Raw genomic sequence first — 60,948 nt, 5'->3', positions numbered from 1 at the left:
GTAGTTCCAACCCCCCTGCCATGGGCAGGGACACCTCAAACTAAACCATGTCACCCAAGGCTTCATTCAACCTGGCCTTGAACACTGCCAGGGATGGAGCATTCACCACCTCCCTGGGCAACCCATTCCAGTACCTCACCACCCTCACAGTAAAGAATTTCTTCCTTATATCCAATCTAAACCTCTGCTGTTTAAGTTTCAACCCGTTACCCCTTGTCCTATCACTACAGTCCCTAATGAACAGTCCCTCCCCAGCATCCCTGTAGGCCCCCTTCAGATACTGAAAGGCTGCTATGAGGTCTCCACACAGCCTTCTCTTCTCCAGGCTGAACAGCCCCAACTTTCTCAGCCTGTCTTCATATGGGAGGTGCTCCAGTCCCCTGATCATCCTCGTGGCCTCCTCTGGACTTGTTCTAACAGTTCCATGTCCTTTTTATGTTGAGGACACCAGAATTGCACACAATACTCCAAGTGAGGTCACTGAAATGCTATTTTTATTTGTCTGTAAAGGTCAGTATGAACAGCAGGAATCCAATGGGTACAAAAGGTAAGGGGTAACTTTTCTGTTGTGTTCAGCATCACTGTAAGGATATGTCATTTGTCAAACATTTTGTAACTAACCGATGTACTCTGTAAGTAAAGCAATTCTTCAAGTCACAGTTCGCACAGCAAATGTTCTCAAAAGCATTTGTAATACAACCACCTTTCCCTAGAGGGCTAATCTGGTAGAAAAAAATCAGTGGTGGATGTTCTGTTTGTGGCAAATTTTAACAGCAGCAAATCCAGGTACTGTAGTCAAATATACAAACCTTGTGTAAAAGAAATGAATTGACAACCTTTTTCATTCTACAGAAAAAGAAACCCTTGACAGAATTCTTTTCTCTGTAATACCAATTTTTAGGACTACTGGTATTGCTTTCATTTCCCATCATGTTTTCTGTTATCCTCTTCTACTTTTCATTAATATCTTTGAGATATATATACACAAACACACACCTCCTTCAAGTAACATTAATACTTTTTTAGGATTACTTGTAATTACTTGCAATTACTTTTTTTCAAACAGCTACTTCAAATCTTTAATTTCAATTACATTACTATCTCAGGATTATTTGGTGGAGTCCATGTCCCCACCAATGGAGGAACAGTAGTGTCCACAGGCTGGCTACATTCATTTTCTTTGGCTCCCAAACCACCATTCTAAATCTAGCAATTAGATCCCTTCCTGTCACATCTGCTTCCAGGCCATGAACTTGGCTTATTTCCCCACCAAGCACTTGCAATAGTAAGTGCTCCGAGACTACTCTCTAAATCTTCACAGACATGTTCTATGTGACCTTTAAACATCATAATTTTATTTTTTAGAGATTTTCTCTAGGCATTGGATGAGCTCCACCCATTAAAGCACTTGTAAACCAAACGTCGCTCCACCCAGGACAAGGTGATTCCCAGTATGGTTGGAGATAATACTCTGGGCATAACTTTCTTTGTTCTTTAAAATCTTCATGCTCAAGTACTTGACTGGCATCAACTTGGATAGTTTGTGAATTTTGTTCATTAGTAATATTTATCCACAATTTAACTGGGTATCCTAGTATTACCTGGCATTTGGTAAAAATGGGCTTTGTACTAAATTTTTCCCTTGAATTCCTAATAGGTAAGAGTACATTATCACTATTATTTTCCCTCTTTTCCCCAATACCTATGTTTTCACCACAGTAAATACAGCAAATACAAAATAATCTTATAAAGGTTATTGCAAAGTTTCAGAAGCAGGCATGTATGCTTATTGTCTCTTTATCTTAACACATGTGGGGTTCCTAATTGATTGTACATGCCACTGCCTGTCTTCAGATGAGAGTTCCACTGATCCTTTGATCCTAGTGTAATGTGTCCAACCTTTTTTGGCAGTCCTCACAGCAGTTTCAGTGGCAGTACTTGAAATGGACCCTCCCAGTCTTGTTGTAAGTTTGAGTCCTTCCAGGTCTTGGTGAGGACCCACTCTCCCAGTTGGCTAGTACGAACTGTGAATTCCAGTGGTGGAGTTGAGGCGTGCAGTCTTTTGTTGCTGAGAAAAAACAACAAAGATGACAACCCCTGTATATAGTGCTTAAGAAAAACATCCTTGGTTTCAAACTGCAGACCTTCATCAATCTCATCCATGTAAGGTAGTCCAAATGGCATTTCATAAGAGGATATCCCTAGGTCTTTTCTAGGTGAGGTTTGAATTTCCTCTTTTACCCAAACAACTGGATCTATCTTTTCCTCATCCTGTTATGTTAATGGAGCCCCTGAAACCAAAATTTGATTCCTGTAAGTTTTCATTTACAATCCTAGTTGTATAATTAAATTTCTCCCTAACAAATTGCTTCCTGCTTCAGGATTTATACAATTGCCCTTGAATTGTTTTGCTATTTAATTCAAGATAGTGTCTTCAAAAATGGGAACTGAAAAATCTCTCTCCTTTTACTCCTGAAATAGTTATCCTTTGGTTTAATAATTTCAGTGTCCCTCATTGTGTGAGTACAGGTGCACATGTGTGCGATTAAGTGTATGGCTCCATAGACACATGTATGTGTGTGATTATGTGTGTGCAAAGTGTGCTGTGCCTGCAAAGAGCTGCTGGTCAGCAGCATTTTTAGAACTGTGGCTGAGGTACAGCCATCTGATCAACTTGACTGCACAAATACAAATAGGTTCCTTCCCCCCCTCCCTTGTTTTTAATGAGAGAATTTATTGTTTCTGAAAGTGAGGGATTCAGACTGCTGGTTCAGCAAAGCCACAGCAGAGGGAGGCACCTTGTGAGCCTCATGCAATCAGCCCTGCCAAAGCAGCTTGGATCCGACCTGACATATGAACCCATCCCATGCCAGCCCTGGACATCCACTCTGCCCAATGCATCTCACCATGGCACTCCTGTGCCAGCAGGGTGCTGGTAGTGGTGCAGAGCTAGCCTCTTTCTGGAGACGCTGTGTCAATCGCCCTTGTCATCATCTCATGACTGTACGCACACAGCAGTGATCTGAGCATGGGCAGGCTTCTCTGAGCACAGTGTCACTGCACCCACCATGGCTGCAAATGCTGCACCGCCTGTTCATCAGGATTTTCAGGGGGTGGGTTATAAACTATTTGGGAGAAATCATATGGAGGGGGTAAACTCCTTAGAGGATCCCATGCCTTAGGTTCCTCAATATTTCCCTTAATTTTCTTGCTTGTTGTTTTTATGAGGAACAAGTGAACTGCAGGGAGGGGTAGAATTTTTTCCTCCTGCTTTACTGTTGATCCCGACCCAAGTGTCCCAGGAGACCTTTTACATTTTTCACACTCCCAGCACACCCAGCATGCAGCATAATCAGACTCCTCTTGTGAGAAAGAGTTCCTTAACACAGAATCATAGAATAGTTAGGGTTGGAAAGGACCTTAAGATCATCTAGCTCCAACCCCACTGCCGTGGGCAGGAGCACCACACACTAAACTGTGCTACCCAAAACTCCATTCAACCTGGCCCTGAACACTGCCAGGAATGGGGCATTTACCATTTCCTTGGGTAACCTGTTCCAATGCTTCACCACTGTCGTGGTTTAAAAACAAATCCTTACAGTTCATTCACTCCTTCCCCCCTTGCTCCCCCAACCCCTGGAGAGTTGGGAAGGAGAATCCAAACAATGTAGCCCCCACAGGTTGAGATAAGAACGGTTTAATAGCTAAGTTATAACACAAATCACTACTGCTACTACTACTACAAATAATAATGATAAAGCTAACAAGTGAAGAGAATACAACACCTCACCAGCCACCAACCCATAACTCACCCCACCCTGCCCGACCAAGCACCGACCGATACCTCCTCCATCCCCCCAGAGCTCCAGCCCTTCTGGGTCTCTCCCAGTTACATCCTGGGTATGATGTGCTATGGTATGGAATACCTCTTTGGCTAGCCTGGGTCAGGTGTCCTGTCTCTCCTACCTCCCGGCCTCCCCTCCCCCCTGGCAGAGCATGAGCTCAGAAAAAGGCCTTGAACAAACCAAACATTTGAGCAGTAACTCAAAACATTCTCAGTATCAGCAACTGTTCCCAGCCCGAAAGTCAAAACACAGCACTGCACCAGCTACCAAGAAGGAGAAAAATGGCTGCTACTGCTCAAACCAGGACATTATCCACCCCTTATTCCATACCATTCACGTCATGCTCAGATCTCACATTTTCAATACACCATCACTCTTAAGTCCACCCCTGATCATGAGTCAACCTCTAGGTTGCATCTCTGGAATGATGGCCTGAAGTATCTGGGTCCACCAGGCTCAAAATCATTCACTGTCCCCTTCAGCAGTTCTACAGCTTGCTGCTGGGGACTCCATACAGCTGCCTTCCACCTCCAATGCTTCCAAAGCACTGGAGGGGCCCAGTGGATCAGATACTTGGCCATACTGTCCCACATGCTCTGCCACTCATGACTGTCCAGCCTTGGGGACAGTCTCTTGGTGCTCCTATATCCTTGTCTAACCCTAGACAAGACCCAAACCTGACTCTGCTTAACTTTTGGGATCAGACAAAATGATTGTGGATAGAACACACTCTGTATGTGTGCCAACATGCTGATCCCTATCACAATCAGCAGGCATGTCCCAAGGGCACCCAAAAGCCATTCATAACCGTCAGAACTCTCAGGTGCTGCTGCTGCACTTGTCACTGGGGCTGATGTAGCTGCTGTGCTTGCCAGTTCTCCTACCACCAGCTTCTCTTCTCCTGAGTCCAGATCTTCCTCCTCTGCCTTGCTGGGAAGTGCTGCGTGGTCTCCTGCATCCTTCCTGGGGCTCGGCAGGCGACTTCCGGAGGATACTCTCGGCCGCTGTGGGGTTGGGAACGGCCGCGGGACACAGCTTCTCCGCTGCCTGGTCCTGCTGCTCAGCTACTGCTTCTCTCTGCTCCTCCGCCGTCTGCTCCCGCTGCTCTGCCACAGCCGTTTGGTTCCCGGAGCCGCTCTCCCTGGCAGCTTCAGCTGCTGCTGCCGGCTCCCAGAGCTGCTCCTTCCAGGCTTCACGCAGCCTCACGCACACGGAGGCGAGGAGAAGGGCAAGGACGATGAAGAGCAGCGGGACGGCCTGGTACAAGTCCAAGTCCACAGCCACGTCCATACCCCCCTGCTGCCGGAGCCCCACCGTATTACAAGTCATTGCCGTACAGTGACACAAGAACCTTGACAAACAAGAGTACAGCAAATACAGGGCCAAAGTAACTGACAAGATTCTGAAACTGTGAGATCAAGAGAAACAACTTTGAGAGCCAATAAATCAGCATTGTGACAAGTGACTATAAATCCACTCAGATCTGTTGTTATCTCAACCCCTCTGGCCCCACGTTGGGTGCCAAAACGAACTGTCGTGGTTTAAAACCAAGTCCACACACAGCTCGTTCACTAACTCCCCCCCCCCTTTGCTCCCCCGACTTCCAGAGAGTTAGGAAGGAGAATCCAAACAATGTAGCCCCCACAGGTTGAGATAAGCACAGTTTAATAGCTAAGGCACAACACAAATCACTACTGTCATTACTACTACAAATAACAATGATAAAGCCAATAGCAAGTGAAGGGAATACAACACCTCACCAGCCACCAACCCATAACTCACCCCACCCTGCCCGACCAAGCACCGACCGATACCTCCTCCATCCCCCCAGAGCTCCAGCCCTTCCGGGTCTCTCCCAGTTACATCCTGGGTATGATGTGCTATGGTATGGAATACCTCTTTGGCTAGCCTGGGTCAGGTGTCCTGTCTCTCCTTCCTCCAGGCCTCCCCTCCTCCCTGCAGAGCATGAGCTCAGAAAAAGGCCTTGAACAAACCAAACATTTGAGCAGTAACTCAAAACATGCTTGGTATCAGCAACCATTCCCAGCCGGAAAGTCAAAACACAGCACTGCACCAGCTACCAAGAAGGAGAAAAATGACTGCTACTGCTCAAACCAGGACAACCACCCTCATAATAAAATACTTCTTTCCCATATCTAACCTAAACTTCACCTGTTTAATTTTGAATCTCTTACCCCTTGACATTCACCTAAAGATTTAAAACCTGATAAACATATTTCCTCAGCCCCATACTTTGGCCAGAAAGTGGCTAGTGGCTGAATACTTTCTCCATATAAAACAACAGTACTTTATCATCTTTTTCCTATCTTTTCCCTTTGTATAAGACATGTCTTTCCAATTTTTCAACATCCTCCCTAAGAGACTTTCTGGAGGAATGTTATTTCTGGCATGATTCCTCTCATCCCTTCTCTTTTCCTTAGGCCTATAGGTTGTATAAAGATAGTATTCTTTTTAACCACAGAGTGTATCTTTCTTTCAGAGATGATACTGTCTTTAACCACAGAATGTGTCTTTCCTCCAAAATATTATATTGTCTTCAAGCACAAGGTGTGTCTTTCTAAGTTATGGTATCTCAAACCCTTTGTTTCATTCCTTTAGTAACTTAACCCCAACCCCAATATTGAAAAATCTTAATATTGCAAAGATTTGATATTGATCTTAAAGCTCTAATATTGTAAAGCACTAATATTACAAAGCCCCATCCCCAATTATGTGAAACAACACTGTTTCTCTCACACACTCCACCCCGGCTCAGGGCAGCGCCTCAAAATCCATGGGCTTGTACCCCATGGCTTTCTTGAGGGGGCAGAGAAGGGATTCTGGTGCTTTGCCCCAGAGGGGAGAAGCAGCAGGACTGGTGCCACCTTCTTTCCAGCAATGGTGGCACTGCTGGAACAGGCACAATGGAGTAATGAAGGGGGTTTTCACACAAGGAGAGAAGGAAAGCAGCCAGGTGGTGCTCATCTCTCTGCAGAAGTGAGAGCAAATCAGCGGGCTTGGGCTGGGAATTGCTTCTGGCATGAAGCCATGTGCTGCTGCCACCATTGCCCTGCCCACCCAGGTGCCCATTTGCCACCAGCTTCAACAGCAGCTGAGCATCCTCCTCCTGCTGCTGCATTGCCTGTCTCCTCCAGCCCCACTTTGGGGCCACAGGCTCTCCCAGGCTTAGGCAGGGCCACCCTGCACCCTAGTGATAGGATGGGTCCCATGTCACCTACCTCTTGCTTTGGTCTGGCAGGAGGACACCTGGCCCTGGAGGTCATCCAGCATGGTGGTGATGCCCTCCTGGCCTACAGGAACATGGTCCAAGGGTACACAATGTCGGTGATGGGGGTCTTACCCTCAGGGACAGGCACTAAGGATGACAAGCCCCTGACCTCGGTGTCAAACTGCCTACCAGCACCACAGAGCTCCCACCTCCCTCCTGGAGGAGCAGGCGCAGTTTTTCCAGATCAGTATGGTACAACTTTGTGGCTTGCAGCTGGACCACCTGCTTCTTCAGGATATCACAGACGTTGCACAGAAGCTTGATCTTTATCTCCAGCAAATCCATGGACAGTTGGAGTTACTGCTGGAGGCTGAGAATCCTGAGGAGCTGTCCAGTTGTTGTATCCGGCACATAGCTCTGGGATCACTGTCAAAGGACATCTTGAACTCCAGGCCTGTTGGCAGAGTACCTGCTGCCAGGAGGCCTGTCTGGGCATGGTGTTTTCTGAGCTGCACCCTTGGGGTTGTGGTTCAGGTTCCAGGGAAGCCTGGCTGCATGCCTGGGCTGGTGGCCTGGGTGGCAGGGTCTCCAGCCCCTTCCTGTAGGCTGGTGGCCTCAGTGACAGCAGCTCAAGTCTCTCTCCATGGGGTCTTGGCCTGGGTGACAGTGGCCCCAGAATTTCTCTATGGGCTGGTGGCCTGAGTGCCAGGGGATCTATGCTGCATCTCAGGGTTGGCCATCTGGGTGCCAGGGCCACCACGCTGTGTCTCTGGTTCCTTGAGCCTCGGCACTGAGCTTACCTCATGCAGGGTGTCCATGTCTGAAGTGGGGGGCTTGGTGGAGGCAGACTGGCCCTTGCTGCCCTCCAGGGAAGAGGAGGCAAATGGGAGCATGTTTATGGACATAATTGCAGCAGCAAGGGCAGAGCCAGGGCTCCCTGGTCTGTTCCTAGGTGCTCTGGGCTGAGGTCCTACACTGTCCTCTTGGGACACCCTTCGCACTCTTCCCTCAGTGGGTGACACCTGGGACAGCAGGGTTATGCAGTCTGACCTGTGGGTAAGAGAGACAGTGGGTAGCCAGCAGCCTGCTTCCTGCTCCACTGGGCATGTGGCGGCCCCGTCCCCACTGCCCCTCCTGCCCAGCCGCTGGCCCTTCTGCCCACCAAACAAACTTCTCCATGCTGAAGGGTCCCACAGTCTGCTGAGGTGCACATCAGCATCCCTGGGGACACTGTAAGGGACATATTCTGACCCAGTGAAGTACACAAATCCACTCTGGGGAGTTCCCCTTGATCATATTTCCTTTGAGCGAGTCCAGAAGAGGCCACAGAGATGCTGTGAGGGCTGGAGCACCTCTGCTAGGGAGACAAGCTGAGAGCTTGTTCAGCCTGGAGAAGGTTCCAGGGAGAGCTTAGAGCTACTTCCAGTGCCTAAAGGGGCTACAAGAAACCTGGAGAGGGGCTTTGGAAAAGGGCCTGTAGGGACAGGACAAGGGGGAATGGTTTTAAACTGACAGAGGGGAGACTGAGATGAGACATTAGAAAGAAGTTGTCCCTGTCAGGGTGGTGAGGCACTGGCACAGGTTGCCCAGAGAAGCTGTGGCTGCCCCATCCCTGGCAGTGTTCAAGGCCAGGTTGGACAGGGCTTGGAACAACCTGGACTAGTGGAATGTGTCCCTGACCATGGCAGGGGGTTGGAACTGGATGAGCTTTAAGGTCCCTTCCAACACAAACCACTCCGTGATTCTATGTTTCTACTATTTATAAGAGATGACAAACTAAACAGGAAGATTTATGTAAGATACACAATACTGGAGGACAGTAATACTGTAGGAGGAGAAGCCATTAAAAACCAGTATGCACATTTTCTGTGGAAGCACTTGAGCCACCTACTTTATGCAAACACATAAATGATGAAAAAAGCTAGCCCATACCATACCAGAAACCACAGCCTCAGTTGCCAGTAGGCTCAGTACTGCAGGTAAGGTTGACAGTATTATTTTGGTATGCCCTGTATATGCTGTCTCGGATCTCGATTTCTTTTCTTCCCCTCTGCATAGAGGATTTTTTTCCACACTTTTAGTAAAAAAAACTAACACAGAACACGATGGAAAGCAGCAATATGCGAGTTGCAAGGAAGCCCAAGCAACTTCCCCTGGGACATGAGCCTGCAGCTCAGAATTCCGAAGGACATCAACTCTTGCCTGTGCCACTGAAACTCGGCTTCGGCTTTGCCCTCACCACATTTTGGCTGGAGTTCATACAGAATCGAATGACACAAATAAAGACCGCCTTTTTCTTCACCATCTGCAGAAGCTCCTGCCGCACTCCACCAAGCAGTGCAGGGTGGTACGGGCAGGGGAGGTGGGGAGGGGCTGTGCCACCCTTCCTCTCAGTACATAAACTAGCGGGTTACCTGCCCTTGTCCGCACCGCGGGTGACGGCCAGTCCACAGACAGGATACTAACGCTAACCTTCACCCTACCCCTCCCCTTCGCCATGGGAGCTCCCTCCGGTCCGTCCTTTCCGCCACCGGGACGAGCAGCTCCACCCTCCGCAACGCGCCCAGTTCTTGCCGTGGCTCCTCCTCGCGTCGCTTGGTTGCGGCGGCGCTTCCGTCCGTCGGGAGTGACATGGCGGCGGCGGCGGCCGCCTTCACCTCTTCTTCCTCCGCGTTGCGCTCGGGCTTGGCGCCGCTGAGGAGGTGGCGAGCGCTCTGCTGCCCGGAGCCCCTGGCCGCCTACAGCACTAGCAGCTCCCCTCGCCGAGCCGCCAGGTACGCCGCAACCCTCGGGGCATCTTCTTCCTCACGCCTTCCTCTTCCTCCCTTCTTTCTTTCTCCCGGTGTGGCGGGGGCGCGCGCCGCCGCCGTTTAACGGTCGCGCTGGGAGCTTGCGGCGGGTGCCAGGCACCTGTGGGGAGAGAGTTTTGTCCCTTGTTGGCCGCTTCCGGGCCGAGCTGTGGTTTTTCCCGGGACAGGGGGGCTCTGCAGGGTCAGTGCTAGAGGGAAGAGGTACCTGGAGCGACGGAGGGAAGGAGAAAAGGCTGCGGCACCGGCGTCGTGGATCCAGAGGCGAGTTAAACGGTGCCCTGTCATGCGGGAGGGCTTGCGATGTGGTCTTCTTCCTCCTCCTTGGTGGGAATCTGGCTGTTAAGCGTGTGTTCGCCTCTGATGGAAAACTGTTTCTGCATAGTGTGTCCCTACTTCTGGTCTTTGCTGCTTGTAACTGGTTTGGTTTTTTGTTGGGTTGTTTTTGGTTTGGTTTTTTTTTTTTTTGGTGTTGGTTGTGTTTTGGTGTTGGTTTTGGTTTTTGGTTTTTTTCTTTCACAGTTCTGCGAAACGTAGATGTTCCTGTAATGATTTTACAAAGGTTTTCATGTCGTACATACAGTACTGAGAACATCCCAGCCCCCTATGATGTTGTGCTTCTGGTGTATAAGATGGTCTAAAATAGCAGCTGAGGTCGTTGTTTCTGTATCTTGCAAGTCACTGGATGCACAGATGAAAAAGGTTCAGTACCAGAATTGTTCTGTTGTAAACACAGGGCTCAAAATAAGATCATCCATATGCAGGAGGTTGCTGGAATTGAAAGGTGAGCTGAATTCAGCCATATTTAGTCTAGCAGGTGTGTAAGTGTATGCTACCCTGATAAGCTCTCAGGATCTTAAGTATTATATAGGGAGAAATGCTTAAAGCTTCAATAGTTGTTAAGTAAATCCAGAGACTTGAAAAATGTGGTTATGAATAGATGGTGACCTTGTAGCAGACACTGGGTTCTTGATAATGTTATATAAAAAGTTGAATTAGTGCAACTGTGCTCCTACTTTGGGAAGGTAATTTCTGGAGTCAAGAAGGATGGAGAATAATCTTGAAAAGAGAAACATTTTGGAATGGTAAATGACAACGCATTACCACCTCGTTTGCTTCCTTTTTGGTATTGGTATCGAAACCCCAGAATGGTTTCTGCTGTTTAGCCACTGGTATTTAAAAAGTTTCTTTGAGTAGCTTGGTAGGCAGTAGGGGGAAGCCTGTGTCCGGAATTATTTTCAAGAAATGGATGATACCCTTGGCAGTTTGCTTGTCCTAGAATTATTTTTTCCCCCCATCTTAACTGTTAGCAGAGGAAAGAAGTTGTTTCAGAACAACTTCTTTATGCTGCTAGGATAATACTTAAAATCCACAATGTGCTACCATCCATGTGTCTACAAAGTTTAAACAAGCGTGTGTGACTAAATATGGTATCTACTGGCTGTTAGATTATTTCCCCATGTGTTGAATTGTTAAGCATTTCTCATGTTTGAGTGTGCTGATAAACAGCTATGCATCATAGTAATATAACAAAACTTTAATCAGATGTTGATTTACTCCAGTTAAGTAGTTTATTCTAGTAGAGACAAAGTGCACATCTTATTTTAGATTGTCTCAGAAAGCATGGTGGGTTTTTTTCCTCAATGTTATTCTAGGTAGACTTGCTTGTCCCTCAGAATATGATACAGAAAAAACACAACCGATCAGACTGACAGGACTGTGAAAACCAATCCAATTTGAACACAAAGCCAGAATGCTTTATTATTGGGTTTACCAATGACTTGGAACTACTTTCATCATGACAAGCTAATTTAGCATTTATTAAACATCTGTTTAATCTGTTAAATTTGTTTGTGCACGAATATATGTTAAAGTTTCAAGCATATGTATTTCCAGAGAGTGTTAAAATGTTTTAGTTTTGGGTGTTGAGAGGTAGTCAGGCAAAGAAAAAGATAATTGCTGAATGATGTCAAGCTGTTATTTTCTAAATACCTAATGAAACATTTTGCTAATCTACTAGGGTTTTTCTTTTTTTTTTCCCTCTTCCCAGGGAGGTTTTTCATTGGAACTAAGCCCACACTTCTGTTATACAACAGGCTATGCATGTTTCCATGGTATACTGAGCTTGTACCCTTGTCTTAAAAATCGGGATGAAATTGTGAATCCACTGGAATGATCAAGAGAGATAATAAATTCTGCTGTCTTCCTAGAAAATAGTGGTAAAATACCATCACACTTATTTATCTGTCAAGAAAAGTTCAAGCAACAAAAGTCAAAATAGTCAAACACTAGGTATAGAGTCAAGTAAATAATTATGGTGATTACATTTAATTTATTAATATCTTTCAGGAAGAATGGTGTGTCTTGCTGTAGTGATGATAATATGAGATAAATTCTCAAGACTGAAATAATTAATTGTAGGAGTATTATTTTTTTTCAGAATATTCTTAACTTGAAAAATTTTGGTTTTGGGCAAGTTTTTGTCCTGAGACTTTTGCTAAAGCTTGTAGAACTCGCTGTTGTCTTCAGAAAGACACAGATGTTGAAAATCCCATTGTAGCACTTTCTGGATAGGGTGTAATATGTATGTTCTGTCCAAGCTTAGAATGTATGTGTGTGGCAGTGTGCTTTTGGCACTGTTTTCTGTTTATTTGCTTTGGTTTTGGTCCTTGGATGACTGAGAGGGTGGAACATGACAGGGTGAGAACAGTCAGTTTTAAGTGAGGACAGATCCTGGAAACTTAATGAGTCGTGTCTAGATTTTTAAGGAAGAGGCATGCACTTAAAGATTATTTCTTTAAAGATTAGGAAGACTTCTCCTTTGGCAACACATTTAGAGTAGAAGTAACACATAAATGGAAAACACATTCATGTGGATTTAGAGTATCTTTTGTAGCCCAAATATTGTGAAGTCCTTGTATTAAATATGTATGGCACTTCTACACAGGCAAGCATTAGTTATTTATTTGGCATAATGAGTACATGGAAAGAAGTGTCTGATGCCAAAGGCACATATAGGTAAAATGTAAATAATGAAGACGAGAGACATCTACGAAAATGAGCGGATAGAGCAGGTCATACAGGAAAAGAATAAAACCACATCTGTTGGCTTAATTATTTATATATATATATATGTATTTAAGTTAAACACTACAGAAACTTGTGTTTGGGAAGTAGCTATGGCTGGTGTAAAATTGAAGGCTTTTGTGCACTAAGTATGTTTGCAATACTTTGCTTTCCTCAGAGTAAGGGAAAATGCTATCAGCAAATGTGTTAATTTCTCTCTTTTTTTTAACATAAATTCTCGGTGCTTTGGGTTGTTTTTTCTTATTTTGGTTTGTTTGGTTTTTTGTTTAAGTTATCATGGCACCTTGTTGGTGTCATTATGAAACTCACCTGCAGTCTGTGCTACACTGTATCAGTTACAAATGGTGGTAATGTTGAATTAATTGATTCAGTTCAAAGCAGGGATTAAACCTGTATATATATGCATACATGTAAAGCTTTTCCTCTCAAAGAAGGAAGTCAAAGGATGTTTGCGATGGGGAAACCCTCTCCTGTTTGGCCTTACTTTGTAGTAGTGAGCTGATGGTCTCTGATTAGTAGCTGCTGAGCCAGGAAGGTGTGGTTTTCTTACAGTACCTCACAGCTCTGCTCAATAGGAGTCAACTTGTCCGTTAGTAACTTCAGCTTTGCTTCAGTGTGGTAGTTCTGCTTCCGTGGAGTTTGTGTTATTTTACTGTTTTTGCATATAGAGTAGTATTTACTTGTTACTCTATCAGATAATTGTACCAAGAAACGTGTATGTGTCATGTTTTGATTCTTGATGTTTCTGTGAAGTTTGGTTAGTGAAGGAGATAGTATAGGTGCAAGCTTGAATTGTTGTGGTATGTGTCCTGTAGACATGTACAATATGAGGAGTGGCTATGCTTGCTTACAGTAGGCAGACAGGCAGGAAGGTGGAGAAGACTTTGCTGACCAGGACAACAACCAAGGTAAGATAAAGCTGACACTTGGAAGATCTGAACAAAATAGTACTTAAGGAAGTCCTGTTCGATCAAGATGTACTTGATTGTTAAGCAGTCACCTGGTGAGGGCAGCATGGGAAGTTGATAAAAGACACTAAAAGCTTTAATAAAGAGCATCTCTTAATATTATTGTCACCAAAGCGCCATTCAGGGGTGAGGGTGGAGCTTGTAAAATTGAGTAAGGAATTCAACTTCCATTGTATTCTGGGGTGCCTTTGGATCACTGTTAAGGTTTACCTCTCTTGTGGTTTAAGCCCAGCTGGCAACTTGGAATCATGCAGCTGCTTGCTTACTCCCCACCTTCTTTCCTGCCCCTGTTCCCACAGGGATGTGGAGGAGAATTGAAAGAATATAACTCCCATGGATTGAGATAAGAACAGTCCAGTAAATAAGGTATAACACAAAGCCACTGCTGCTACCCCCAGTAATAATAGTGATAAGGGAAATAACAAGGGAAGATAATACAGTTGCTCACCACCTGCCAACAGATACTCAGCCCGACCCAAGCAGTGATCTGGGCCTTCCACGTAACTCCCCACAGTTTATATACTGGGCTGTGGTATGGAATACCCTTTGGCTAGTTTGGGTCAGGTGTCCTGTCTCTGCTTCCTCCCAGCTTCTCCTCCTCCCTGGCAGAGCATGAGACTCACAAAGTCCTTGGTCAGAGTAAACATTACTTAGCAACAACTAAAAACATAGGTGTTATCAGCATTGTTCCCAAGCTGAAAGTCAAAAACACAGCACTGCACCAGGTACTAAGAAGCAGAAAATGACTGCTACTGCTAAACCAGGACAACCTCAGATGCCATTGGAAGTAACTTTTATTTTAAAATACTTTTTGGGGTTGTCATGTTACTGCTTGTAAGTTGTTTTATTTAAAGGGATTAAGCAGTAGTGGAAGTTAGTGAGATACTACTACTTCCAGTCTAGAGAAAATTACTTGTGGGCATCTTGTTCTTCCCTATGTAGTGGAGTCCTCCGAGAACCATTCCTAAATGTAGGCTGAATTTCTCCATCTGTCAGTCAGATAGAGAAGCTGAGTTTGTATGACTTTTTTCTATAAGGCAATAGAAAGTCTGTGATTTTTGGGTGGTCTTGTGGTTGGCCAGTCCTGTGTGGGCTCATTGTCGCTGCTGCTGTTCCCCATCTACCTTAATCCTTCCACACCTTGTGCATTTAGCTTCTTTGATCATGAAAATTTACTGGGAATGATTGAAACAGCATAAATTTCTGAAAGAAGTTAGCTGCAGCTTACTTCTTTTGGCTGCTTGAAGTTGTGGGGTTTGGATCTTGTAGAATGCAATATTTTAAAGCAGATCAGTGGTACAATTTCTTGTTTTTTCTGTCTCTTCCAGCTTTTTCCCTTCTAAGCACCACCACCACCAAGCAATAAAGCTAGTTTTTAAAGGCTACTTACCTGCTACAAAATAAATGAACATTTTAGTGTCTGAAAGTTATACATGCTGGAGGTTTCTTGTTTGCTGTGGGTTGGTGAGGTGTGTGAGGGGGTCCACATTGTTGGCTGGGGTGATGCCATGGTAGAGAGAGATGCCATGGGTGATGCCATGATAGAGGGAGAGAGGGGAACTGAGTACCAGGCTAGGTTGAAGGCACAATACTTTCGATCTTCCTCTGCTTTTCTGCATGGGTAGGGCAATGGTTGTGGGCCTTTCACCTAAGGACATTTACCTGCTGTAGTGCTGGCTGAGGGGCCAAGAGTGGTTACAGGAATTTAACCACATATTTGATATGGTAGATTACACACATAAGTGTCTTGTCTGTGAAATCTTAGAGCTAAATATTGTGTATGTTTTTGTCTTTCTAGTGATGAAGCAACCGTTATCTCAGGGACAAAGCTTGCTCAACAAGTTTTGAAAGAAGTTCAAAGGGATGTAGAATTGTGGGTATCCTTTGGAAACAAGAGACCTCATCTCACTGTCATACTAGTAGGAGACAATCCAGCCAGTCATATCTATGTCAGAAACAAGATAAAAGCAGCTACAGCAGTAGGTATGTGTTATGTGATATAAATGATCCTGGTAAGCATAAGATGCTGTTAGTTAACAGTAAGAAAAAGTGGGGGGAGGAGTACTCTTTGTATCTCAGTTTAATTTTGTGCTGTTTTCCTCCTCTTCTTCCCTGATGAACTTGAAGAAAAAGGAGTTAAAGAAATTTTCATGGCACATGAATGGTAGCATAAATTCAATTCTGTATTTAGGAACATTAGGGAGCAGTTTGCACCTTCACTGCTGGAAACTGGAAACTGAAGAACACTGGGGTGTTTTGTTTTGTTTTGTTTTTTTTTGATAGTTCAGTGTCTTAACTGGCCTTGAGGGGCTTGCTGAATGAAGTTAAATAGAGAGGAATTGTGTTAGGTTTTAGTTCTTTCTTCATGACCGTTTTTTGCAGGTTTTTGGTTGTATTTTTTTTAATGTGAAATACTTGCTTAAGAGCTTGCAGTACCTGTTAGATTCCATCTTTTTTATATGTGCATTTTTCAGCCTAACTCCACTGTGGTAGCAGTCCATCGTACCCTGGAATTGTTGGGAACGGTGATTAAATAGATATTGAGAAAAGCCTTCTTCCTCTCAATGTCAGTAATTTCTTCATATCAATCTTCATGTGCATCTGCTGTATCTCATGGAATTTCTGTCCCATGGAATTACTTAAGTTCACAGCTGAACCAGGCAAACCAATACAAAAGCAAGGCTGTGCAGCTCTAAATAAGAAGGGCAAAATTTTAGCCATAATGAAAGCAAACAATGAAGTTAAGTGACTGATAACACTTCATCTTCAAATGGAAGTGTAATAGCCTATATGGGAAACATGAGTGGTGTTGCTCTCAGTGAAATGGCAATCTTTTGAAGTAACTTGAAAAACTTTCTTTTGTAATACTGACTTTTGTGGTAGAAATGCTGTCAGATAACATGCCAGTAATGCTAGTGGTAGCTCTACCTGTTCAGTTGTAGTTGTAATTCTCAAAAGCATGTTTGTAGAAAAGTTAGATGCTTCATTTTCCAAATATTTTGAAGCTGTTGTTTAGTTTTGGAGCTGCTGGGTCCGACTGTAGGATGTTGGTGGTCATTTATTTCTGTATGTTTTGTTGTAACATGGTACTTGACATCCAGAAATACAGCATTAAAGACCAGAAAATGAAAACAGACTTTCTAGTAAGTCTTCTGTATTTATTTAAGACAGTTGTTAAGCATCACACACATTTGCAAACAAAATGAGTAAGCTGTTTGTAGATAAATTTCCTGGTACTAACATGTCTTCTGCTTTTGTTTTATATCAGGCATTTCTAGTGAGATCATACTGAGGCCTAAAGACATTTCGCAGGAAGAACTCTTAGATATGACTGTAAAACTCAACAAGAATTCAAGAGTTAGTGGTTTGTTAGTTCAGTTACCTCTCCCAGGTAGGTGACATCTTTTGTCCCACTCCTTCTATACAGTCAATGTCAAATGAAAGAGTTTGACAGTTTTCAGTTACAAGAGTATCTTGGTGACAGAAAAAACTCTTGAGAAAAGACATGCCTAATGATTAGTTGAGATGTTTTTGTTGTATACTAGCCTACACTTAATTTTAAACAGAAAAGCTAATTAATTCATGAGAATCACTTCATATTTTCAACCTTGCCTTTTTTGTAAGTTCAGTCAAATGCTATGTCAAGGAATTTCCCTCCACAGACACACTTTACTCAGTTTAGTTATATATATATATATGTATTTATATTCTTTTTTTTTATCATGTTGCACTGTTTAGCCCTGAGCTCCAAGACCTTTGCTGTATTTTCCTCCCCTATACCATGCTAAGTTGTACTGTCTTGCAGTGATTCCAGGTCTTCCCTTAGATGTTTGATCATGCTTTCTATGCTATCCCTAATGTTTCAGGTGAGCTTTGTCCTAAAAAGGTCCTAAAAGCCTCTACTATCCTTTGGGGTTTTATTTCACTTCTCCTAATTTGTAATAAAATCTCTCTAAAATATCACTTGCCAGTAGCTGTTAAAATGGGATTTTGGCAGTAATAAAACTTTTCATCTATATTGACGTAAGTCAAACTGGTAAAACCATTGCATGCTTCCTGATGGAGAGGAACCCAAATTACTGGAGTCATGGTAATAAATTGGCTGGCATGTTGGGTTGCCCCATCTCTGTGTTTCTAAGTGTTGTCTTTGTACATTTATACCGTGTTCTGTAGGAGGCAGGAGCTGTCTTTTTGGCATGTATACGCATGATTTCTAGCAGTAGCTGGGGCTCCAGGGGCTGCTGTTTTTAAGTATCTCATAATAATGAAGCTGAAGCTTTGTTTTGAGGTAAGCTTTTCATTTCCACTCTTACTCTTAGTACTGGTCTTCACCTTCAGGCAATTCTCAATGCCTTTATTTCGTGTAAGCAGAAATGGGGTCAGGTGCTGAGTGTTATAGAGGAAGAGATGCTTGCTTTGTATTTGTAATAAATACCAGCATTTGTGATGAGGAAGTTTGGCGTTTCCTATTACATGAAAGTGAACTGAAATCGGCCACTTGTTGGACTAAGTTGGCCACAAGGTGGGAGTATAACACAGATAAGGAGACCTTGGAATCTTCTCCACCAAGAGAGGAACTCTGGGAGCCAATGGAATGTGGTTTGCTTGGAACAAACATCTTTCCCACTAAGAACAGATTAGGGGAAATAAGTAATGGAAGAATTTTCATTCCAGTAGTAAGAACTCATGCCAAAGATGGAGCATTGGCTGCCTGTAGATGGAAATCCTTCTGTCTGAAGGACAGAGAAAGAAATGGACTCATCCAGTCTTCTCTTAAGCTGCCTGCCCTTGTTGATATGTGGTTCACAAAGTTTCAAGACTTAAGTCTGTTTCTGAATTTAAACCTGTGCAACATTGAAAAGAAAAAAAAAACACAAACCCTGAGGATAATTGTAGTTGTGTAATTCAAATGTCTGATGCTAGTCCATTGTTTAAGCCTTTGAGTAACTGGTTGAGTATCCCTTGCAAGAACATTATGTCTGTCCTGGTAACTACATAAAGACTAGTTAGTCTTCCTCAAACCGATGAAACTTGCTAGTTTGGGGCCTGGCTGTTACCTGCATTAATAAAAATCTTAGAGTAATTTACTCAATAGCAGGACTTCTTCAGCATTGTCTTTAGAGGAAACTTAAATATGCAAGTTATCATGAATAGCAAATGTTCAGGAAGTTCTTTCCAGAATAGATGTCAGCTATAGCTCTTATCGTTAAACTTATTTTTCTTTTTTCACTCCCAAAGGAGCTTCATAAGCAAAAGGGCAGAAAGCTAACTTAGCTCATTTTCCAAAATTCTTCTAATTTGCGTTGTACTGGAAGGAGATGAAGCCTTCAGGTAGTGATAACTTGATCAGTAGAGGCTGCCTATTCCAGAATTGAGGTGGTTGTGTGGGGTTTGGGGTTTTTGCAGTAAACCACACACAGGTATGGCTTTTGATCAACATGGGGATTAAAATAGAAGCAGAAAATAGCTTTGTTCTCTTCCACTGTTGTGAGCGGGAGCAACTTAGCTTTGAGGATTGTCATCTTTGCCTGAGGAAAACTTCCTTTCTCCGCACCTTCAGAGTGCGTTACTTCTGATGTGGTAATGGTTTTGTGGAAAGTTTCCTGTATCTTTTTTAGTTGCCTGGAAGACGGCTGTGGAATGTTAGATATTTATTTGAGATTGAAGATGGAAAACTCAATTTTTTATTCGTAAGTGGCAAGTATGAAGCAGGGGACCTTGTGTCTCTGCTGTGCAGGACTGCCAGCTGAAGCATAGCTGATTTGGTAGAACTGGCTGCTAAAGTCATAGCAGTGTCACAGTAGAGCTGCTCAAAATTATTTCTAGGGAGCTTGTTGCTCCTGCTGAGCAGCTTTCTCCTTGCTTTGATCAACATGGTAAGTTTTCAAATCCTTTTTGTGCTAGGTTTTTATTTTCATCAGCTTCCTCTTCCAGAACCAGGCTTTATTTTTTAATGTCAACAGTAGAGACACTTGTTTATTGTGTAAGTAAGAGTTTCTCTGTGTGCATGTCAGAGGATCTGGGCAAGAGATGCCTGGTGTAGTCTTGTAAGTTTGGTTAAAAGGGAAAGGGTGAGTGCAGAGAGAAACTTGACATACAGAATAGCTCAGAATGACAGCAAAAGAGTTTGACTGTCAGTTGAGAGGAGGCTAAGCATGTTCTGTGAGACTGACAGCAGCATCCTTCAGAAATAGTCTTGTTCCTCTGGGAATAAATGAGGCTACCTGCAGGCAGGTGGGAACAATTCAGGAAAATAAATTTCTTGAGGCAAATAAAATGTACTCATTGAGTAACACAGTAACTGTTTATAGGGTTGGTATTGAATTGGTTTCCTTGTTTGTGGATGGCTTCCTGCAGGTGGTGTTGTAGATGTGCCTGTGATGAGGAGGGAAAGATGCCCATATCTTCTTTTCTCCCTGCAAAGCATGATTTCTTTCCCTTACACATGAATGTATCTGTGATCTGTCTTTATCTGGGAAGCTGAAGACAGCAGTCAGGAGGTATTTGTAAGAGCAGTGAAGTTTCAGTTTGATGAACAACTGACTTCGCTAAGGTTAACAAATTTTCTATTGCAAAAGCTGTTTAAAAGATTACTCAAAATTTCTTATTTATTTCCCAAGTTGACATAAAACCAAGATTATGGTTGCCCTCAGTGTGAATGAGGCTAGTCTGACCTGTAGGATGCTTTCATCCATGTACTTAGCATTTCAGTTTTCACAGATCTTTCTTATTAGGAAGGAATCTTCCTTCTACCAGAAAATGGCAAACAGAACTGTATATCTTAACAGTCTGGTTTAAATCTAGGGTTTGCTTTCTGGGTCATTTATGAGTATGGTTTATAGAGTTGCTCCTCTGGAGTGTCTTTATGTATGGGGTTTGTTACTTTGCAGAAGTAGGACTTGTTAATGCTTTTTTTTTTTCCTTTATCAGTTTGTGTGTTTATGCAATGTAAACTTTTAAGCATCTGCAAACCTATTCTATATCCACGGCACGTGATAAATGCACATGAAAAATGTTCATTGCAACTACATGAGTAATAAATTATGTGCAGGTATAGTCATTTAAGCTAAGTGTAGTGGTTTGGACTCATTGGTATCAAACAACTTTGTTTTCTAACAGCTGTCTGGAAAAATAGAATGCATTTTGGTTTTGCTGATTAGGAGGTTACTAAAACTGTTTATATTTTTGGAAAAGGGGAAATGAAAGGCAGACCTGCAAAGTTATTTCAGCTTAGGTTATCTTTGGTGATCTTGGAGACAGGTAACAGGCACAGTAACTTTTCTCTTTAGATTATTTCTTTTGAGCCACTTGATAAGTAACACTTTCAGAATGCAGGAGCGACTCTGAAGTGTCTTGCTTAAACATGTATTTTCATAGTTACAAAGTCATTATTCTCAGTTGAGTATCAGCCTGTCATATTTTGACTGAATCTGTTGTACTAGCAGTGTCAAACTGAAGCATTTAATTTTCAGTAGATGACTTGAAAAGGTGGATTTGTAACTGCTGCCTTAAGAGGGGGGTGTATAATTTATACATAATGAATAGTAATAATAATTACCTAGCTAGAAGCAACTTGTGTTTCTCTGTGTAATGATTCAGATAGTATTGGCATCACCTGACAAGTGAAAGAATTGTAATGTGAAAAATTGTGTTTCCTAGATCACATCGAGGAGAGAGCTGTTTGTAATGCTATCGCTCCTGAAAAGGATGTGGATGGATTTCACATTATGAACATTGGACGCCTGTGTCTTGACCAGCCTTCTATAATACCCGCCACTGCTGCTGCCGTTTGGGAGATCATCAAACGGACAGGTAAGGAACTGAACAGTACTGAAACTTTTTATCTTGGAAGGATTGAGTTAGGTGTGAGTTACAAGGTGCAGTTAGTCAAAAGATATTGGGCTGATGGAAGAACAGAAATTTAGAGCATTAATCTAAATAATAATGAGGTTCCACATATATGAGATTTTTTTGTCAGTAGCATAACTATTAAGTATAGGCAGCAGTCTGCCTAGAATACTTGGTGAAACACTTCAAATTACTTTTTGTATTCTATAATCATAGAATCAACCAGGTTGGAAAAGACCTTTAAGATCATTAAGTCCAACCATTGCCCCAGCACTGCCAAGTCTCCCACTAAACCATGTCACTGAGGGCTTCAGACTTTCCATGCTGATCTGATGGACCAGCCCGTCCCATCCTCTGTCAGGACCCATGTAACATCCCTTCAGATGCCTTTTTAACCTCCTGCAGCATCAAAAGAGACAGCAGATGTTGTAAGGAACTTTCTGTGCTATTGCTGAGGCCCTGATTTGAATGTGTAAGTTCTTCTAGGGGAAGGAGAAGAAACAAGAACAAAAGTGGGAGCATTTAATTCAGTATTAGAAAGGGAAAAAAATGCCTGTGGATTTAATAGTTATCATTTCATAAGTATAATATACATGTTCTTATTGGTGGATGTAAGAGTTTCCATTGCCCTTTGTGGTCAGAGAAGAGAAATGAGGTCACTCCAAAAGGTGATTCATATAACCTGATTGAGTCGCCAGCTCTGTTTCTCTAAGGTGAAAGTTGAAAGCTGTTTTGCGGATTCATCCCCCAAATTCAGCTTTGGAGATTTTTCAAGTCATGTAGTTGTCAGCAGGTGACAAGAGCACATAATATTCTCTTGGCGAATGAGAATGAAGGGTTTAGATATATCAAAATAGCAGAATATAATTTCTTTTTTCCTATAAGGAATACAGACATTTGGGAAAAATGTTGTAGTAGCTGGAAGATCCAAGAATGTTGGAATGCCCATTTCAATGCTTTTACATACTGATGGAGAGCACGAAAGGCCTGGAGGTAAATCCATGAGTGTTGTTTTAATGCTTCCATTCATGAACTTATGAAATCAAGCTGACCAGAGGATTTGGACAGAAAGTGGAGGCTTTTGTATCTTATGCAATATTTACAACTACAGCAAGAAAGCAAATTTGTTAATTTATTATGTATTTCCTGACATCTTCTCAGAAGAGCAGTTTCTAAACTTGTCTTTTTCTGGTATTACATCATCGTTTTGTACTCCATGGGAAACAGTTACTGTTTAAACATGGTTAGTGCTGAACGTTGAGGGTAATACCTAGCAGCATGGCCTTATTGAGCTACAGAGGCTCATGTATGTTTATACAGAGTAATACAGCTGCATGCGTTATTCTTGGGCTTAGTAATATTAATTTCAAGGTTTTCATATGCAAGTTGCCACACACATGTATATACACACATACATAGATGAATATGACACAATTCCTGTATTGTGTTATGTTAGTTAGGTGGTGGTTATGAAAACACCCAAATGACCAGCACTTTTCTGTGTGAGCTCTATGATACTACACGTTGACTTGGGTGATTTTTCTGCAGTGCACTTTATATCCGTCTGGAAATTGGGGTTGTAAGGGAAATATTTTTAAGTAATTCTAATTGGAGAAGCATGCATGTGCCACTGTAATTGTGCTGCAGAAGGAAAAACAAATAGAATTTAAATAGAATACTGTTCTCTTGCAATTTCATTTTGATGTTAGAAACTACCATGGTGGTGTGCACAAATGAGGTAAAAATGAACGCTTAATCCCAGCCGTGTTTAATAGGAGTGCAGTGAAATCTGTTATTAATATAATAAAACACAAAAAGCTTCTTACTAATCATAGAGTTGGTTTTTCCATTCAGGCTCTGTGGGAAAGTTGCTGTTTGAAACTGCTCTTAGTGTTTGAATTGTAATTACCATTAGTGCATACTTCTGGTTTCATCCCCATTCCCATGAACATGAGTAGCATTTTTGCCATGTGGTGCTAATATTGCCTTGTGTATATTACTGGCAGTGTGCGTTGGTGTTTGAAGGAAGCTTTAGACAATATTATGTTATGTTAGTTATGTTGCCAACTACTTGCATGTTTCTCAGCTGGAGATGGGGAGCCTTAGTGACCAATGATTCCTTAGCAGTTTGTTACAAAATCCATAATAGTTGCATGGGTGGTTTTTAGCTGTAACTAAATACTGGTTTATAGCTTTCAGCTTTTGAGGTAGTTGGATGTGTGGCTCAGTTTTACTCACTTGTATCCTGGTTTGTGCTTCTTGTTTGACTGCTTACTAGTAGTACAATTTGGTGTGGAGGGCTAGTCCATGAATTAACTTTGTTGTCAAGTATTATGTGCAGGGACAGGAAAACATTTGGATATTCCCTTACTGGCACTGGAAGCTAAGTGTACAGTTAACTTACTGAAGTTATCTTCACTTATTCTGAAGACATGAATTTATTTTTAGGGTAGGGTGTTTTGCTGAGTAGTAGTAGTATACAGCATAAATCAGCTCTCATTGAGAAAACAAAGGAATTTTTATTCTTCGTTCACAGTAAATTAGCATTAAGTATCTATTTGTGGTGTACATGGTGATAAAACTTTTGTGGTTGGTGTACACTAGTATAGTCTTCACTCCTGATTCACAGATTGGGCTGTCCTTGAAAATCTGGTTAGTGTTCTGCAGTTATCTTCTTTGCTATCTTGCTTTATTATTATTTTGTTTATTTTCTTTCTCTTTGTAGGTTTTAGTTGTGTTTTTTGGGGTTTTTTTACAGATTATGAACAAAACGGAGAAGCTGGGGTCTTGTCTTCAGTGATTTGTTGATATGTAGAAACCATCATATCCTGCAGATGGCGATATCTGATTAGATGAGAAAGCAATCTGAACCCTTACAAAGCAAACTGGTGGAGGCAGGTCAAGGGGCTCTCTATTTTATAAGCTGATGACTTGACTCAGCAGTATCATGCAGAATCTTAATGGCTAAATGTATGTATCTTCTTACAGTGGAAATAGCTGTGTGAAGTAGTTATTTTCTGTTTTGGCATGAGCACAAATACATGGGTAACCTACCCTTTCTGAGGTGTCTGTAAGCTTCTGGACTGCTATTCTGAAGGTAGGGGCTTCCTCCCTTGGTGTTTGATTTTTTTTTTTTTTAATATCCTTTTCTTTTTGGAAATGAGAGCAGTTACTTGGTTTCAGGAGCTACCTACCTACACATTCCTCACTAAAATCTTGATGAGGAGAATACCACTGTTTTTGTTTCTCAAAGATGTAAGTATTTGTAACTTCAGATTTTATCTGTTAGTTTTTCTCAGCCTTTCTCCTGGGTACAGGGTAAGAGGTCAAAAGAATCCCATTATGTGTATATTTTTTAGAAGTAACAATTTGTGTTTGTGCACATCTGTACTTTTCTGTTCTCATGATTTGAAAGTGTCTTTATCTGCTTCTCTTCAATGAAAAGGTATGCATTACAGAGACTGGAGGAGAGGAGGGATCAAAGATGAGGGGGAAGAGCAGAAAAGCAGAGTGCAGACAGGCTGAAGATGAGATGCTTGAGGAGGAGAGTTAATGAGATAAGAGGCACAGATTAAATCAGTCAGACACATTCCAGAGGAAGCAGATGTGGTGGCAACACCTGAGATAGTGAAAACTTTTAGCTTAATGGTTCATCATGTGTCTTAGTAGTCAATGATGAGTGGAAGGTGGAGATGAGGGGATGTAATACCTCAACACTGAGCAGTACAAATAATTGACAGGGAGAGTGTTGGGAGGAGTCTCAGTTGATATCTGTTATCTTTGCTGTTTTTTTTCTGGGCATCCTTGAGGGGATCACCAGTGGTGGCTGTTGGATGCAGTAAGTCTTCAGTCCCTATCCCCATGGGAGTCTGTTTTGTGTTGTTGTTTCTCCTCAGTATCTTCATCAAAAAGCACAAGGTTTTTAATATCTTACTAAGGAGGGTTTATTTGTAGTTTCTTGCTAAGAAATGTGGATACATGCAGGAGTAGACTTTAGATCTTTTGACCAAAATGATGCATGCTTTTACATACGATAATGTCAAACACTTCATACTTTGGGATGAAATAAGGGTTCAACTGGTTGTGTTTTATCAGGGCATGCAAGGGATGGTAGAGTCAAAGACTAAACTTTGACTCCAGGGAAACACTATTATGAAGTTGGATCACAAGTACAGGGAAGACTGTGATCATCAAGGGAAGCATCTAGGGTGCTTCACAACAGATGAATGACAAATGTGGTTGAGGACAGAGATTCAAACGTGGTGAGCTTGTGCTTGAAGCTTTAGTTGGTGACAGACAACTGAGTCTTGTTGCACACTGTAGAAATTGTGCCTAGTAAGGTAGACACTGGATTTCAAGCTGGGTTTGCTCTGTGTGATTCTTTTAAATGTAATGAAGCTGATGAAGGACTAAGTTAGTCCATGATGTATAAATGAATTCATCCTGTAAGAATTGTTAAGTAACTGTTAAGTATTTTTCATGTGTGAACAGCAAGTGTTGTGAGCATTGTGCCTATGGTAATGGCATAACTTGGGGTTTATAAATGGTGCATCCCAAGACAAATCTGATGATCATCTGTACTGTTGTTAATGTCCCAAAGTAAATGCTATACAAGCATTGTATATGTGACAATTAATTGATAATCTGTTACATTCCAGGTGATGCTACAGTGACCATCACTCACAGATACACACCAAAAGAGCAGCTTAAGATCCATACGCAACTTGCTGACATTGTAATTGTAGCTGCAGGTAATACTAGTTGTTGTTAATACTCCAATTGCAATGTTTAAAACCTAAAAGGTAGACTTTGGTGTCTGTGTTGGTGGTACTGCTGGCTCTTTCATGTTTAACCAGACAATAGGTGCTCGTGCTTGTTGAAGGTGTGCAGTAAGTAGGATTTCTTGTAAGAAGGGCAAGTGATTTGGCTCATTGTTCTTGCCCTTCACATCTGCAGACTCATAAACTGTTTCTGGTCACATGTGACACCTTTCCCTTAGGGAGACTTTAGAGTGAACTCAAGATTGGGAACCAGTCAGTGCGTAGTTTATACAGGTATAATTATGTAAATTAAAACGTTCTCTGTGCTGTGCAAAAATCATGAGTCATTGAAATTTTGACAGGAGGGTTTCTTGAAATCAGCTGGAGGCTGCGTTCATAAAACAATGGTAGCATTCCCTCGCTGTTAGGATTAAAGACAGCCTTGCCAAATTAACTGATAGTTTTGGTAACCTAACTTATTAATGGCTGAATTTATTTTTTTTACCATTATCATCTGAAGAGAAGAGAATAGTAATTGCCTGCAGGAAGGGGTCCAAAAGATCAGTGTCTTTATTCTCAAAGCAGTGTAGGATGAAACACTTAGTTTGACTAGTCTGAAATAAAGAAACAAACAGAACTGTTTCTGAGCAGCCTCTTTTTTTGTTTATGGACATCCTAAATAGAAATATAAATTAACTTAAAAGAAAACAAACCCAAACAATGCAACTTAATAAAGCCTCAGTAAAATTCCGTGTCCTGTCGCAGCTCAGGATAGCTTCTTTGACTCATACCAGTTTGAAGGTCTACAAGAGGTTTACATCTTTCCTCTTTTCTCCTCCCTTCCTCTTTCTTCGTCATCTTCAAGACCAAAGTCTTGCCTAGTTAATTTCTAGATGAAGACAGATAGGTACCTGTCTAAAGCTCAGCACTTCCTGTTGCATTGAGATGGCCTTCGCTTCAGGGCTTAACTGTACTATCTCTTTCTCATGCCAGGTCAGGAATAAGAGATGGCTCAGTTGGTCCCACATAGGATTACCCAACTGTGGGCATGACCAGAATTCATGCACTGTGAAGGAATGATGATGATAATGTATGTGCTGACTGAAAGTAAACTAGTGTCCTGGGTTCAGCAGTAGCAGTCATTTTTCTCCTTATTAGTAGCTGGTGCAGTGTTGTTTTTGACTTACAGCCTGGGACCAACACTGATAACACCAATGTTTTTAGTTGTTAAATAATGTTTACCATGACCAAGGACTTTCTGAGTCTCATGCTCTGCCAGGCAGGAGGGGAAGCTGGGAGGCAGCAAAGACAGGACACCTGACCCAAACTAGCGAAAGGGGTATTCATGCCCAGTATATAAACTGCGGGGCAGTTACCTGGAAGGGCTAGATCACTGCTTGGGTCAGGCTGGGTATTGGTTGGCAGGTGGTAAGCAGTTGTATTCTCTCCCCTTGTTACTTCCCTTATTATTATTACTGGGGGTAGCAGTAGTGGTTTTGTGTTATACCTTAGTTACTGGACTGTTCTTATCTCTTATCAAGAGTTACATTCTTTTGATTCTCCTCCCCATCCCTCTGGGATTGGGGTGAGGAAGTGGGGGGGGGAGTGAGCGAGCGGCTGTGTGGTTCTGGGTTGCTGGCTGGGCTTAAACCACGACAACTAATAACTGTTCACCTATATTCACTGCTTCCAGTTTTATCATCACTTCTGATTTTTACTCTGAACAGTTTGCCATCAGTTCCGTTTGCAGTTAAAGGGTTCAGTACCGTGTGTGTGTTTCGTGTTTTCCTTGTGTCACCTGTAACAAGAGCATGATACAACAGTCATTACACAACCTGAGATACACTTGGAATGATGCAAAAGCATACAGCTAAATTGTGCAAACAACATGCAGCCCTATCCAAGTGGCTGTGCTGGGGAAGATTATGCTTTAGAAAGTTGGAATTCTTCCAGGGTTCCTCATGTTACTTGAGAATTGTGCACATCATAGCTTCAGGATAACGCATTGCCCGGAAATGTGTGACCTGTTCAGTGAGTGTTGCAAAAAAGCTAGCTTGTACCCTGCCAGATAGGAACAGCTGCTGTCATAGGCCATTGTGCAAGGTGTGCACATGGAAAACAGCTTTTTATGCATGTTTACATGTGGGTGCAATATTTGTATTCTTTTTCTCCTCTTCCTATGGAGTAATTTCAGCAGAGTCATCTGCATTCTGGCTCCTGGTTGGTGGCTTGTTGTAGGGAGTCTCTTTATTCTGATATTGTACTCTCTCTGAGGAGTTTTCTGTTCACTTGCATTTCATGGCTTTCCTAACATTTCAAGTCAGGGGCTTCTTCTGTTGCTTTGGAGTTTGAGAATATCCATCTTCACGTATTTTCTGTCATACGCCCCTAGGAAAACCAGAACCCCACTTTTTCTGCCTGCTTTGATTGTATCTATCCATGTAGATTATTCCTTCCCAGCTTTGTTTCTCTTCTGTTTAAAATGTGGTTGCTAATTTTCTACAGAAGGTATCAATGAGAGATTTTCCCACATTCTTCAGTCAGTGCATTTTAGGAATAGCTGCTCTAACGCTTATCTCTTCCTACTTGGTATGTAAAGTAGGCTTAAATAAATAGATCTGCTCATTTGGTTTGGAGGTTAGTTCATTTGTTGCTATTAAGTATTTGGCCTATTATCAAACCATTTTACAAAGGGTGTAACTGTGCAGCTGTTAATGTGCTTCTCTCCCTATCATGCATAGATCATTTACCCCCATAAGGCTGAGGCATTATCCAATTAACAGCCAGCTTGCAATGGATTGCATAAGAGTGTGATGAAGTAGACATAGCCAGATGTTATCAGGTGGCATAGGAAAGAATTTGAGGTCTTGGCTTGCCCAACATTAGAAGCAGAGTTTCAAGCTTGTGTCCTATGGGGGAGTGAGAAATCGAGAGCAGAGAAGGTTCTTGTATTGCCTGTATGTCAATGACTAACTGGCTGTCATCCAACACTTCAGATGAAGCCAAAGCTCTTGTACACCAGTGCTTGCCTCCAGTAAGACTAGTCTCAAACCAGATGGATTTGCTCTGTTTTCCTTTTTCATTTCTCTCCACCTGAGAGAAGGCTGCTTTGGTGGAGAGAGGGGAGCTTGGATTCCCCCTTTGGAGATACCCAAATGGGATGAACATTGCTCACAAAACATAGAACTGATGGAATTGCTCAAGAAGCAAAGTGATTTTGTAATTTCGAAGCTGGAGTTTCCCATTACTTCAAGGGGGAGGTTGCATGGTAGGAAGGAAATTCCAGATTTAAAGTGAATACAGAGGAAAGAGTAGCACTGATGCAATTAAGGTACCATAGGCTAATGCAAATGATGTGTAGGGCGTTGACATTCTTGGCTCTCTGATAGCATGCAGTGACTTCGGTCTCAGATGCTGCTTTGCCTAAATATTCCAGAAGAGGCTTCATTTATTGTGACTGTCCAGGCAGAAACTTTCAGGTGTATGATTACATGATGCTACTGTTGATAAAGCAGCACTAGTACATTAGTTGCAAGATAGCCTTTTTTGTAGTTGAAATGGCTCTGAACTACTCTGAGCCTACTGAACTACTGTTCCTGAAAGGGAGGTCTTTTCTGTGCATCAAGAGGAGCTGTTGGCATGCCATGGAAGTCTTGCCTCTAGAAAGCTGGATGAGATTGATCTCCTCAAAGTACGTGTGTAGTGCTACCTGAAGTTTTAAATCCAGTGCGGCAGTGTTCTTCACAATATGGAAGGCATTAATAGTCCAGGACTACTGCCTTACAAAATGGTGTTTCGCCACCCTGTTTGGTAGGACCTAGGTTAGATTCTGTGTGTAATAGATGTCACCTGAGAGGTGAAGAAGGGGTGTAGTGCGCAGGCCAGGCTGTATTTTTTTTTCTCTAGCTTATGAGAGGATCAGGTGGAGAAAGCTTTGCTTGGAAGACAGTTGCTTCTCTCCTACAGATTGAGATGATGCTGTTTATTCTGAGTAAATCTGAAATGGCCATTTTATTATTTCCTGTTGCCTGTTGTGTTTTAAGCCCAGATGGTAACTCAGAACTGTGCAGCCACTCGCTCAATCCCCCCTCTCTCCTTTCCACTCCTGGAGGAATGGGGAAGAAAATTGAAGGAATGTAAATCCCAAGGGTTGAGATAAGAACAGTCCAGTAACTAGGGTATAATACAAAACTGCTACTGCTACCACCAATAATAATGATAAAGGAAATATCAAGGGGAGAGAATACAAAACTAAAAGGGGAAAAGGAAAACAATAAACAGAAGTGATGCACAATACAGTTGTTTACCATGCGCCAACCGATACCTAGCCTGAACCGAGCAGTGGTCTGGGCCTTCCGGGTGACTTCCCCCAGTTTCTGTATTGGACATGACTGTGGTACAGAATACCCCTTTGGCTAGTTTGGGTCAGGTGTCCTGTCTCTGCTTCCTCCCGAATTCCCGTGTCCCTCCTCACTGGCAGAGCATGAGAGAGTGAAAAGTCCTTGATCAGAATAAGCATTACTTAGCAACAACTAAAAACATTGGCATGTTAGCCTTGTTCTCAGTCTAAAGTCAAAAATGCAGCACTGCACCAGCTACTAGGAAGGAGAAAAATAGCTGCTACAGCTGAACTCAGGACACCTGTCTGTTGTTTCTAGATGATAGGAATCAAAAATAAGATGGCAGGGTAGATCAGAGTCTCTTGTCATGCTGGCATTTATTTTGGTTTTTGTAGTAGTATATTTTCACGTAGTTCATGTTCACTATCTAAGTGACTGGTTGAAATGTGGTGGAGGTAACAAGTGTATGAGGAATTGGAGAAATGTAACATAAATCCAGTGCAGATAATGCAAAAAGACATGGAAGTAATGTACAGGGCTTGCTTCAGCAGTTGGCAACACTTCAGATCAGCAGGCCTCTGTCATTACTATATTAAAGACTTCTTGTGGCTCACAGAGCATCTTTATGGCCCAGCTTTTCTTTGGAAATGCTATGAAAGGGATGTTCTTCCACAAACCAGCAATTAACTGCTTCATTGAGATCATGTCAGTTATGTTTGTGACCGCAGGCTTGGCTGAAAATGTTTAGTAAACATGAAGAAATATAACCTTTTATTCTCATAGTTACAAACTGTGAAACTGATGGATTATTGTTTTCTCTGTGTGATGTATCAAGAAATTTTCAAGTAAAAGAACCTTTTTTTGTGCACACATACACAAGCATGCACAGCCCTTGATATAATTTAAACTGATGACCTAGAGCTGCCCAGCCATGTTAACCAAATTCATCTTGATGATTCCAGGTATCCCAAAGTTGATTACAGCAGATATGGTCAAAGAAGGTGCGGCTGTGATTGATGTAGGCATCAACCATATCCATGACCCCCTTACAGGAAAGACCAAGCTAGTTGGGGACGTGGACTTTGAAGGTCAGTGAAACACTCTTTGTACAAAACAGTTGGATAAATAGATCGAAGTTTGTGAGATTCATTTGCGGTAAATACTTGGAATAGCCAGTGTCTCAAATGAGATGACACTTGCAGGAGTTTTTCTGATTTATTTACTTAGATAAGAGAACAAACTGTCATCTCCTCTTAAGAGATACTGTTATTGAACAGAAGAAGTGTTACTTTTAATTACACACACCAGCAACCTTCAAGAGATGCAGATGAGCTCTTACAGTAGTGTGGTGAAAGATGCTTGTCTCCAGGTTTCTTCAATCCTTTGTGAGTCTGAAATGTTTAAAGAGTAAGCAATAAAAACAGTTTCTGCTTTTGCGCCAGCAATGGATTTCTCTCTGTCCATAGCAAATATTATTATACTGCAGCTTCTCAAGCCTCCTCTTACACTCTCACTCTACACCGCTTATGAAAACGTTAACTTCTGCTTTAGAAGTGTCCTTTATGCTAAGGTTTAATGTGGCTTCATCTGAAGCTGTTGAAAATATCTGTCCAAGCGAGCCTAACAGATAAAAAATGGTGATGGTGTTACATATTGATCTTTTCGTTTCATGTGTGGCTGAGCAAGTTCACAGTGTAATGCAGTTAAATATCTCTGCTCTGGAGGAGCCCCAGACTGGAATAGCAGGACTGTTGCAGTTGAAAATTAAAGCTTACTGGCAGAGTTAAGTGTGGGAAGCTTAGACAGCATTTACCCACGTTATTAATGGTTCTCAACAGTTCCTTATTTTGATAAGTATGAAAATCACCCACAGGGTTTTTTTTTATGGTTATTAACATCTTGGCTGGCATAATGTCTCAAAGCTTAATTATATTCAAAATGTTTCTAGCCAGCTGTATGTGTTTGTAATTACCTCACTCCCTCGGTTACTGCTTTTTTTTACTCATCACACATGATACTTGTCTGTTAAAGTCAATGGAATTACCTGCATGAGTGTAGCTAAGGGATTGTCTTGGCGTGCATTTGGAAGTGTGCAACTTGTCTCTACAGTAGTTACAGTAGGAAAATACTTTTGGAGTACAATTTGAAATTATTGTTTTATTTTGTTATCCTGGTTGTACTATCACAAGTAAAAAGCTGTATCTTCTGTTTTCAGGACTGAAGTATAGAGAACTTTCAGGATTTTTTTTGTTTGCTTAGTAGGTATGGGAGGAAAAATGCTCTAACCTTTGAGAAACATGTAGTTTTACCCTTTTTGTTTGTCTTTCTTTAATCATGAGACCTTCTCAATGCAATATAGGTGTAGATTCAGTGACAAGGCTGTGATTCAGAGTTTCAGCAATGCACTGTATATGTCTCATCATGTCTGCTGTGGGTTGTTCTCAGGATTTTACTTGGGGGGAGGGAAGATCCAACAAGGAGGGAGGAACTTCAGCTTGGATTATGCCACTACAGTTGCAAGTAGCATTTCACTGTGCATTGCCAAAGGGAAATTGTTGTTGGTTCATTGGTATCGGTGAAAGTTTCAGTAAATCTCTAACAACAAAAAAAACCATCAGTGTATGCAGTTCTACATACTACCAAGTAAATCACCCTCACCAAGCATTTGATTTGGCAATGAGGAAATGGAACAAGCTAATATATTAATGTAGCAAATTGTTTCATCCTTTTCCTCTGTCTTGTCACTTGACTGAATTTGCATTTAAGCCCCAGTGGAAGTGGTTTTTGCAGGTTAAGGCCAGGTACATAACTGGCTGGCATGATATGCAGCACTGGATCATGTAGCCCACCAGTATCTGTGGTCTCATCATCCCCTTCTTTAGTAGGGAAATGTGGCATGGGGAGAGCAGAGATTTAACTGGGTACCTCTGTGCTTGTCAGACTTAATGATGTATTTGAGGCAAAAATCCCAGGCTGTGTTACAGAATATCTTTCAACTGTGTCTGTGATTTCCTCCATCTCCATATGTCCTCTTTTTGCTTGGCAGTCCAAACTGTGTCTGCACAAAGAAAGGCTTTTTTTTTTTTCTTTTCTCCACAGTAGTTCACTGAGCAGTTCCCAGGTATCAGAAAGAACAAGACAGGAAAACACTGCATGTGGAGGTCAGCTGCAGAGTGCTGAGGTACCTACGCCAATATTGCTGGCCTTCCTTCACCTGTGTTTGCATCTATCTGTATATAACCAGCACAGCACATTGTGTACCCCTCTTTAAGTTAAGAATTTGCCAAAATATGTGCCCAAGGGAGGGGGACTTCTGTACCTCTTGGGAACCACAGGAGGGAGGGTGAAGTGACAGGGAGGAGAAAAAGCAGTAGCATCCTTAGGTGATTGACAGTGCTGTTTAGTTACTTTGGGACAGCAAGTTTCAGTCTCGGGAAGGGAGACATGTTTCTGGAACAAGTTAGCATGTGTGGGAGTACTTGGCCCTTGTTTATAGGACTTTTGTTGCCACAGCAGTAATGCTGAGAGGGGAGGGCTGCAAGGACCAGGAACATGAAATAAAGCAACAACTTACACAGAGCATTTAACTGGAATGGCTTTTTTTTGGGTGGAGCACCCTTTCCAGGAGTGACTGGTAGAGCAGGGTAATAACATGCCAGTATAGTAGCTAACCTTTGAGACTGGAACTGGAAATGCCCCTGAAACCAAAGTGTCCAGAGCTCACGTGGGGTTTGCTTTAAGTGCTGCCTGTATTTCTTTATGATTCCTCCCATATTTATGACAAGCAGTCAGTAATGCTGGGGTTTGAGTCTTTATTGGATGTCTATACGGAAAAGAAATCCTTTATGCAAGACCTTTGTAGGTGATGCATCAGTAGAGGGATTTATAAATGAGAATGGATCTCCCAGCTTGTTTGTTTTGCACAGCCCAGGCCATGTAAAATTGGTGCTGGGAAATGGGTGCCACCAGGAACAGGAGGTACTGAAGTACTCAGTACTGAATGGCAAGGTGCCTCAATAAATGATTGATATGGTATGGGGTGATGGGTGCATATTAAGAATTTTCTTTCAATGAAGGATAATTGTCCATAGTGACTGCAGGGAAACCAGGGAAATTAATACTATGAACCTGGGGAATGGACCACATTAACATACTGCTCCTGGATAGACCAAGTGTACCAGAAGGAACCAGTGGAATGAGAAACAGGGAAATGTATCCTGTCCTCATCAGCAACAGGACTAATGACCACAAAATCATCCAGCAAGTTGCTTGCAACTTGTTCATGCAGTTTAAGGGATTGACCATAATAATTTTGGAGTCCAATTCCTCCATGGAAGTGGTGGCCCTATAGTTGGAACTTAGCTACAGTGTGTGGGGAACTCCAGCTGAGTGACAGGAGTTGCTCTTGACAGTTGTTTGCTGCCGCTTTGCGTTCATTGTGTTACCTTCCAGGCTGTAGGCTTCTCTTCAGATTATTGAATCCTTTCCAAATTCTGTCTCTGTGCAGCTTTTCCAAATAGTGGTTTAGAAAATAAAGCCTGAATGTTCCAGCTGCTTTTGCTGTAGTTTCTGTTAGTTAATTTCTCAGTTTGAAGATCTGGTATTCATTTTGTAACTAATAAAAGGCCAAGCTATGTAATCTTGTCACCACATTACTGCTCTGCAAAAATCAGGGTAAGTTTTGCCTTTCGTTTTGCTCCACTAGTGCAATAAATTAATCAGAAAGTTAGCGTAATGCTGGTACCACCAGAAGGACAGACTGGGTGGTGCTGATAAACTGCTGGAGGGCCGAGTGTACATGCTTTTCCACAGAAAGGTACATCATGCAGGGGCTTAAGTAATCAACCTTGGATCTCTTGCATTTCTGCTGCCACTGCTTATTGTCTCAAGCAAGACTCCAGCGATGTTCCATCCACCTGCTAATAACCTGATTTCAAAGAAGCTGCTGTGCATAATTTTGTGCTGGATTTTTCTGCCAAAGATGCCTCTGCTGCTTGGCTCTTAGGGGTACTGGAGAAGGGAAGGTGTATGTGCTCTTAGAATTACAGTACCACCCCAGGATTTCTTGATTTTCCTTTATATTGCTGTTAAAATAACTGCAGTAAGGGGAACAGGGATAACATGAAAAAGAAGGCACTGATGTGAAATGGAGTAGATCCCAGCCAGTTGGTATCCTGTAGTGTGCAGTGAGAAGAATCCCAGAACGTGAAGAGCAGAACATGGGGTATTTACTATGATTGCTGAGCACATGATTTTGCACTTCTGCAGGGGTGCAGGGATGCAGCAATCCAGAGTAGCTTTACAGGGGCTAATAAAGCTGTGTGGAAACAGTGCTTAGGCAGGAATTACTCTGCATCACTTAATGCAGATGCACAAGACCCAGAACTGCCTTCAGGTTGAGACTTGCCCTTGGTTTGTGTGATTAACCCTGTTAGGTGTCTGATGTCCTTAGCTTTAAAGGAACCTAGGAATGAAGGGCTGTTTCCAAAGCAGTGGATCCTGTTTTTCAAGGAAACAATCTACATTTCATTTCTTGTGAAGAATCAAAGGAAGATTTTAAGGTTCTACAGAAGCTGCAAAACAGCAGCTCCTCCCCCAGAGGCACCAGATTTGCATGCCAACATTTTCCACATGGGCAGAGAAATGCCTGGGACAAGGGCAGGCAGCTCCAGAAAGCTGAGTTAAACCTGAGGATAGTTAGACCATTGCTGAGCAGCAGGAACATGACCTTCTAAATGAACTGACAGGATATCTGTCACCCCTGGGAGCTGTGCTACGCTTGATGAGCAAAACAAAATCTAGTCACATTTTTGAGGGCCAAGTTATTTTTCCCTCTTGGTCACTGGCATTCATCTTGGAAAATTGCACTCACTGTATCTATATTTGCTCTTGACCAATGGCAACATATCAGATGGTAGTTTCCTCAACACAGGACAGCTCTTTGTGCATTGAAAAATCTGGATCAGCTTTTGGGAATAAGCTGTCCAGGTGGTTTTCTGCTGATACAAAACATGTCTTCTGCCACACTGACCCACAGGGATTTTCATAATGAGAAAGTTTGGGCAGAGAAATTCCCTGGCAACTTGTGAACATAGCACTGTGTGTTTACCATGGAGTATAGTTACTGACACTAGAGGCAATGAATGTTGTACAAGATACTCATTAGAAGGCATGGTCGGGTTGTGGATTGTTCCACTTTGTAAGTCAGATAGGAGTAGTTTGGATAACACCACAAAAAGCAGTATGTAACATTGCCATAGAAACAAACATTTCAGTTGGAAATGCGCAATTTGAAATTACTGTGTTTACTTCAGATGTGGGTAAATTTCAATAATTAGGACCTGAATCTGGGGATTTGAAGTAACTGTGCTAACCAAAACCACCAGGCTTAAATGGGAGGTAGTACAAAATAATGTAACTATTAAAAAGACAAATTATTGGTGTTGGAGAATAGTAAGGATAACTCATAGGAGAGCTGAATTAATTTGTTAAAGTTTACATGTGAAAAGAACCACATAACAATTTGTTGACTTTTTCAAATATTTTTGTGCTATATCTGGTGGAATCAGTCAGCTCCACAATTAAAACCCTCCCGGTTGTAATTACCATTTCTCCTCAATGAGGCTTAATCTTTTGTGCCCCAAGTTCAGTGAGATAATCACTGTTAACTTCCTTAAATGCTTTTGTTAGGTCCCTGCATTGTGGAGTTCAGACAGCAGGTTCTATTTCATTTACTATCCCTTAAAATCTAATAACTCTTCTGTCCAAAAAAAGTTATATCCAGCTTTTCAAATTCTCTTGTAATATTAATTTTTTTGAGACCTTGTTATACTATTGACAAGCTGAGAAAATTGAGGCTGTTCAGCCTGGAGAAGTGTGAGGCATCCCTGCCCGTGGCAGGGGTTGGAACTGAATGATGTTAAGGTCCTTTCCAACCCAAACCATTCTATGATTCTCAACAGTGAAGTGTCACGTACAATTCAGAATGAATACACTTAAAGCAGGAGCAAATTATTGTCTTAGTTCCAAAACCCAGGTGCCTAGTTTTCCATCCATGGAGCTCTTATGGCCAGGTGTAGTGGGTTCTGCTTTGTAGTGACTTCAGTGGAAGTGTATGCGCTTGTGTCAGAGTTGTGCTTGCTCAGTGTTCTCATGGGTGTGTGTGTGTGCCTTTTCTAATGCAGTGTTTTTTAAAAGCGGTTTGTGAGTTGCCATGAAGTTATTCATAAGCAAGGAAAAAATCCCAAAGCTAACAAGCAGAAAAAACCTTTCACAGTGGCACTTGAGAAAAACACTCTGTAGTAACCAGGTTAATAATATTCTATTTCGAGTAACCATTATTAGCAAATAAATGCTCATTAGTTACGTGCTGAATTCCCATCCAGTTGCATCTAATTTCTACACAAGTAACCTGCAATTCCACCTGATTGCATTTCGTGGAGTAGATAAGAATATCAAATCAGGATTGTTTGCTGCATTATATTAATTCCTCGTCCAAAGAGGTTAACTTCACAGGTGCTAACTAAATCGTCTGTATGGATTTACCTCTTAACACAAGCATTCAAGGTGTTTACTGACTTTGAATAGTCTGACTTGTTTGTGATTAGAGCAAATTTAGCTCTGAGAGTTTCTTTCTGTTGGAGATTTGGGGAAGATCTGCACTTCTGAATGCTAGTTCAGTATAGGCACTCTAGTAACACCGGTTAAAAAACCCAAGTCTTCTCCAGAGGAGCTGAGCATTTGTGGGTGAAGTCACAGTGGGAATTTTGCCACTAGGATCTGTATTTCTCTTGCAGACAACTCTTGTTTTTTTTCTCTTGCAGACAACTCTTGGTTTTGTTCTCTGTCCATAGTGTGAAATAGACAAGCAAATGAACCAGGCAACTACTTTGTTCCTCTGTGGTTTAAGTTCCCTTTTGTGATCATGGAATGTCTTTGATAGAAGGTGCAAGCAAGAGGAGGGGAAAGGGGCTGTTAAGTAACTTAACTGGTGCTGGTGCTCTGCTGCTGGCTCTGATAGAGCAGATTCCTGCTCTGCATGGTGCTCCTCAGCAACACACACAGTTTGGGGAGGCACCTCTTTACCTACAGGATCAGGTCACTACCTTCCATAGCTCTCCTGGATATTGAAGATGTAGTATCCCAGCTGGCATATGGAGGTGGTGCAAGTCCTTGTTGCCCTCCTGGGGTTGTCCTGTCTTGTGTCACTCAGCCTCCTTGGGCCAGCTGGTCAGTCTGGTCAAACAGTAATCACAAACTGCCCCTTACCAAAAAATTGGGCGAGGTTTATTTTCTATCTCTCTGGGCACAGGCTCTCAGGAGGAAAGGGCAGCCTGCTGCAGATAGATCAGCTCAAATGGGTTGTGAAAGCATTGCCCAGAACTAGCCCTGGACAATAATATTCAGATGAAGAAGGTGACCTTGCAGCCCATTTCTGATGGTGTCCTGTCACTATCCTGGCTGTAAGAACTCAGTGATTAAAACTTGTCTGTTTCACACTTGTCCCATATTCTTGTACACTTATCCCATATTCTCCAACATTTTCCAAGTCGCAGTCCTTGGTGCTTGTTGCCAGTTAAGTGCTTGTGGACAACTGAAGGAACAAAAGAGTTTAGAAACTCTTTTAGTTAATATCTTTTTCTCTTTTCTCTTAGAAGTGAAGAAGAAGGCTGCCTTCATCACTCCAGTGCCGGGAGGGGTAGGACCTATGACTGTTGCAATGCTCCTGAAGAACACACTCATAGTTGCCAAAAAGCTCATTTACTAGAGCAAGTGGGCTCCTTTGGAAGAAGAATCCAAGTTGTTCTATTTATTGATACACAAAATGTTTATTTTTTACTACAAAGATATTTATTTCTACATTGTATTTATTTTTTCATGTAAAGCATGCTAAACCAAATGGTTTACAAGATATTTGAATACTTTGTGTAACCTCCTGCTGACTTGTGAGCTAAAAGGGAGAATGCAGCCTATGCAGATCCGGTGGTGGTGGTCTATTACCTGTGTGAAAATGAAGCAGCAGCATGAATTAGAAAAATACCTGTGGGGTGCAAGTACCACGGTCTTGTAAGCACCTGGAACCGCAGTTTTGATCAAACAGCATGAAAACTTACTTTCAAAATGCTAGATAAAACCCAAATCATATTTTTAAAACCTGAGGGAATGACACATACTGGGTGTAGTTTGTACTCTTAAAATTATTATTTTTTTTAAACACTTAAGAGATAGCAGCAGAAATCTTGAATCTGAAAGGAGTGAAAGGCTGAACTTTTTTTCAGCTGTCCAGCAGTAATGTTGATATGACTGCAAAACTTCAGTACATGTTTTAAAACAGTCAGGTGAACCTCAGCACTGGTGAAATTGTGCCCTTGAACGTTTGCAAGAGGTATGCGTGAATGAGGAGCTAGAATGGAGGGCAGCATTATTTTCTTTCCATGTCTGGATTTGTTTGACTAAATGTTTTGGTGCATAACACCCTCACCCTTCACAAGAAACTGAATAGTTGACTGGGCTGGATCAGACCTCAGTTTGGCAGATCATAGTTAAAATCACCATGCATGTACATTATATGTATAGCGGGGTGGGGAAGAGGAAGAATTAAAAAGCAAGAGATTATCCCTAATGAAATATTTGTGTTGGCATTTTAAGCTATTTAATTGTTCTCGTTTTCTGAAACTGTGTGAAGGGCTGGTTTTAGTCCACGGTACAAGGCTCAGCTCTGTGAATCTTTGGCTATAGTGTTTTACTGCTTAGAGAAGGCTGGATGGGATACTAAGATCAGTACTTTTCTGTTGCCAGAAATTTTAGTTCCAAGATGGCTCTAGACTAGTTTCCTGCAATGTGGAAGTTGGAATGGAGTGGCTGTGAAGGTGTCGCTTGAACTGTGTGCACTATTGATGTGAAGAGCCTACCCCAGTTCTCATTGGAGCCACTTTGGACTTTTATCTTGGTATTTTTATCTCAGTTGGGATGGCTTTGATTTATTTTTATCAAGAGCTTTAGCTGTTTGCCAGTAGACTCTGGACAACTTGAAAAGGGAGGGTGTGGCAAAATTCTCCTGGTTAAACAAAATAAATGCTCTTATTGTAATAAAAGAACGGAAGATGGAGCATCACTTCTGTGCTAATGATTTTTGTGATGGACTTCCCAAGAGTTCTGTTGAATGCAGCATTTAGCAAAGAGGCTGCCAGAAGCATTGCTAGAGGTGTAGTGCCAAGAGTGCAGGAACTTGCTTATCCTTTTAAATTTGAGCAGTAGTTACAACCAATAGGAGGATCAAGGTGCTTGTGGAGATAAGACTCAGACTGATCAACCCAGCATTGGCTGACATTGAATAAAACTTGTTTACTCTTACATTAGTCTTGATGAGAAATTTTGGTGTGCTTCTGGGGGTGACTGTGGTTTTTTTCCTTTGTAGCAGTGAGTTAGGAGTGGAGCGAATGGATGTCTTCTGCATGTAGTCATTAGGTTTTTCATCTGTTTACCTTGCTGTTCTACATCAGTGTTTCTTTTCTTGGATTTAACTCTAACCATCTCTGCATTTTTTTGGCAGAATAACAATTTATGACATTTTGTTTATCTCAGTTGGCAAGTCTGCTTCTTTCCTGCTTTGCAAGCAGTTTATTGTGCATCTAAAGCTTTTTATTTTCTCACCTCTGTGGGTGGGTTAGCATTACACAAAAGCTAGTGAGACTGAGATGTTGATCCACAGCATGCTATGGTCTGAGCTGCCAGACACATCTATGAGAGCATCCTCCACTGGGAGAATATCTAGGAGCAACCACCCCGAAAAACATGCTCATGTGCCAGGCCGGGTCAAGCCTGGTCCAAACATGAAGGCCCTGTGGTGGACAGAGGCCCAGCCTTATCCACTGGGGCCTTCTCATGGGCCTTCTGCACCCAGGTCTATTGCCTAATGCCAAAGCCACCTTGTGAATTCACAGTGGATTAAGCTCCTATTGTGTAGATGTGTATTGAAAGCAGGACTCATGAGCCTTAGTCCTGCTTGGAACTGAAAGCAGAGGTTATCCAGGTAGGCAGAAACACTCCTGTGTGCAGGCTGTACTCCATCAGCGTACAGGCATGCAGCAATTCAGGATAGCAAAGGAGGGGAAAAGCCTCATGGAATGCAGTCCATGAGCAGGAGAAGGTATAGTTAAAATGTGCAGAACTAGCTTGTGTTTTTTCCCTTAACATGTGAAGTGGTTAGGTTTGAATCCTGCAGATCCCTCGGGAGAGTGGAGCATAGAGGGAGAACTTGAGCGGGCTGGAGTTACTGCAGCTTATCAGGAGATTTTTGGCTGTAAAATACAAAAAATGTGAAATGTTTGGAGCTCACAGTTGCAGAAGCTGTTGCTAGGGTGAAGTGTGTAGCTCTACTCCAGTCAGAGTCAGGCTGTTGCTGTGTGTGTGCCTTATTGACCCAGGCACTGCTGCTGGTTCTAGTGTGTTTGGCTCTACCTCTGGAGATCCAACTAGTCCTACTAGTTCCCAGCTAGCTGCCTGTGCCCAAGGAAGCTGAACAGCGTTTAGGCCTGCGGAGAAATGTTTAGTATGAGAAATGAGTGTGACAGATATGCCTTAGAAACCTGCAAACACTTAATGTAAAAAGTATGATAGTTCCCATTATGCATACCCACTTCTTTGAAAAGATGGAGATGGGCTTTTATAGTAGTGTAGCAGCAGGAGTAATGAAGGGTTCTCCTGTTACAGGAGACCACAGCTTATTTGCCCTTTCTGCCTGCCTTCTCTATGCCTGTGCTTCATCAGCTTTCTGTTTCTGCTCCACACAGCTGCACAGAGCTTCACTCATGCCTGGTGCAAAGCTGGTGGCTTGCCCTGCTTCAGAGGGCTGTGCACAGGCAAGGCTGGCTGAGGAGCCATCAGCATGCCCCATAGGCTCCCCAGAGCCTGTCAGCAAAGGCTTCTTGCTGCAGTCACCAGTGGAGAACATCATCCATTATCTCTGTCTTATCACTTTGTAACATCGGCAGTAGCTGTTCTCATAGTTCCTCTTCTGGATGCAGTGTACGGAGGACCAGCAAAGGAACACAAGCAAAACAGGGATGGTCCTCAGACCCTGAGCCCTCAAGTGGCATCCTGAATGCTGTCTTCCTGGAAGCAGCACAGGACTGTATTTCAATGGGAAAGAAATATCACGTCTTCCACAATACGTCATTCTTCATTTTACTCGCCTCTGTTTTGCTGTATTTCATTGATCTGCTCTGACAGATACCACATCTGTCTTGAAAACTGTACCTTTGCATGCACAATGATGGCCACGGGTAATAGGAAACCAGGGTTTCAAAAGAAAACCTGATTCCATTGCTAGATAATAGCAGTTTCCTAAATAAATGTGTGGTTGCCCCAGGGGCTGCGGTTGTTGCCAGATGCACTTTTTCTTGATTGGTGAGAGCAGCAGATGACGCTTCATGGCATATAAGTGTGAGAAAAAACACGGGAGCCCAGATAAGCCGAGTAAGCTGCCTGGACTGAGGAACTGAGAAGGTGCTTCAAGCAGCTGTGTGCCATGGCATTTGGAATGCTCATCTATATTTTGCTGAAAGGTATGTTCTTGGGTGTAATAAGGTGCACGACTTTGTTGAACAACACTTGGCTCCTTCTGAAATAAGCAGCAGGGGTGGGAAGCATGTGAAGGCATTGCAAAGCAGAATTACTTAAGTGGCTTTAAACTTGAATGAAACTTAAACTCATAGGGTATAATGCAGACCTCATGAAAAGCTACTGGTAAATAGGTGTAACATTGTAGTATATTGCATTTATCTGTGTTCTAAATTACATAAGGTAATAAAGTGGAGAACAGAATGGATGTGTGTTTTGGAAATTCACAAACAATAGTTTCCCCACAATCATAATTTCTCTGTGGCAAAGGGCAGTTTGAGGCAAGAATGTTTGAAATGAATGGTGGTTGTATCACTGCATGGTATCAGAAGTGTAGTAAGTGGGTGCATGTTTTGTGGATGATATGAACCTTGAATAAATATACTGAGTTTTTCTGTTACAGTAAGCATCTATTTGCATTACACAGCAATGGGGGCACTGAGTGAAGAGTCAGCTATTACTGTTTCATCCCTTAGCACGGACTTATGGAATAACTGGACAAAAAACAATGCTGAAGGTACTCCTTTCTTGTTTTGATTGTCTCTATTAACCTGTCATTTGAAAAAAGTGTGACTTGGACACTGTTGAAATTTTTGTGTGCTTTATTCATGAGATGAGCTGTTTTTTTCATGGAGCCTTAAAACCCTCTCTGAGGTAAGAGGTGCTTCTCAGCTGGGGTAGGCTTAGTGATGCCCAGCTGAAGGATTCTTTATCCACAGCCAGTTATAATTTGAAGCAGAAATTTTAAGGCAAATTGGGATAGATGATCTGCATTTCCGACAGCTGTTTCTGTTACTTGTGTAACCAGGGCTTGGTTTCTAGCTGTCTTCAGTGTGAACCTTCATACAGTGAGAATGCAGCAAGTGTCACTTCCAGTTATGCCTCTCATTACTGTTACTCAGTAGTTTCTTTCTCTGCTGCAGTTTTGCTTCTGGGTATTGCAGCTTCCCCAGCCCTTTTCAGAGTGTTAGCTCTCTCTTTTCTGACTGAAATGCGAACTCAAGCTGTTTCTTTGCCAACATCTGAGACCAGAGCACTGTGTTTATCCTGCGAGCTGCTTTCTGAATGTGATTCAAGATAGTAGGGATGTCATTTCTTTGGGAGAACTGTGCACTCTGGAGCTGAGGTTTTGGCAGGTCAGTAAAGGAAGAAAGGATTTGAACTGTGAGACACGATAATGTCTTTGTTCTTTTAAAAGAACATAAACATGCATACAAATCATCATCCATTAATTGTAAGTCAGCACAGGATGTCTTGCAAGCTTCTTTTAGTAAATCCTTAAGCTGCTTATTTTTCTCATAGCAAGTCAAACTGTTGCAGGGGGGTTGTCTAATTTGTTATAGTTCAGCAGTATACGTTCATACATATACTGTATGTGTGGGTTTCATCTATATGTATGTAAAATGTGTCTAATATACACTTGAACGTATGTGAATGTAGATTTTTGACTGCAGTAGTCTTGATTTATCAGACCTGTGATCTGCATTTCTCTGTGCCATGATACTTCCAGAGCTGCATACAGCGAACAGGAATTTAATGAAGTAGAAATGTGTCATGACTCGTGCAGTGCAGTACCCTGTTTGTATTATTGCTAGAGAGCAGGAGTCAAGGGTCATGTTTTAACAAAGTAAGAGGCTTTTTATTGGCAGACAGACATGTCTGTAGTAGTCCCCTGTACCCTTGGGCTAGCTGTGGCTGTGCAAGTCCCCTAGATAGGGCTTTTAGCTGAGAGTGTGTTCCCCTCAAAGGTAGAACCAAACTCCCAACCAGGCAAATGCATGTTTACACAGATAGTTAAAAATCTGTTTTGGTGGAGGTTGCATGAACCCACTGAAAATTTAGAAAATACCATCTCCAGAAAGAAGGTTGAAAAGAAATGCTTCAGGACTCACCAGAGAAACTGACTGTATCTGTCTGAAGTTTTCTTGTACCTCCTGTGCAAGTTGTGGTTTTAGTAAGGTTTATACCCAAGGTTAAGTGACACTAGATCCTATGAAAATGAATTCACTGGAGGAACTGGCAGTTAGTTGTGGATTGCATGTCCTCTGGGGCCTGAGGTGTAGTTTGGGCAAGACCATTAATTTCTGCTCAATCCACTTGCCTCCTACTTAGAAGCTCATGTCCTATTTCCTTATTTTATATTACACAGTCTTTGGTGTCACTAGTGGTGGGGCTAGGAAATGTCAGGCTTGGTGGTAGGTCAGGGAAGAAGGTAGCGGAAGTAATGCCTGGCTGGGAGCTGACATAGCAGGAATAAAAACTTGGGATGCTGTTTGGGCTGGAGGGGAACCTTCATTGCAAAATGGGCAGCTAGGAGTAGGGAAGGGATTGCTTTCACTCGGGGGAAAAAAGAGATTCCTTCATTGCTGTGAGCTGGGTCTACAGGCTGTGAGGGAGGCCCTGCATGTGGGACTGACCCTTTCCCTCTCTCCATCCCCATTCTGGTTCTCCCATTACTCCCAGATGCACCATACTTGAAGGTTGAGCTGTCATGGTCTTAGTGGCTGGCTCATCTTGTTGCAGGTCTGTCAGTTTTGGCATGCCCAGCCTTCCAAGTACCTGTAGTACTGATTTCATGTCAGATCTTGCCAAGTGTATCTGTTTGAATGACTCAGTTGTCAAGTGCTTACACAGCATGCTTTACTTTCCTCATGTGACATGAAAGGCCACATGGATGTGTTTATTCAACAGCTTATTCAGTATCTAGGTGGATAACATGATATGAGTTAGCATAATGATCTGGGATGGATTAGAAAAATTATTCTTTTTCTTCTCAAGACTCATCATTATTTCAGAGGTAATTTGTACTTCTGCAATAGCAAAATAATTAGCACTTAGATTTTGTGAGTGAGTGCAGTTAAGATCTGATTTTGCAGCCCACAAGGGCCAAAGCTCTTGCCTCTCACGACAGGGGAGGAACGTACTGTTTGTCACCTGCACAGCAAGATGTTTGTGTTCAGTGCTTTCTAGGCAGGGTTCTGCTCTAAGCTGACCTTTGTTTCTAATGACAGCATGAACTTTAAAGGCACTGAGGGGAGAGGCTTTATGTACCTGTACAGAGCAAGGTTTCTTCCAGGCACTGGCAGGTGGGAGGCTGCCACCTTTCGGCAGCCATGGGGTAGATGAGGAGAGATGTTCTGGTAGTATGAATCCAACTGATGGAAGTTAAGAGTGGAGGTGGCTGAGGATTTCGTGCCTCTGGCATGTAGGTTGGTACCTTCCTCATTTTGTTTCGGGTTTTTTTTTTCCCCCATACGGCAGAGATGCAAGTGAAATACTAGACTTGTACAGAAGACATCTTCTCAGGGCTCAGAAGAAGAGTAGTACCTTTGGTGGCAGGAAATATTGAGGGGTCCTGCTGAGTGGTCATGGTTAGTGGTTTTATAATGCGCTGTTCAGCCCTTTTCGTCCTGAAATGGTGTTTCACAGTAGTTGGTACTGAAGCGTTTCAGGAGTCACAGGGGGAGCGTGAATGTGCTGTTGCTGTTTTCTCAAGATCTTCCCTGCAGAGCTTTGGTAGTTTGCCTGCAGGTATATTCAGCCTAAGTGAAAATGGGCTTTGCAGGTCTCCTGCATCCGAGATCTCCTTGTAGCATGATGAGCCCTGCAGCGATGTTAACCATGTGCTTTGTTTTCCATTGTGCTTTCCCTGGCAGTGAGCATCGTACGGTCCTCCTTGGAAGAAACTAGTGTCATCTGTCTCTTGTCACAAAAGCTGTCTTCTCTTCCTTAAATCTGTCCCTCCAAGGCCTAGTCCTGTGCTGACTGTGCTCTGGGCCAACAAGCCCACCCCCAGAGCTTGTCAACAGCATTCCAGAGGCAGTGGAGAAGAGCCAGATCTTGATAGTAGAACTTGTGGGTAGCCAGCGCCAACTTCTTCCCTTGCAGGGTGTGTGGTTCAAGGCTATGGGTGTGCCTGCCCTGCACGGGGCTTTCTGGAGCAGAAACACCATTCTGCTTTCATTAAATGGGGACAGTGTGGCTGTGGTAGCACAGAGCTCCCTGCTGAATGATAGAGATGGAGCCGCAGTCTCAGCATACCCTTCAGTACATATGTATTGTCACTTGATTGCTAGGAGAAAATATAGTAAACCAATTTATCCTTTCTCAAGCAGACTGGAGTTATTGTTCAGGCTTCCTGCTGAGAGATGATTCTGTCAGGTTTCACAGGGCACTGTTTTGAAAGTAAAGTTGTTGATCTGAGGAACAGCAATAGCATCGTGCCCCCTGTGAATCCTGTTTTGGGCACCTGCCTGACGTTGTGAATCAATCCAACACGCAGGCAAATAGCTGAGCAGCTCTTTCCTGTTGCTTCTCAGCTCTGTGATGAAGCTGCAGAAAGGATGAAGAGACAAATCGCTTAGTTGAGTGCATGGGGGCATTCTTGCATTAAGTGATTTAAACTGGAATCCAGTGGGGAATTTTGGGGGTTACTCCAGAAAAATGTGTTGCAGGATCTCGAGTTGCCCATAGGACGGCTGGAGGCTTAGATGTATAGAAGTGCATCTTATATATATATATATATCCATCACTGCACTGTCTCCAGACTTTGATTTAGTATTTAGTCAGAAAGGGAGGTTTCTGCTTGGTGTAGCATTGCCTAGTCACTTGGAGCAGACCTTGTCAACTTCCTGCATGATGTTATTTTTCTTGTGGTCAGAACGGAAAGCTTGTATTGACATCACTCTGTTAGGAAATCACCTTCAGCCATCACTAAAACAGTCCCCTGAAACAGTAAGACATTTGTTGGACACCCCACCCCACCAGGGATTCCATTAACTGGGTGGAGAAACCAGTTCAAACAGCTGCTTGCTTGGATTGTGAAGCGTTAGCGCTTTCTCTTCACGTGCTGCACCCCTGTGCCTGTGTCACAGCGTCATGCAAGCCTCTGTGCTCCTGGGCTCAGGTGCTCTTTTCTTGGTATGTAACACAGGCATAAGGTGTCCAAGAACAGTTTTGACTTCACCTTTATTCCCATTTGAACTGCTATCAGTGGGAATAAGGTACAATTTTTTGTGCTTTCAAAGTAGAAGTGTGCTCACTGACCTGGACACAGATTATTTTGTGTAAATTCAGAAACTTGACAGTTGTAGACCATGCTTTTGCATGGGAAGACCATCTGGGCAGTCTTGTGCACTCTCAGGCATAATGGGTCACTCTAGGAACATCAGAGCATGGAGAATGGAGGGAGGGAGCAATCCCACCAGTCGTCACTTGCTCAGTTGCAGGGTGGGCCAGCAGAAGGGTTAGAAATGCAATAGTTTTGCCTTGTGATGAGGAAAAGAGCTAACCATTTGAAGTCAGACTGGGAAGTATACTGAGAATAATTCCCTGCTCTCATTGTGTCCTAATCCCCTGATATTCCTGGGATGGTTTTTCTGATGGATTCCAGGTTGGGACAGTGCTGGTGTCACTCTGGAGGAGTTTCCTAGAATCATTTTTATATTTTCTTCTCAAAAGGAAGCAACTTATTTACAATTTGCTCTTTCTCTAAAGCTATGCTGGAATGTCTTAGAGGCTTGTTCTGCTTGAATCTGCCCATGAGACATACCACAGTAAATCTATGCATTAATTGTCTTCTGCAGGCAGTATCTGTTCAACTTGAGTTGTGAAATGAATTTAAATTTTTTTTTTCCTAAACATAACACGATTTTTTTTCCGCTTTCACAACAGACTATACTGAGCAACCAAAGCTCATGAAGCTTATGCAGACTTGTCTTGAAGAACACCACAGCTATTGTATCAATGGGCTCTGTGCTTTCCACAGCGAGTTGAGGAAACCCATATGCAAGTAAAGAATAAGTATCTTCTAAGTATCCTTCATAGAAAATGACAACAGTAGCATTGTTTCTTTGTCTGATACATGTTCCTAATGTAAGGTAACTGGATTTCAGCAGTTTCAAGTGCCAGTCAAGTATTTGCAGGCTTACTTTGGCACATGATTGAGTGCTCTGGTAGCCCAGAACTGTTAACAAGGTAGTAGTGCTGTACTGGTGTGATACAAAGGAAAGAAGAGGGCAAATTTACAGCTTCGTTGGTCACTGCTCTGATGGCAATTCAAACCACAACTGGTGCTAGAGTAAATAGTAAAGAAATAAGTAGATGTTCACAGTGGCCACAGTGAAGGAGGCAGGATCTTTCAAGGTGTCAGCTGCATCTCCCTTTAGCTGCCTACACACTGATAAGGACTGCCATGTCCTTAGAAGCTTCTGGGCAGCTTTGGCCTTTGGAGATCTTCTAGTAGCTAAGGATCAGCAGAGTACAGTGCTCTTCATCCACACCCTCTACGATGAGGGTATGTTTAGACTGTATTTGCTGCTGTGACTGCAGTCCTTGAGCTTGCTTTAAACTAGACAGACTGGGGCAACTGGTAGTCTTGATGGAATGAAGACATTCTGACAGAGCACCAGATTCAGCCCATCCTCTTTCAGGCTTGTTCTAAATAGTTTAAGACTGATGAAAACTAACGTGTTTCTGCAATACAAAGCATGAGAAGTCCTGAATAATCTTTGCATGGTTATATTTATTTTGTAGGTGCCTCGCAGGCTATAATGGTGAGAGGTGTGAACATTTAACACTAAATTCGTATGCACACAATTCTTACGAACGCTACATTGCTGTGGGAATTGGTGTGGGAATACTGACGAGTGGGATACTTGCTGTCATCTACTGCTATGTAAGAAAGAGGTATGGGAGATATGCAATCTTCTCATCACATTCATCTGAGTTGTACTGGGCAGGAACAAGCAGTGTGTGGAATTTTGAGGACATGGGGAATGTGTTCTTGCTTGTTGCTGATCTTTGGTGTGATCTTCAAGGAACTGACTTCCTACCTCTGTTTTCCATCTGCCAGTTGGGTCTCAAGTCATCTTCATTGGGACTGCCTAAATGAGTTGGGTGACAACAGACACCTGATTCAGATTCTGTTCACACTGCTGTGGTTTTAGGTTGGTCTGATTAACATCATGTGATGTTGTCTGTTTTAGATGCAGAAAATTGAAATCCCCTTACAGTGTTTGTATGGGCGAGACAACATTGTGAAGACGTGGCATTGGGACGCTTCCCAATTTGCCTGTAAAGGAGAAGAAGTCCTGCTGGGAAGGCCACCACATGCCAGCTGGCAGATACCCCAGCCTTGCTGATGGGAGAGCATGAAGGGAATGACAGGGCGAGTACATGAAAGGAACTCCTGCAGAACCGATGGGCTCCGTTCACACGTGAAGAAAGACTTCCTCCTTCGTAAAGGTTGCTAGATGACCAGGTTCAAAAAGCTAAGGATACTTGTAGCCCTCAACGATCTCCTGTGGGTGGTATTTATTGAGGCGAGGACTTCTTGGTTTTATCTGTTTTCAGTCATTTCAAGCTCTGGTACAGTGTTCTGCTCTGGCCTTTTCTGTTAGGTTGTTTTTTTGTTTGTTGGGTTTTTTTAGTCCCCTTCTTTTCTCCTCCTGTGGAGGAAAAGCACAATCCATCTCACAGTGGAGATGGATTCTGAACCTCATGCACTGACAAGACACTGTTTGGGTTCCGATTTCAGTGTCTGCTGTCTATGTGTGTGGATAAACAGGCCCTTTTCCAACACAGCAGATACCTTTAGTGTGCTAAACAAAGTTTAGACCTTTGCTGCCATCAAGGACAGAACCATAAAATGCTTTGGACTGAGCAAAATGGATGGTTCTCAAAAGCTTACTTCAATTTAGGAGTAAAGAGTAAGCACTTTTCAGAAAATCATGTCATGACACCTCTGGGCATGGCAAGTTCTTACCGTTTTCACAAGCAGAGGATTTGGGCATTTTTGTCAAAATGGATTATTGAAGGTGCTCATGGCAAAGAACTTTACTCTTTCCTAACATCTTAAAGCAGTTCATCACATCTTCAGGCCGAACATGACCTTGCTGCATGCTGATTTCAGCACAAGACTTCAGCTGGTAGAGAACCTGAAATGTTGGTGTTTAAATATGGCTTTGCACAGGAAACGGACTCTCTTCCTTCTGTTCTCACACTATGGGCACAATGTGACCACTCAAATAAGAAACAAACGTGGATTTTCTTTGACCCTGGACAAAGAGATTACACGTAAGATGCTTAGTTTTCTGGGTCTTTTCTATGAAGAATTGCAAAGGTAACAAGATTTTCTTTGAGGACAAAGGAAGAAAATTGGTTCTGAGACTGTGGGACTATTTGTGACTTCTCACTGACAGTTGGAGTTTTTGCCAAGTGCTGATGAGACTGAGAGATGGGTCTAAGAGATGTTCATTTCAGCTGTTGCATGCTGTAGATGCATCTGCTGTGCTTAGTCATCTGTTAGAAAAAGATAGGTACTTTGTGATTGTATGAGATGATACAAGCTCCTAAATTGAGGTGCCATGCTGGAATGCTCAGTCTCTTTGTAATGTGAGTTAATTTTCACAACAGGATGCATGTCATGTGTTGAAAAAAACCTGTGTATTTGTGAGACTACAATGATAATGCTGAAATGTGTATGAAAGGCTGGGGTTTGAAAGACACTTGAGTGGCCTGAAGTTCAGTGGGCTGCTTATAAGGGAAATCTGGTCAGTAGCTGAGTTATCTTGGTTCTCCATTTGATACCAATAAATAAAACAACACATCACATGCTGCTTGATTGGAATCCCCATGCAATGGAGTGGAGCAAGTGCCATGTGCATACACAAAAAGGATTGGTGAGGAACTGGATGGAGAGAGGCACCAGTCCGTTCCTCTACACATTGACATGAGCCTTTTGTAAGAGGCACTGAGCTGATTTTTCAGCTCTCAGCCTTTGCTTTCTTTCTCTCCAGTTAAATCTTTAAATCTCTGTATTGTTTGCTCCTTTCCATTCTTCTGACCTTTTCTTAGTATCCACTGAGACAACTTCTCTTGATTTGCAAGTCAGCTTTCGGTAGTTGCACTAATGTTTTCTGTCGTGCGTGTAGTGAGAGTGCAATTACAATCTGCGTATCCACATGCAGACATACGAAAAATCTCCTTCACCCCTTGCACACACTGAACAGAAGTACCAACTAGACACATGCATGTCATCAGGAAAACACAGGCAAGAGATGCTTTCTCATTAGTCTTGGAGAAAATTTTAGAGCTAGATAGACCAAAGGATGAAAAGCCTCAAAACTTTTGTCATGTGAGTGAATCTTTCTCCACAATGAGTTGTCTCTTCCTGCACAACCATTGTGAGTGTTGCATATCGCTTCTAGAGGACCAACCCTTCTGCAGCACAGAGGCTGTCTTGGAGCAGGCACACACAGTAACCCAACATGCTCAGGGTGTACATGCGGTTGTTAAATGAGTTTTAAAGGAAGGAGTTTGAGCCACTGGACTTTTAACTTGTCCAGAGAAAGCTGCTGGGGAGAAATGGGTCTTAGAATCATAGAGTAGTTTGGGTTGGAAGGAACCTTCAAAGGTCATCTAGTCCAATCCCCCTGGAAAGAGCAGGGATAACTTTAATTAGGTCAGGTTGCCCAGAACAACCTCATCCTGGCCTTGAATGTGTCCAGGGATGGTGCATCCACCACCTCTTTGGGCAGCCAGAGCCAGTGTTTTACCACCCTCATTGTAAAGATGTCTTGTGTGGTTGTAACCATTTGTGTGGTTTCTGACTGGCTTTTTTAACACCTTTTACATACCAGTGGCCAATCAGGTGCCCTGTGTGGTATGCAAGTACTTCAGAAGTATTTACTTACTGCAGTCAGACACTATACCTGTACAAACACACATTGACTCTATGGGTTTTAATGCCTGGTTAAATGGAACTGGAAAGGAAGGTGTATGTCAAGGCAACAGTTTAGCAGGAGACTAAATAGCAAAATACTGGTTTTCTTTCTAGTTTGCTTTCTGGTCCAAGGCAGCTTTGGAAGGGCTGCCAGGGAAAGTTTGCTGAGGTATTGCTGCTAGTGGAAACCAGAGAGGGACTTTACATCAGGGAATGTAGCAATAGGACAAGGGGTGATGGGTTTAAACTGAAACAGAGGAAGTTCAGGTTAGATCTAAGGAAGAAGTTCTTCTGGTAAAGAGTGTGGTGAGGCACTGGCACAGGTTGCCCAAAGAAGTGGTTAATGCTCCATCCCTGGCAGTGTTCAAGGCCAGGTTGGACAAAACCTTGGGTGACATGGTTTAGTGTGAGGCATCCCTGCCCATGGCAGGGGGTTGTAACTAGATGATCTTAAGGTAATTTCCAACCCTGACTATTCTACAATTCTATTAAAAGCTCAAGAATGAAATACCAGATGAGCCTGTCCCATGCAAAATGAGATTTTATATAAGGGCAGAATGACAATGCAACAGAATGACAAAGATAGGAAGAAAAAAAGGAGATCTTTGCTTTATTTTAGTTCTCTTTTTCCAAGTGGTATTGAGGCTTCCAGAAAAGGGTTCCTCAGCACCAAGGCTTCTTAGACAGCTGAGGCTGGTGGCACTGACAGAGACAGCAGCTTTCTCCATTAGTTTGCAGTGTTCACAGGCTGCAGCCCATGTTGAAAAGAGTGTTGTCATTGCAGTTTTAAGGCATCTCTTCAGACCCAAGCTGTGTTTGAGGCATCAGTGCAGAAATGAATCACTCTCCTGCTAGAGGCAGTGACCTGGCTGAGGAAGTCTGCGTTGCCTCAGATCGCTTTGTGGAGTCAGCCACTGCACCCTGCCTTGATAAGTGACAGATGCTACTGGGCTAGGATGGTGTGTTGCTGCTTACAGGGCTGAATTTCCTGCAGAACTGGCCTGTCAGAGGATCAGGATCATCTTTCCTGGCTCATTTATCAGGCTTAGACTCCTTCTATAATGGCATAATTAACAGAGTTGTAAGCTTCTGCTTCCTATTAGCTTGTTTCAGAAACTTGTCATTTCAAGAGGAGACCCTCTGTGTGGCTTTTAAGCATTAGCTTGGTTGGGGCACCTGGAACCTGCCTTTCTGAATAACAGAGCACTTGCCCTGGTTATGATCCTGGCAAGTGGAACCACACTGCAGCTGTAGTCACCATGCAGGTGTACCTGGTTGCGAATGCTTGGGTGGGACTCGAATACCTCCCCTGGATTCAGTGCCTATTTTGGATTGAAGCGTGTGGGTGGCCTGCGGTTTACTTGGTATCAGCAAGGCCTTTTTAAAAGGGCAAGATGCAAGCCTGTGGAAGAGAATACTATCCTTCCAAAACATCACTTTTAATGTTGGAAGGAAGTGCAAGAAGTGTGTTCATGGCTAATATTTGAATTAGATGGTGTCCTTGTCCTGCCTGTCTTGACAGAGTGCATGGTTGGTTAACAGTGCCCAGGGTCACAAATGGATGATGCAGCAACCTGAGTTGCAAGGGCATGGACCCGGCTAGTCTGATAGCTGACCAGCCACTGCAGAAGTGCCAGAGGCTCTGGGAGAAGGTCTTAGAGGCCTGGTGACAGGTATGTAGGTAGGAGAGGGTTTTCCTTCAGAGGTTTTCTCTTATTTATAACCAAGAGTATGTTTTGCCTGAGAATGCAGAAGGGTTTGTGGTCCTTCCCATGTGCTGTGGCAACCCACCTTCATTTGGTGCACAGTAAAAGAATTGATAGGTACTTGTGTGCCTTGCTGTGGTCTGAGTGAAAGTACTGAGTTGTGTCCAAAGAAACCGTTGTGAAACTGGTTATGTGCAAGTGCCTCTGGGCTTTAAGCAAAAAAGCACCAACCAACCCACCAAAAAACATAACAAAAAAAACAGGAATACCCCCCCCCCAAAAAACATAAGGCCTGCAGCAAAATTGTATGGCTTTGACAGCATTTACACCTATTAAATAAGACAATTTCCTGTTGCAGTAAATAAGTTGAATCATCGAGTCAGAATGATTTGGGTTGAAGAGGACCTTAACATAATCCAGTTCCAAACCCCTGCCATGGACAGGGACACCTCACACTAAACCATGTCGGCCAAGTCTCTGTCCAGCCTGGCCTTGAACACCACCAGGGATGGAACATTTACCAGTTGTTTGGGCAGCCTGTTCCAGTGCCTCACCACCCTCAAAGTAAGGAACTTCTTCCTTATATCTAACCCAAAGGCTACATTCAGTCCCCTCCAGCCTGTTACAGGTAGGGTCTTTGATAGCCCTGCTTGTTTCTGTAGCCCCTGACATGGAATGGAACAGCTTCATGGCAGTGTAGCAGCTGGATCCAGCCTCCAGGAATAGAAGCATGAAAAATGAAGAGGGGAAACCCTCTGGTTATTGCTTGTGTTTCAGGGTGTCACTTTGGTAGCCCAAAGGTAACAGTGAGTAACTTGACCTGCTGACAGACCTGCTCTGATGGCCTCAGCAATGGTGTGTGGCTGCTTGTACATGTTCTGTCACTAGCCTTACTCCAAGGAGGGAAATGCCTATAGAGGTCCCTGTTGTTCTATAAATGCAGGAAACCATCTGGGACTCAGTCTTTATGACCCAGTTAACAAACAAACCGAAAAAAAAAGTGCAGGTACTCATTAAAAGCTCAGTGTAAGTAGTCATTAATTATCATGACAGCAATAAAATCTTGTACTATGACTTAACTTTGGGCTCTGACTCTCACTGAATGGAGCGAGAGCAGGCTGTGTCAGAAGCGGCTCTTGGTGAACTGCAGGAGGTGTCACAGCACAGCTGCCACCACTGCCTTATGCAGAAGACGGAGATGTTTGTTGTGCTGTGGCTGGGAACCCTGTTAGGGCAGGGCCCTTGCGCTGGTTGCTGGGCAGAGGAAGTTCAGGCTAGATCTAAGGAAGAAGTTCTTTACTGTGAGGGTGGAGAGGCGCTGGCACAGGTTGCCCAAAGCAGTGGTGAATGCTCCATCCCTGGCAGTGTTTAAGGTCAGACTGGACAGAGCCTTGGGCAACTTGGCCTAGTGTGAGGCATCCCTGCCCATGGCAGGGGTTTGGAGCTGGATGATCTTAAGGTCCTTTTCCAACCCAAACCATTTGGTGATTCTAAGAGCACACTCTCATGTGGCTGCTATGGTTAAAATCTGAGGCTGTTGTCTCAGTCTTAGCTGAGGCTCTGTATGTTATCTCACTGCCACTGTAGTCAGGCTGACCCTAAATGGGAGCTTAGGTAACTGCAGGAGACAAGGTGTATGCCTCTTTCCTGAGAGGCTAGTTGAAATGGTACAAGAGGAAATAGAGGCACAGCAAAGGTCAAGTTGCTTTGTCTAAGTTACATGAAGCTGGGCATTGGTGGAGACCCCCCAGTCTTTGGTCTACCCATCTGGGATCTAGGTGAGTGTTTCTGTCATGTTTGCAGACCAACTTTTGCCTTTATATTTAAGGGAAGCAGAAGAGGCCTAAGGCCCAGGAAGAGACAAGGTGCTGTTGGGTTTAGAGGGCATCTTGTTAGTTGAGGATAGAATTGGTAGCACCAAAGTCTAAATCTTTTATCCACCTTGCTGGGGCTTCAAATTGATAAATGTTTACATGGAAAAGGAAGACAAAATGTAAGCAGTAAATGACACACAAAAATAAGTGCAATGCTCAGAAGACTTCTGTCAGAGAAATTTCACTGCAACTGATTTTTAAGGATTAGTCATGGTCCATGTCCTGCTGTTAAGTCCACGTAGAAGCAGCAGTTCACATCATGTGGCTGTTGTATTGCTGGTCTGAACCAGTAGTTAGGTTGTGGAGTCCAATTAAAATTCTATTAAAAAAAAAAGCAACAAAAATAAACAGAAAATTTCACAAACAAATTAGGGTAAAAACTGGTTTAAATGTTCATTCTCTGGAGCAATTCAAGATGAACTAAATCTGGGAGTCAAGGCATGGCTTGCATAGCCTTTTTGGGGGAGTTTCCCATATGATGGTTTGGGACTTTTTTTCTTTATTGGGGAATCAAGGCTTCTTGTGAAATTGAGCTGTAGCTCTGGGCTCAGTTTGCCAACTCAGAAAGGCCAGAGGTATTAAAATATAAGGTTCTGATTCCACGTCTGACATCGAGTCACTTAAGCACTAATTTTTAATGAAAACTTCATGTTGAATTTCTCTGGTGAGTACTGACAAACAAGTTTCCTTGCAAAGATTCCCTAGTGACATGTCCTTTAGCAGTATTTTGTTCTTTAATAAGTAAAAGTACAGTTTGTTTTGATTTGAATACATGATGTTCAAACATCAGGCTGGTTTCCTGCTCATGACTGACCTCCATGCAGTGTGGTGTCATTGCCATTGGTTGATCGATGGAGAGCCAGCCGGAGGTGGGCCCCATGGGCTAGGCAGGACATGTCTGTGAGCCCAGACTTGGGTTCCCAGACCTACTGCCTTAGAATTAAACTGCTTCTGGAAGCCCAGGCTTTGGAGTAGCTGTTGCTAGTGGCATCATTCATCTGCCATCCCTTTCAGCTTCTCAAGGCAAGGAGCTACTTTGTGACCAAGGGGTGGTGTTGTTAGAGCTTTGTCACTGTTACTCTGTGATGTTGGTTATGCTCTTTGCTTTTTTTCAGGTGGTTGTTCAGGGGGTGTTTTTTGTTTGCTTGGGGGGGTGGGGTGGGAATGCAAGAATCCTTCCTGTGTCTTCCATGCTCAAGGCTGGTGTGCAAAGATATTTCTGTCTGACAAAAGCATAATCAGCGTTGAGACATGAGAGTACAGGGCCATGCTTTGCAAGAGCATCTGACTAACTCAGGCAAAGCTAATTTGTTTGACATCATTTCTGTACATAAGCCTGTGTCTGTTTGTATCCCATTGTTATGGCAAATCCCATGATGAACCACGTTTTATTGACTCCTGCCGACTGTTTGACAGAGCCCGGGAGCAGATTTGACTCTGAACACTGTTCCAGGAAGCTGGCTTAATAGATGCTAACACAGAATTGAAAGGCTGCGGGGCAACATACAGGCTTCAAAGGTTGCTGTGACAGCTTTATGTAACAGGGAAGACATGAGCACCTTGCTGGATCTCTGCTTTGCTAGCCATGGGGGTGGGCAAGGCAGATCAAGATGCATCACAGCAGACGGGCACCTGGAGTCATAGGCCATGCCCTGTAGCCAGAACATACAGTATTTGGCTAACAGTCCTGTGCCTTTTCCATTCTTTTCTAGGCTACAGAATCACCTGTTCACATGTGTTTAGTGGAGGCATGCTGTTGAGGAAGAGAAGCACAAGGAGATCCCCCAAGTGGACCTCTCACTACAGGACAGACACTGGGGTGCTGGAGCAGGTCCAGAGAAGGGCCAAGGGAGCTGGTGAAGTCTGAAGCACAAGTCTGATGAGGAATGGCTGAGGGACCTGGCAAGATTTAGTTTGGAGGAGAGAAGGCTCAGGGTGACCTTATCGCTCTCTACAACTGCCTGAAAGGAGGTTGTGGTGAGGTGAGGGTCAGTCTCTTTTCCCAAGGAACAAGAGATAGGACAAGAGGAAACAGCCTCAAGCTGCACCAGGGGAGGTTCAGATTGGATATTAGGAACAATTTCTTCACTGAGAGGGTGGTCAGGCATTAGAACAGGCTGCCCAGGGAATGGTGGAATCACTGTCTCTGGAAATGTTCACAAACTGTGTAGATGAGGCCCGCAGTGACACGGTTTAGTGGTGGCCTTGGCAGTGCTGGGAGAATGGTTGAACTCAATGATCTTAAAGGTCTTTTTCAGCCTGGTTGATTCTGTGGTGCAATGATTCTAAGTGGCCTCATCTGTGTTTGTGGCTTTTGGAAACTCTTGGCATCTAAAGTGTAAGTATGTTGGTATAAGTCTTTGAAGGTTTGGCACTACGTTTGGTGGACATTGGCAGCTTAATCTAAGTTTGACAAGCTGGGATGTATCATTTTACATGTGAGAAGGGGAAATAAAGGAGCTGTTGGTGAGGGTGAGAAGGCAGATGCACAACTTCAGTTTGGGGTCAGACACTGTGGCTACCCTGGTCAAGTGAGGAGGATTTAGGTATGTGTTAGCTCCCATCCTTGGCTGCTTTCAGTGACTACAGCCTTATTGAGGTTAGTAGCGTTGGTCTGAGTGCTGAGGATTTCCTTAGCAATGGATAGTGCAGGCCTAGAAGAATAGCCACCCTGGTTTTATACTGTTACTTTTGTTATCCAGGAAAGGAAATAACTGAATGCATAATTCCCATTGAATTAGGCTATTGAGGCCTAATCTTTCTGTTCAACTTGAGATCACACTTGGGTCCACACAGAGGAGCAAGTCCTTTGCTACCTGATAGCTGTAACAGAGTGTGGCAGTGAAACCTTCAAATAAGAGTTTCTGCTAATTTCTCTTGCTGCTTTATTCTCAGAGGCACAGAACTGTGAATTTCAGGATGCTTGTGAACAAGAAGGTCGAGACTAGTTGAGTCTGGCAAAAGGCAGTGTGCTTAATGAACCTGTAAAATCAGTCACTCAGAACCTGACCCTATAAAACAACTCAAAAGAAAAAGGATTATTTAAAAGCAAAACAAAGTTCAAGACCCTAAACTGGGTTTGGAGACAGTTCACTAGTTCTGTGAATGGCACAGTGAGTCCTGTTGAAAGTCACAAAAGATGCGTATCTCCCTGCAGTGGCCCCTGTTTCAGCTGTGAGCTGGTTTCCTATGTATGCTTTTACAGCGGAACAGCTTGTTGTACCTCCTGTGTGACCATGTGTAGCTTGGTTAATATACCCAAAACAACAGCTCCTAACTTGCCTTGCTGTATTGTGGACCCCCTTTACGTGAACACAGGTGCCAGCAGTGGAACTGGCTTTGGTCCTTGTGGTGCAAACTCCTGTTTCAGTAGTTGAAAGTAAGTGGAAGGAGGTGATCCTGCCCCTCTACTCTGCTCTCGTGAGACCCCATTTGGAGCACTGTGTACAGTTCTGGTGTCCTCAGCATAAAAAGGACATGGAACTGTTAGAACAAGTCCACAGGAGGCCATGAGGATGATCAGGAACTGGAGCACCTCCCATATGAAGACAGGCTGAGAAAGTTGGGACTGTTCAGCCTGGAGAAGAGAAGGCTGCGTGGAGACCTCGTAGCAGCCTTCCAGTATCTGAAGGGGGCCTACAGGGATGCTGGAGAGGGACTATTCATTAGGGACTGTAGAGATAGGACAGAGGGTGATGGGTTCAAACTGAAACAGGGGAAGGTCAGGTTAGATCTAAGGAACAAATTGTTTACTGATGGTGAGGCTCTAGCACAGGTTGCCCAAAGAAGTGGTGAATGGTCCATCCCTGACAGTGTTCAAGGCCAGGTTGGACAGAGCCTTGGGTGACATGGTTTAGTGTGACCATGGCAGGGGGCTGGAACTAGATGATCTCAAGGTCCTTTCCAGCCCAAATAATTCTATGATTCTATGGTGGGCTGGTGCTGTAAAGGATGTGGTTGAACAAGGGCACATCTGACTTCGCTGTTGTGGCCAAGAAGGCAGATAGTGAGCGCTGTTCCAGCAACGCCTGTGGCTGTGTGCTCTCCTAATAGAGTATCACTTGCACAAGCACCTGTGTGAGTCCAACAGCTGGAGGTTATAGCATGGGGTTTTCCCTGTTTTCCAGCTAAAAGTAGAT

General features: G+C 43.0%; 1 protein-coding gene across 3 annotated transcripts; it reads left to right on the top strand.

Moving 5' to 3' along the window:
- The first annotated feature begins 9,683 nt into the window (after positions 1-9,683).
- Positions 9,684-52,123, top strand: LOC101868245 (probable bifunctional methylenetetrahydrofolate dehydrogenase/cyclohydrolase 2). Of its 3 annotated transcripts, XM_013127773.3 has the most exons (11): positions 9,684-9,848; positions 15,735-15,919; positions 17,205-17,327; positions 21,596-21,748; positions 22,670-22,777; positions 26,443-26,535; positions 31,847-31,972; positions 33,144-33,146; positions 49,179-49,296; positions 50,040-50,192; positions 50,492-52,123. In XM_013127773.3, exons 1-11 carry the CDS (start codon positions 9,706-9,708, stop codon positions 50,544-50,546), a joined length of 1,260 nt encoding a protein of 419 aa, XP_012983227.1. In that variant the 5' UTR covers positions 9,684-9,705; the 3' UTR covers positions 50,547-52,123. The 3 variants fall into 3 exon arrangements, 2 of the variants coding, with proteins under 2 accessions (XP_012983227.1, XP_030900580.1); XR_004079952.1 differs by lacking the exons at positions 33,144-33,146; positions 49,179-49,296; positions 50,040-50,192; positions 50,492-52,123 and adding exons at positions 33,984-34,065; positions 39,539-39,598; XM_031044720.1 differs by lacking the exons at positions 33,144-33,146; positions 49,179-49,296; positions 50,040-50,192; positions 50,492-52,123 and adding an exon at positions 39,539-41,237.
- Positions 52,124-60,948: the final 8,825 nt, after the last annotated feature.

The sequence above is a fragment of the Melopsittacus undulatus genome, chromosome 5 (genome assembly GCF_012275295.1).
Source record: "Melopsittacus undulatus isolate bMelUnd1 chromosome 5, bMelUnd1.mat.Z, whole genome shotgun sequence".
Lineage (NCBI taxonomy): Eukaryota > Metazoa > Chordata > Aves > Psittaciformes > Psittaculidae > Melopsittacus > Melopsittacus undulatus.
The sequence above is the reverse complement of the archived record's forward strand: the minus strand, read 5'-3'. Positions and strand labels throughout refer to the sequence as shown.

Bases quoted from the DNA above. Each gene is read 5' to 3' on its own strand.
- LOC101868245 (XM_013127773.3), top strand. From the start codon at position 9,706: ATGGCGGCGGCGGCGGCCGCCTTCACCTCTTCTTCCTCCGCGTTGCGC. The intron at 21,749-22,669 runs GTAAGGAACTGA...TTTTCCTATAAG, and splicing joins GGAGATCATCAAACGGACAG to GAATACAGACATTTGGGAAA. The intron at 26,536-31,846 runs GTAATACTAGTT...TGATGATTCCAG, and splicing joins CATTGTAATTGTAGCTGCAG to GTATCCCAAAGTTGATTACA.